This window comes from Pseudophryne corroboree, chromosome 2 (genome assembly GCF_028390025.1).
Source record: "Pseudophryne corroboree isolate aPseCor3 chromosome 2, aPseCor3.hap2, whole genome shotgun sequence".
In the NCBI taxonomy this organism is placed as follows: domain Eukaryota; kingdom Metazoa; phylum Chordata; class Amphibia; order Anura; family Myobatrachidae; genus Pseudophryne; species Pseudophryne corroboree.
The window spans coordinates 437,025,072-437,097,160 of NC_086445.1; the positions used below are offsets into that span (position 1 = coordinate 437,025,072).

Below are 72,089 nucleotides of genomic sequence, written 5' to 3' on the forward strand. Positions count from 1 at the left end.
ATACATATCTTTAGGTTGTGCCCACTTCTCGAGCCACTATGACGGCAGTCTTTATCATAAGTAAAGTTATTGGAGTCACTTTAAGGGCTGACCCATTTGTGGCTCTATTGCATTTATATCCCGGGAATGTGTCCCTACGGGATAGATACCCTGTGGGACATATATTGGTAGCTACGAAAGCAGCCATTGCTGAGTTGTGAAGGTCCGCTACTGTCCTAAGTCTGTGAGCCATTGAAAACAAATTTCAGAAACATTATGTTTATAAGACCGCCAACTGCACATATCCTTCGTCTGCATCTTCTCCACATATGAAGTGGTTTAACTAGTGTGAATATAGGGAAGGGCAGGGTCTCTCTTCCATTTGCTCTAGATCAGTAGATATTTCCATTTTGGACTCTCCTTAGCGGCATAAATCGATTTAACCTGTATAGATTATTTTCTGGGTAATGCTTGAAATAAGATTATATTTAATATATGTTCACCTCTGTCGATTGTGCAATGCTATACTATGTTAAAGACTATGTATTCCTGTTCCTTGTCTGGTTATGTCCCCTTTGTGTCCCTCTTTCCTTTTCTTTTGTACCCCTATTATTTTATGTGAAAAATTAACTAAAAACTAGTGTTTAAAAAAAAGTCTAATTTCCCGATCCCGACCGAAAAAGGTCAGAAATCAGGATTTTTTAAATATTTTTAATATTCCTGATCCCACCAACCATGCCGTCCAGGGATCGGGACATTGCCCCAATATGGGGGCCATAACACCATATATTAACGTAACTCATTTTAAAGTGAAACATAGTTACCAGGCAACAACACTGCATATAACCAATCAGGCATAACATTAAAACCATCTGCCTAATATTGTGTTGGTCCCCCTCGTGCTACCAATAAAGCTCTGACCTGATGAGACATGGACTCCACAAGATCTCTGAAGGTGTCCTGTGTTATCTGGGTCCAAGATGATAGCAGCAGATCCTTTAAGACCTGTAAATTGTGAGTTGTGGCCTGCATGGCTGGGCTTATTTTCCAGAACATCCCACAGTTGTTTGATCAGACTGAGATCTGGAGAATTTCTAGGTAAAGTCAACACTCCTTGTTATGTTCTTTAAACCATTGCTGAACAATTTTTGCAGTGTGAGGGTGCATTATACTGCTGAAAGAGGCCACTGCCATCAGCGAATACTGTTGCAATGAACAGGTATACTTGGTCACCTACTTAGGTAGGTGGTCCGTGCCAGTAACATCCACATGAATTCCAGGACACAAGGTTTCATTGCCCAGAGCATCACACTGCCTCCACTGTCTTGCCATCTTCCCATGATGCATCCTGGAGCTATCTCTTCCTCAGATATATGATGCACATGCCCTTGGCAAACTACATAATGTAAAAGAAAATGTGATTCAACAGCCCAGACAACCTTCCATTGCTCGAAGGTCCAGTCCTGATGGTCGGGTGGCCACTATAAGCACTTTTGGCTGTGGACAGGGAACAGCATGGCCACTATGACCTGCCTGCTTATAGCTACATTGACATAATCTTCAAGATCCAGTGAGCTGGCTCTCAATAGGTTTTTAGTATGACCCAGTCACCCGTTTACACCGCAGGCTACCCGAGTCCTTCCTGGTTTCAAACTTGGCAGCTAGCAGGGTCAGATTACCAGGTAAATTGACACTGAGCCATGACCTGGGAAGACCCTGCAATTACCTGGGTTATTGCGCAGTGGAAAAGGGGTATAAGGTACATGATGCACAAGTAGCAGGCTGTGGGATGGCACATTTGACAACTCGATAGTTAAATGGTTCCATTTAATTTCCAATAAGGGCTTATTATAGTAGTTCATTGTATCCCCAAATGAGAGTGTTATGCAGTAGCTTAAAGATTGTACAGCATTAATATCTGTGCCATGCTACCTTGCCATATATATTACACACCTATGAAAAAGATTGTATCCCAACTGCTTAATGCAGGGTGTTCCAAATCATGGCTGACCTAAAACTATATTTTTCTAGGGTCTGGTTTATTAGATCTACACTAAAAGGGCTACAGTTAATAGGTCTACCACTAATGGAAGACATGACACAAAAGATAGACACATTTTATTGTTTTTTTTGGGGGTGTTTTGTCACTTTTCTGCCACAAACAAGCCCCATTAGTGTACTGTATCCCCTCTCATGCTTTGGTAAGGTGCCTCACTATGCTTGGCACAGGTTACTATTCCCAATCGTAGTCCACATGGATGGTAAAGTATGAAAATTTTGAAAAAAAACAACAACTTGTGTCTACCATATGTGTGTTGACCATTGTCATGTCAATCTTTTAACCCTGTTGACCTTTTGGACTTTCTTCCTTTTACATGTCAACCTTTTGACCCTGTCGACTTAATGCATGTCTACCATTAGTGGTCGACCTATTGACTATAGATTTTTTTAGTGAAGATCTACAGTATAGTCCGGATACCATTTTTCTATATAGTATATAATCACCCACATTCATTTGACATCATAAATTCCTTATCATAACATGTTATATGCACCATTGTAATTACCTGCATATGTGTCCTCTGGTTCAAGCCTACATTTTAAGGAACCTTTCATCTGGAAGTTAATCTCACATGGTTCTTTGTGTACAGGAAAAGTAAGAGAATGAACCAGTCCTTGATCAGGATTTTCATAGGTGGATATGAGATCCTTCAGGTTTTTAAAGTACTTTTCTTTAACTCCTTGTGCAGCCTAAAGTGAGCAGATAATATAACATTAGCTGTGTTATGATTTTCTTTCTATATGATTATGTGTTTGCTTTCTTTATTACAGTTTGATGTCTGTATATTTACAGCCCTTTGATGGAATTCCAAAAAGCATAATGTGCTGAAGAAACACTTAGGGGTCAATCCAATTAGGTGTGAGTTGGCTTCTGCTAGTCGTTCTCATGGTGAACTGGCACAGCAGATTGCACTTGCTATCCAATTCCAAACTCACATTGCTTCTTTCAGAGAAAATTCATGTTGTTTTTGTGCGAACCACCTGAGGGTGTGAAAAGGTAGGGAAAAAAATTTATTTTAACGTGAGGAATGTTGGTACTTGCTCCTGGACCCCTTGAACATTCCCCCTAATGATAAATGAGGAATGTGTAAGTGTTTGGTTAGCTTAAACATGTAAACAGCCCCAAACATGTAATGTTTGGGGCTAAAATAATAAATGGTCTCAAAATGATCTCCATTTAACTTTTTTTTTAGATTACGCACCCAAAATGCGTAATTCAACAAAAAATAGTTGCTTTTGAACATATTTTTTTTAATTGTAAAGTTGACCTTAAATTACTCCAAAGGCACCTTTTTTTCTACTTTTTTATGATTTGTATAATTCTATTGTAATTAAACAAAATTTTGTAAGATTTTTGCATTTAAAATAAATGCACAGATCAGCTATTTAACACCTTTTAAAAGCATCCTTATACCCACTATCAGCCTTTTATATGATTTTGCTAATAAAGCTATCACTTATTTGGCGTCCAGGAAGGTCTACCTACTTTTTCATGCTCTTCTCCCAGATCACATTTTGTACAAAATTCACATACCCTCTCCGCAAGTACTGCAAATTAGCTTTTCTAATTGAATTTCACATTTCTCGGTCTGTGAGTTTCATAAAACAAACTTGCTTTCACAAACTTGCACTTAATTTTATTGAGCCCTTAAGGGCCCATACATTTATACGACATGACGGTCTGTCATGTCATATAAGATTTCCTCCAACCTCCCGGCAGCCTCCCCATTGGCAGAAATAGTATTAGATATATCGTATGCAGTTTTCTTTGCATACAATGTATCTTTTACTTTCCCATCCATTTACTGTAGGATCCGACATATAACAAGTGCAGCACTCATGGTATGTTGGATCTAGGGGGATCCGATCCGATGCACACAGAATTGCACATCGGATCGGATTGGGGGAAAAGCACACGAAAATGCCCGATTTCACCCAATATATCGGTCCGAATGCCCAAATTGGGCTGAAATCGGGCATTATCGGTCTAGTGTATGGGGCCCTTTAGTTTGTAAGTGTTCATAAATAATGACATGTAACATGTTAGAGAGTACACTGATATCCTACAAATGCCTATTAAATGATTTGGCTAATGAATAAGGGACCTTATTCCGCTTCAGTTGCAATTTTGCTATTTTAAGAAAACTGTAACTGGCTGCGATCACATGCTGGGGGCCGCCCAGCACAGGGCAAGACCGCCCTGCATGCAAATACCTGGCGGCGTTGTGATCGCAATTAAATTGTGATAACATCGCTGTTTCATGGATGCCCCCTGCCTCCGCACCCAGGCTGTGAAGGCAGATGTAGAGCCACTATGTATGGGGTCACAGCAGCCATGTGTGAGTTCACGTGGCCACCCCGAACCCTCCCATTTCCATTGAGATGCCCACCCAACTCCGCATTACCGCCCCCACAATGCCGTGTCACCTCCCTGTACCGCCCCGCAAACAGCTCTACCTGTCACTCAGGCAGAGGCGTCCGCACAAGTGAGATGCTATTGCATCTTACTGTGTGCACATGCGCAGTACAGCTGCTGTGCATGTTCAGTATCGAATTGCAGATGCGATCCTTACTGAATAAGGCCCATTGCTCAGAACCAACATGGACAAGAAGCAGGTGTTTAGTGTCCACTCTAAGTGCAGGTTGCTGATCAGAGAGGAGGGCATATTTAATTTGTAAGGGCTAAATTTTAGATGTGATGTATCTCTACAGCTACCGTGCACCTAGAGTGTTATTTACCCCTCAAATACAGATATATACATAAGGTTTGAAGTATGCAAATGAAGAGCGGCAGTGCTATTTTAGTATCCTACTCATAGCAAGTTATAGCAGTGTATTCAAAATTACCAGAGCAATTCTACATTGATCTGGTATGGGAACAGCTGATCCAAAAATCAGCTGTCCGTGGAATCTCTAACACTGCTCCTTTAGCAGCAGATAAATTGCACTACAGCCACCAAATTGTGTTTATGCATACAGATAGCAATCCTGCAGATGGATCCGGCTAGGGACAAAGTGATCTGTAAGGATCCCTTTTTACAAATCGGATTTCCTTCCTAGGAAGCAGAGGTCCAGGAACCAATGCCATCTGAAGACGGTGTAAGTTCCCACCAGGGCTGCCATAAGAAATTGCGGAGGACAGGATTGCCAAAATAAATTTAGGTCAATGGGCCAGATTGGGACTGAAAGCTAAGAAAGAGATATCCATGATACATAATTTCTACAAAAGTTGGCGAAAATGTAAATATTGTGAATACTGTAAGGATGCAGTATTCACTATCAGTGGCTCAGTAGCGCTGGGGGGGGGGGGGCTGCTGGTCAGAACGATGGCACCGCACATAGAAAGTAAAGACTCTGGCACTGTGCCAGAGTCTTTGCTCTCTAGTGGCTAGCGTTATCTTTCCACATATCACTGGGAAGATGGCACTGGCCGGGACGGAGGGACCCGCTTCCCGTTTAAGTAAGGTAGGAAGCGGGTGCCCTTCCCTCTGCACCCCCACATTAAAATTGCACCCCCTGTGGAGCGAAGCAGACCCGCAATTATATTTTTTGATTCATATTTTTATAGTAAAGCCCATTTTTTAATCCACTCTCCCTTTACTGAGGGCTCTCTACCACCCTGTTCACTATAAATTTAACAAGCACAAGACAGACCATGAAAGTAGAGAGAGCACCACTTTCTGTCAAACTCAAAGTGACAGGTGGGCTACACCCCCAATTATGCAAAACATGCCTCTAAACATGCCCCTAACCACTCATCCGACACTCCCACTTTTCATCCCAGTCTGCTGTTGTTTTATATGAAATAAGCTTACAAAAGGAGTTATAAGCATAGTTTAATCATTGAAAAGCCTCCTGTGTATTAACTGTTAGATGTTGCAGCAATGTATACAATTTCCAATGTTGAAATAAGCTTACAAAAGGAGTTATAAGTTTTGTTTAATCATTGAAAAGCCTCCTGTGTATTAACTCTTAGCTGTTACATCGTCGTATATAATTTCCAATTGTTTTGTGTTTTGTTAACGCTTAGTTGCGGCAGTAAATGTTATTTCCAGTTGATTTATAAAATAAGCATGCAAGCTACGAGTATTAAACCTGAATAAATCAGTGTTTAAATGTTGATTAAACGTATCTAGCATTATTTTTGCACACAAACCTCATAGCTTGAGTTCACCTTTCTGTGACATATAGGTGAACTCAAGCTATGAGGTTTGTGACAGATGGGTAAACCATTATTGACCTGTACACATAGACAAGACCGTTTGCTTTAATAAAGATTTGACATTGAGACTAGTAAACCATTATTGACCAGTACACACAGAATAGTCATTTTGTTTTAATTACAGAGAAGTAATACTTTATTGACCAGTACACATACACAAACCTGTTTGCTTTAATTAAGAGTTGACATTGAGACATAGGTAGTCCTTATGTTTGTTTATATTTACAGATATTTGATTGAGCCACACAAACAGACAAGAAAGCTGCAGGGTACTTAAGGTCTGTTACAGCTAATTGTCATGCAAACAGTACACATAGAGAAACCTGTTTGCTTTAATTAAGAGTTGACATTGAGACATAGGTAGTCCTTATGTTTGTTTATATTTACAGATATTTGACTGAGCCACGCAAACAGACAAGAAAGCTGCAGGGTAATTGTTATGCACACCAGTGCCAGCAGGAATGTACTGGTGTCTGAATGGTGAGGGATGCAAAACAAATGAACTCACAGACAGACTGGGGAATATGACATTACATACACAGAAGGTGTTGGGGTATCAAAATAAACACAAAGTGAACAGAGAAGCCCAAAGGCTAAGAAACTGGGTGTCTCCCTAGTATTAGGAATGCTCAGATGGAAAGAAGCGAGATGTAGTGATTTAATACGTAGAGAACCCGAAATGCTGTTGCTAAGGGCAACAGCAAAACCCTAAAGGGTTACCAACGGGTGTGGCAGTAAACTCCTTGGTCAGAGATGGAATAATGGACACAAGGAGAGTCTCCACAATCCTAGTCCTCACTTGCAGTGCACTGGTTCAGCTTACTGCCACTAAACTGACACCTGAACACCTTGCACAGTGAGAAAGGATTTTGGCAGGCAAGTCTGAGAATACAGCCGCAAACTTGCTAGGTTCACAGAGTAGCAAAAGAACCCCAGCAGGTTAAACGACTGACTCCAGTCTTACTGCTAGGTCTGGATTGGCAGAGTGTAATACCAAATCCCAAGGCCTATTTGCAGTAAGCAACAAACAAATACAAAGTTTACACAGTACTAGCTAGCTTTCAGGAACTGACTAACCAACAAAGATTCAGCAGCATCTGCCTAACCTGAGAAGAGGGTTTATATAGCAGGTGCTGTCCACGCCCCACTCAGACCTCACAGACTGTGAGCACAAAAACCAGCACCGGATCCCCTGCCGTGCACAGAGCCTGTAACCACTGCACAGCAAAAGACCCGAACCGGAGTATCAGCTACGCTCAGGTTACTCCGCTAGCACTTGTCTCCCGGTTGCCATGATGACGTGGCAGCACAGAGCAGGAGACCCTAACAGTACCCCCCCTCTGACGAGGGGTCAAAGAACCCCTACCACCGGGTTTATCGGGGAACTGCGAAAAGAAAGAGCGTAACAGTCTGGGGGCATGAAGATCACAACTGCGCACCCACGACCGCTCCTCCGGGCCATACCCCTTCCAGTGCACCAAAAATGACAGCCGACCCCGAACCATCTTGGAGTCAAGAATCCTTTCAACAACAAACTCCCTCTGGCCACGTATCAGAAGAGGGGAAGGTCTTCCACTGGAAGAAGGATTACTAATCGCCCGTTTTAAAAGGGAACAATGAAATGTTTTATTGATACCCAAAGAACGGGGTAGATCTAACTGAAATGCCACCGGATTGATAACCCTAGTGATCTTATAAGGACCGATGAACCGGGGGCCTAACTTATGAGATGGCTGTCTCAACTTCAAATTCTTGGTAGACAACCAGACGAAGTCTCCTAATTTGAAGCTGCAGGGTCTTTTCCGCTTATCAAAAACCCTTTTGGTCACTAATGACACAGACACAAGGGCTTTCTTCACTTTCCTCCAAATACCTCTAAGGACCGAAACCACAGAGGAACCACCAGGCGTGGAGTCCAGGGGGTCAAAAGAATTGGCCCTAGGATGATGCCCATACACACAAAGGAAGGGAGAGATCCCTGTAGCAGAGTGAGCCGCGTTGTTATAGGCAAACTCCGCCATGGACAGATGAGCAACCCAGTCAGTCTGACACTTGGATACATAACACCTGAGGAACTGCTCCAAGGACTGGTTCACCCTTTCAGTCTGCCCATTAGACTGCGGATGGTAGCCTGACGACAAGCTGACAGAAATCTGGAGATCGGAACAAAATGCCCTCCAGAATTTGGCCACAAACTGGGATCCGCGGTCAGAGACCACATCAAGTGGCAACCCGTGGAGGCGCACAACATGCAGCATAAATAATTCAGACAGGCGTCTGGCCGATGGCAGCCCAACCAATGGAACGAAGTGCGCCATCTTCGAAAACCTGTCAACGACAACCCAGATGGCTGTCATCCCCGAGGATTTGGGCAAGTCCACAACAAAATCCATTGAAATGTGGGTCCATGGCTTAGATGGAATAGAGAGTGGATGTAATGGGCCAACAGGAACCCCTCTAGGAGTCTTATTTCGGGCACAGATGTCACATGCCCGAACCCACTGATCCACATCCCTAGCCACCGAGGGCCACCACACCGCCCTAGATAGCAACTCCCGAGTTCTGGCAATACCCGGGTGACCTGCCGACTTCTTGGCATGGAATTCCAGGAACACTCGCTGTCTTAACCTAGGAGGCACAAACAAAAGACCTACCGGAAGGTCTGGAGGAGCCTGCTCCTGTGCTCTAAGGACTAATGACAAGAGGTCCTGGGTAATGCCCACTTTAATACATGATGGGGACACAATGGGCAATGGCTCCTCGGTGGTCTCCTGGATTGGAGCAAAACTCCACGAGAGCGCATCAGCCTTGATGTTTTTTGACCCAGGGCGATATGTTATCAAAAAATTAAAGCGAGCAAAAAACAAAGCCCATCGTGCCTGCCTGGCATTGAGGCGCTTCGCTGACTCTAAATATGCCAAATTCTTATGGTCGGTGAGAATTGAGACCACAAACTTAGCCCCCTCAAGCCAGTGTCTCCACTCCTCGAGTGCATCCTTAATAGCCAACAATTCCCGGTTACCCACGTCATAATTCATCTCGGCAGGCGAAAATTTACGGGAAAAGTAAGCACAGGGATGAAGGCGATTATCAGACACCCCCATCTGAGAGAGCACTGCCCCAATACCCATCTCAGAGGCATCCACCTCCACCACAAAAGGACGCTCTGGATCTGGGTGTCGCAGCACCTTGGCCGAGACAAATGCCCTTTTGAGACGGGCAAAAGCCGCTTTGGCCTCACAAGACCAGTGAGCAACATCCGTCCCTTTCTTAGTGAGTGCCACCAAGGGCGCCACTATAGACGAAAATCCAGCGATAAATCGTCTATAAAAATTCGCAAAGCCCAGAAAACGCTGAAGCGCCTTCAAACTAGTGGGCTGCACCCAATCCAGGACTGCCTGTACCTTGGAACCCTCCATTTGGAAACCTTCTGGGGAGATAATATATCCTAGAAATGCGATTTGCTGAACTTCAAATTCGCACTTCTCCAGCTTCGCCCCAAGCCGGTGGTCTCTGAGTTTCTGGAGGACTAAGCGTACATGCTTCCGATGTTCCTCCAGGGAATGGGAGAAGATTAGGATGTCATCTAAGTATACAACTAAGAATCTATCCAAATATTCCCTGAGCACATCGTTCATGAAGTCCTGGAAGACTGCCGGGGCATTACAGAGCCCAAAAGGCATCACCAAATATTCATAATGCCCTGAGTGGGTATTAAAGGCAGTCTTCCATTCATCCCCCTCTCTTATTCGGATGAGATTGTACGCACCGCGTAGGTCAATCTTAGAAAAAATGGTGGCAGTACGAAGCTGGTCAAACAAGACCGAAATGAGAGGCAGTGGGTATGAGTTTTTAATCGTGATACGGTTCAATTCCCTGAAGTCGATGCAGGGTCGCAACGAACCGTCCTTTTTACCCACGAAGAAGAACCCCGAACCAACTGGAGACTGTGAAGGTCTGATAAATCCCTTAGCCAAGTTCTCCTGAATGTACTCTGCCATAGCCTGAGTCTCAGGACGTGACAGGGAGTACAACCTGCTCTTGGGAAGCTTAGCATTCGGCAACAAATCAATGGCACAGTCATAGGGGTGATGGGGAGGTAGTACCTCTGCAACTCTTTTGGAGAACACGTCCGCAAAATCTGCATAACATCCTGGCAATCCTGGCAAACTTAGCTGCGAAAGCCTGACTGGAAGGCTCAAGCAACTCCTGAAACAATCAGTACCCCAACTAAGAATCTCCCCAGAGACCCAGTCAAATTGAGGATTGTGGGCCCTTAACCAGGGTAACCCCAACACCAATGGGGCAAAAGTACAGACAGTCACATAAAAGGACAATTTTTCAGAGTGTGTGGCTCCAATAAACAAGGAAATCTGGCTAGTGCAAGAGGTAATTTTACCCTGGGATAATGGTTCCCCGTTTAACCCACAAATCTCAATTTCCGATGCCAAGGGTACTAAGGGAACAGAGTGTTTCAGGGCGAATTGGCGGTCCATAAAAACCCCGTCGGCCCCACTGTCCACAAAGGCCTCAGTCTTGACAGTTTGACCGAGGATCTTCAAGGTCACCGGAATGATAAAAGTCTTCTTGGGAAATTCTGACTTCTGGCCTGACAGGATATTTCCCATCACCCTCAGGCCCTGAAGTTTTCCGGCTTTTCTGGGCATGATACTACCACATGACCTTTATTACCACAGTACAAACATAACCCCTGCTGTCTCCGCGTCTTCTCACGCGAGGAGAGGCGGGTAGCCCCAATCTGCATAGGCTCCTCGGAAAATTCCTCAGAGTCTGAGGTTCCCTTGGGAAAGAAGGAAACCTCGGTCTCCCTTTCAAGCCTGCGCTCTCTCAGCCGTCTATCCACCCGAATGGATAACTGCATGAGCTGATCCAAGCTATCAGGCAAGGGATATTGTACCAGTTGGTCTTTTAACTGGTTAGAAAGACCTCTTCGGTACTGGTGTCTCAGGGCTGGGTCATTCCACTGGGTATCATGGGCCAACCTCCGAAACTCCGTACAATAAACCTCAACTGGCCTTCGCCCTTGCTTAAGGATCGAAATCTGAGCCTCGGCTGAGGCCGTCTTGACAGGGTCATCATACAACATGCCCAGTGCCGTAAAAAAAAGCATCAACACTTTTAAGCGACGGACAGTCAGGCTGCAACCCATATGCCCAGACCTGTGGGTCTCCTTGTAGCAAGGAAATCACTATGCCCACCCGCTGAATCTCCGACCCAGAAGACTGAGGCCTAAGCTGGAAATATAGCTTGCAGCTCTCCTTGAAATAAAAGAACTGCGAGCGATATCCAGAAAAATGATCCGGGAGATTTACTTTTGGCTCTTTAACCCCTGAAGGTACTGCTGCTGCGGGAGCTCCGTCAGCGGCCTGTGAGGTGTGCATTTTAATGGACAAATCATTAAATTGTCGAGTTAGGACCTGCACCTGATCGACCACCTGTTGCAAAGTATTTTGAGGGGTATGCTCCATATTCCCACAAAATTTCAACAGGAGTATTGGGCTGCTGAATATGTTATGCACAACAGTGCCAGCAGGAATGTACTGGTGTCTGAACGGTGAGGGATGCAAAACAAATGAACTCACAGACAGACTGGGGAATATGACATTACATACACAGAAGGTGATGGGGTAACAAAATAAACACAAAGTGAACAGAGAAGCCCAAAGGCTAAGAAACTGGGTGTCTCCCTAGTATTAGGAATGCTCAGATGGAAAGAAGCGAGATGTAGTGATTTAATACGTAGAGAACCCGAAATGCTGTTGCTAAGGGCAACAGCAAAACCCTAAAGGGTTACCAAAGGGTGTGGCAGTAAACTCCTTGGTCAGAGATGGAATAATGGACACAAGGAGAGTCTCCACAATCCTAGTCCTCACTTGCAGTGCACTGGTTCAGCTTACTGCCACTAAACTGACACCTGAACACCTTGCACAGTGAGAAAGGATTTTGGCAGGCAAGTCTGAGAATACAGCCGCAAACTTGCTAGGTTCACAGAGTAGCAAAAGAACCCCAGCAGGTTAAACGACTGACTCCAGTCTTACTGCTAGGTCTGGATTGGCAGAGTGTAATACCAAATCCCAAGGCCTATTTGCAGTAAGCAATAAACAAATACAAAGTTTACACAGTACTAGCTAGCTTTCAGGAACTGACTAACCAACAAAGATTCAGCAGCATCTGCCTAACCTGAGAAGAGGGTTTATATAGCAGGTGCTGTCCACGCCCAACTCAGACCTCAGAGACTGTGAGCACAAAAACCAGCACCGGATCCCCTGCCGTGCACAGAGCCTGTAACCACTGCACAGCAAAAGACCCGAACCGGAGTATCAGCTACGCTCAGGTTACTCCGCTAGCACTTGTCTCCCGGTTGCCATGACGACGTGGCAGCACAGAGCAGGAGACCCTAACAGTAATTAAGGTCTGTTACAGCTAATTGTCATGCAAACAGATCCCCAAAAACATAATGAGCTCACTCAAGTTGTACGGAAATTTGCTAGTGACCGAAGGTTGAACTAATAGTGCAAACAGACATGACCAGGCATGTCTGGACATTAATCAAGGACTATCAAGAGTGCTATGAGAATTCAGTTTGTAATTGACGTGTTGTCGGATGTAAAATGGCATACACGCTATGAATAATGATATATTATCAATTAGCAGTGGTTAGGTGAGAGAGAGAAAACAGATTTAACGGCGCTGCACTAACACGAGTAATAATAAGAATAATACTTATTTGATGGTTTATAGATGCTAAACTGTATTGATATTGCCTAATGGGTTTATATAATGACCACATATAACAAGTAGTACAAATCGGTAAAATCATTCTACATCATATAGGAACTAAACTACTTTTATCATTTGACTAGCAAAATATTTAAACATTTATGACGTGCCCTGACAGGCTGTATAGTTTTTTAAAATGCTATAGGTACATTAACAATACTTGACAGACATGTGTATTACACCTAAATGTTGCGAAAATATAGACGCGTGATAGAGCTGATCGTGTATATATATATATATATATATATATATATATATATATATAACCTAATATCATTTGTTAAAACATCTCGTGTTTATATTCAAAATGTTGGCAATGCTTTATGTAAGATAAAGCCGTATAAATTTGGTGTATAGTATAATCAGATGTAAAATGATGTGTTTATTAAAAAAAAGCTGTTTTTTGAAACCCTATTTGTACATGCCCCCTATAGCTCCACCCGTAGGGTCTGAGTTTTGCTTGTGTCAACAACATTTCAGCTTTATTAGGAGAGATCTGTAACCATACCATCACAGCATTGAAGTCTCTCACACAGAATATATTGAGCAAGGTATATGTAAGTATTATAAATATTTAACCTTTTTATTTTTTTATTTTTTTTATTTTATTATGTTTATCCGTCTTAGACAATAATACCTATGATGTTATCAATTTTCTTATACGGCATACTTACTTTAATGACAGCCTATATAATTAGTGATAGTTTATCTATTGCTAACAAGGGCTGTGAAATATTATTATTATTATTATTATTATTATTATTATTGTTATTTTTTTCCTAAACATTATTTGCTAATAACTGCCGGGTGCATGTCGTTACTTATTTTGAAGAATGTTGCATGTGTTGTGTATATAAAGGGTTATATGTTAATTTTTGTATATAGATGTGTATTGTATTGTATTTTAAAAATCAACCAAGTCTATTACGTATGAATGAGTGACATCTAGTGGTTTATTTTGGCAATGACTGTATTAGCATATTAACATTTTCTGTTTTAATTGAAAAAGTATTTAAAAGATTATCACAATTACATGTTCTATGTTTTAACGTATTTAAAATATAGTATACAATATTTTTGTGATTCATAAGTGTTGTGTAAATACGCTATTTAGCGTATATGTTTTATTCATGTATATTTAAAATACATTTATTATAATTTTTGTCTTACAGCATTAAAATTATTTCAAGACGAAGCAGCAGTTAAAATATTAATGGCAGTATGTATTTATGTACGGTTTATTTGATCGTACGGTCGTTAAAATATCTTTACAAGCTGCATTATTATGTAAAAACAAAAGTTAACGATAAATATAAATATAATCTACATTATATCTTTTTTAACAGTCAGCAAGTCGCAATGTATTTGAAATTTCTGACGATGACATGATCATGAGTCTTTCGCAAATTATGGAGCATCTTTATCAACCGCTAACTCGTAAGTGGTCATACTATATTTAATGGTTCATAAATAATTTTATTTTATAGATATATAATGTTAAATCTTGTGATCGTAAGTTTATTGACTGCTGAATAATTTTAATTTGTTTTTAAAATGCTTATTCTCGCATAATTAACAAGAATTAATCTTATAATGGGTTGGGGTTTTGGAATCTGCACTGGAATGGATTGTAAGTAAATATCAAACAATTTTTTATATCATAAAAGGCATAAATAGTGACCAACATAAAGCTACCGACTTTGCCTGCTAGGCTTTTGAGGTAGAGCTGAGTTGGCGGTGCTCCCGGACATTTGTTCAGAGCAAACTATTGAGGGGTGTTTTTGCGCAGAAGAGCAAAAAGAAGACTGTTTTGTTGTCTCTCTGGGGCACACTTTGTATCAATATAATTGCTGATTAGGTTGTAATATGGGGTACACTGTGAGTATAAAGGTAAAACTTAACTTTTATTATTCAAGACAGATGAAAAATATTGTTGTATATCTCCACAACAATAACTTAAAAAAGTATTAAATAACAATGTAACAATATGTTACTCACTTTTTCTGGAGTGGGTGGCAGGAGGTTTATCTGCACACCTACTGTAGTTTAAGTGAGTGTTGATATTTGACGTTCATCAAAGCGAATGTTTGAAATCTCTTGTTTTCTCAATCAACTTATGAATTATTATACATAAGTGCATTCATAAGAGAGAAACAAGAGAGAAACAAGAAACCCGGCTTTTCCAACTCTGGACTCCTTCTAAAAGAGTAAGCATGGGCACATTCATAAGTTGATTGAGAAAACAAGAGATTTCAAACTTTCGCTTTGATGAACGTCAAATATCAACACTCACTTAAACTACAGTAGGTGTGCAGATAAACCTCCTGCCACCCACCCCAGAAAAAGTGAGTAACATATCGTTACATTGTTATTTAATACTTTTTTAAGTTATTGTTGTGGATATATACAACAATATTTTTCATCTGTCTTGAATAATAAAAGTTAAGTTTTACCTTTACACTCACAGTGTACCCCATATTACAACCTTATCAGCAATTATATTGATACAAAGTGTGCCCCAGAGAGACAACAAAACAGTCTTCTTTTTGCTCTTCTGCGCAAAAACACCCCTCAAGAATTAATCTTACGCAGGACCGGTCGGTCAGGGTCTGAGAAGGACAGATCCATACGTCGTAGAATGTGCAAATTGTTCTGCTGATGAAACGATTCAGAAGACTTATAAGGCATACACTGATTCACCGAAGTCTCAAAGCAGTTGTATGTATGTTTGTGAATTTAGCTTTTTAAAACGAATGATACGTTTTTTACCGAGTGCGCAAAGTAGCTGTACGTTTATTAGAAACATAGAAACATAGAATTTGACGTTAGATAAGGACCACTTGGTCCATCTAGACAGAGCCTTTTTTATCCTTTAGGTAATCTCAAACCTTTTTGAACCTTAATTCTTTGTAAGGATATACATAGATCGGGTGGTCTTCAGTATGCCGGCTGACGGGATCCCGGCGCACAGTATACCGGCGCCGGGATCCCGACAGCCGGCATACCGACACTTATTCTCCCTCGTGGGGGTCCATGACCCCCCTGGAGGGAGAATAAAATAGTGTGGCACGCGTAGCGCGCCGCCGTGCCCGTAGCGTGGCGAGCGCAGCGAGCCCGCAAGGGGCTCATTTGCGCTCGCCACACTGTCGGTAAGCCTGCGGTCGGGTTCCCGGCGCTGGTATGCTGGTCGCCGGGAGCCCGACCGCCGGCATATCGTAGTGAACCCCATAGATCTATACCAAGCTTGTTTAAAATGTTCTTCCGTTTTAGTCTTTATCAAGTCTTATGGTGTGAAATGATTTTAAATTGCTCATTTGTATTTCGCAGATAGCCCTAACCGCCTATGCATGGAAACAAGCTTTGAAAAGTATATGCGCAATGTGCAAATGCGCCCGCTGCCATCACAGGAGTTAGAACTGCAAGCGGAGTTTTCTATCGATAGTAAGTTAATTCAACGACGCTATTCATTTGTTACAAACATTTAAAATGTAATTTTTTTAACAGAGAAAAATGTCAATCATAGCCGTAAATCTAACTAATTGTTTTGTTTTCTATCGCAAGTAAGGTAATTAAACGACGCTATACGGTTGTTACACGTATTTAAAACGCTAATTTTTTCACAGAGCAAAAATGTAAATAATAGCCGTGCAACTAATTAATTGTTTTTGTTTTTTTTAGCATTCGATGAAATCTTATACAACATGGATCCTTCCAGGTATTGTTGTATAAATACAACGGTTGATGAAACGGTCGAAGAAGCAGCGCCCCGTACAAGCACACCCGATACAGCGACACATAGACCCGATGACAAAGAGAATCAATACATACAGCCGCCGAACAGACATTTACGCCTAGCTGGTTCTAAGCCGTTGATAATGAATCAGATGTACGGTAAAATGAATCCAAACAGTCGTGTGAGTGATGTGCCGTGCACAATGCATTGGGTAAATGAAAAACCTAAGCAAAGGGGTATGAAGAGGAAATTGGATTATACAGAAAAAAACAAGTCTAAAAGAAGGCGGTTGACGGCGTTACAAGATGCACCAACTAGTTGTAACAACAGCAACAAATTCAAGATGTTGCCCGATCATGATGATGATGATGATGATGATGATGAACAAACGAACTGTGTTAGTGATAAAACTGCTGACTCAGAGATTGCAAAAGGTAAGAGGATCAATAGGCTCTCAAAAAAGTACAAGATCAAACATACAAAAGAAAATAGGGTTATAATAACATCAGTCACTCAGAATAATCCCATTATAATTCGAGATACACAGTTTGAACCCATTATAATTCCAGATACACAGGTTGACCCCGTTATAAATCCAGATGTCTGTTATGATTTACTTCAAGACGCACAGTCATTTTATATATCCGACGCAGAAGCTGTGGATGGTCATGATTGTATTGATATTTCAGAAGTTTCAAACAAAGGGGTTAGAGCGTCTGTGGTTGAGTCGCGTTCTGCAGAGACGGACGATGTTGTTGTCGGTCCATCAGGTAATGATGTTAGACAACAACAATGGCCGTCGCGTCAGAGCACAATGGCTGAGGCTGACGACGGTTAAACTGGTGAGGGTGGTTGTCGACAAAACACTACAGGCAAACCCACAAGGGCAGAGCACGCGAGTAAAGCAGCAGAATTAAAATATAATGCACTGTTAGGGGCTGTTTGGAGAGAGGTCACTTACACGAACCACGCGTCCACAGGGATGTTAACACGACACGCAGAAATAATGCACAGCGGCAAACGAGATCAGCGTGCGCTTAATAAATGTATTAAACGCTATTTGGAACTCGCAATAGAACGGAACAATCTAGTTAGGGAGACTTGTGATTTCCTAGAGGTCAACTCCTTCGGTAAAAAAACACCGACATGACTATTTAAGACAGGTTGCGGTTTGAACAACATTGCAGCGTGTAGAGCACAGGGCCATAAAAATACAAGTAGAAATTTAAAAGTAAAATGGGCCATAAGAACGTTAATAAACTTAAGAAAACAAAAGCAACTTAGACTGGCATGACAAGGCACACGTAGATTTAATGAACAGAATGACAACATACCGTCATGACACATAGATAGACGGTCATCACAGACGGACAGCGCTGAACGCATAGCATCACCCGGACTGGCTGGTCCGGAAACGCCTAGTAATAACAAGGCGACACACCTGTTTTTTTTTAGAAACCATAGCCAGGTATGAAAGAAATCACCCCAATTTCAGGGCGTCTGAATTACACCATCATTTCCGTTTTATCAGCTTGAATAGAATCACATCATTTGTAGAAGCTACGAGGGCAATACAGACTATGCTCGACAGCTACATGATTAATGTCGACCCTAACCATCATATACAGTTAAGGTTGGAAGGTGGAGGGTTACACAACGCCATCTATTCACACCGTAAGCCGTGCAAGTCATTAGACGCCGTCAGTTTTTTGAATCAGATAACAAACACGCTGCAAAGTAATGCTGAGGTTTTATTTGATACAGAGTTGAAATTTGTGATCTGTGTTTTCAAGAATGGCGTAGGCGGTGCCCTGATGGGCAGGAGCCTATGGAGAATACCATACAGTCTTATTATTGTGTGTTATACGATTTCAATAACAGCGGTAACAATCTGTGTCTGGCGGCTAGCCTCTGCAAACTTCTGGACAAAGATAATTCCACAGACCAAGTGATACACGAAAGGGTGCTCGAGATTCATAAAGCATTGAATTTGCCCCTTGATAAAATGATCAGCTTTAGCGATGTTGCTTGTTTTGAAAACCATTTAAAGTCATCAATTAAGATTCTCTATTACAGTAATGGTTGCTGGAATTGTTATAGCACAGATTGTCGATACAAAGACAACATACTGTTCATCCTATGGCACGATGATCATTACTATGGTATTTTGGACATTAAAGCTTTTGTTGGTGCCCGTTACTTCTGTAAATTTTGCAACAATGTGTACCACCACAGAAATAAGCATGATTGTCTTTTCTTTTGTAAGTCATGTCTCAGGCAAGATTGTGTTGATACAGGTCAGGCAGCGCTAAGGTGTACGCAGTGTAGGGTGTTTTGCAGGTCAACAGAATGTTTAGAGATGCACAAGTCTTTAGCGTTGGCTATGAAAATGCCGTGCCTTCATAAAATGTATTGCGATCGCTGTGGTTTTTATACCAATCCTGACCACACTGTGTTGACAATTTTGCGGGTCATTTGTGTTACATTCAAAACAATAAACCTACGATTCCTACTTTAAAATATATTTTTTATGATTTTGAATGCATGCAAGAAACAAGCGTGCACATACCTAATTACTGTTACGCATTAACGCTGGTGGATGAGAAATCCTGGGAGTTTCAGGGCACTGATTGTATCACAGATTTTGTAAAAACATTCATGAGACCAAAATTTGCGGGATACACATTCATAGCCCATAATGCAGGGCGTTATGATGCGTACTTTGTAATGCGACAATTGTTTAAGGAAAAATTGAAAACCTCTGTGTTGGCACAAGGTGGTAAACTGTTGTGCATAACGGTGAGTGATTTAAATATTCGATTTATCGATTATTTAAATTTCTTGCCCATGCGCCTCAGTCGTTTACCAAAAGCAATGGGTTTTAAGGGTTCAAAAGGATATTTCCCACATTTTTTTAACAAAGCCGCTAACCAAAATTATATAGGTGCCATGCCGGATATTCAACATTTCGGCATGCAATATATGATGGGGTCAGAAAAGATTGAATTCAAAGATTGGTATGAGAGATGTAAGCATAAGTCGTTTAACTTCCAGGATGAACTTAAACACTATTGCAAGGAGGATGTGGTAATATTATATAGGGCTTGTAAGGTGTTCCGAGATGCCGTTATATCAATTACCGAACTGGAAGTTGTCGTATATAAGAAAAATAAGCTGGTTATTGTTAAGAGATACATTGATCCCTTTCAACTGTCATGCTGGCCGCTGTTTGCATGGCCATGTACTGATGTAAATTTATAAAGGATAACACGTTGGCACTTGTACCATCTGATAACTATCACAAAACTCAGAAGCATTACTCAACACCAGCCATACAGTGGTTAATGTACATAGCGCATACAGAAGGCGTAGACATAAGACAAGCGTTACAAGGAGGTGAGAAGAAAGTTGGTAGCTACTACCTGGACAGCTATTCAGTGATCGATGGGGTACAAACGGTGTTTGAGTTCCAAGGTTGTTTTTTTTCACGGTTGTAGCACTTGTTACAACCTCGATGATGAAAACAAAGTGACTCAAACGACCTATGGTCAATTACGCCACAAGACGCAGGTGAGAATTAATTTTCTTAAGCTCTGCGGATTTCACGTGCGTGTTATTTGGGAGTACCAGTGGAAAAAAATGTTACAGGACGATGCCCGTCTACAGGAGTTTCTTAAGGGCAAAGGTTTGCCCGAACCCTTGGACCCACGAGATTCGCTTTACGGCGGATGTACAAACGCCATAAAGCTGTATCACAAAGCACAGCCGGATGAACAGATACACTACTATGATTTTACCAGTCTGTATCCATTTGTCAACAAAAACAAAGCATATCCTGTAAAACATCCCAGGATCATTTATAAAGATTTTGACGATATCACAACATATTTTGGTATCGCTAAAGTAAAAGTGTACCCGCTGCGTGAGCTTTTCTTTCTGGTTCTACCGGTTAAAATGCTTGGTAAACTAATGTTTCCTTTATGTCGCACATGCGCTGAGTCTGGACAGGCAGAGTCGTGCGAACATAGTGATGAGGAACGAGCACTCGTTGGTACGTGGTGTACCGTAGAAATAAATTTAGCAGTTGACAAGGGCTACAAAGTGTGTAAAATCTATGAAGTATGGTATTTTGATAAACGATCTGATGATTTGTTTTCAGGTTACATTAAAATGCATCTTAGGGATAAACAAGAGGCTTCTGGTTATCCCAATTGGTGTACAGACTCTGAGAAACGACGGGCGCATATAGATGCCTATCAAAAAAATGAAGGTGTGTCTTTATGACCCGATCACATAGAAATCAACCCCGCAAAAAGACAAATTTCAAAATTGTTTTTAAACTCCTTATGGGGAAAGTTTGGTCAACGTAATAACATGCCCAACACTAGTCTAGTGTCTGATCCCGACAAGCTTTTTGAATACGCGTTTTTACCTCACTATGTGGTGTCTGCTTTAGACTTTATCGATGACGACACTGTCATGGTAAATTGGAAGTACGCCAAAGACCATTACACCCGATCAAGTAACTGTAATGTTTTTATAGCTGCGATTACAACAGCGCATGCTAGAATTGAACTGTACAAGCTATTGGATGTATTACAAGAATGTTGTCTTTACCACGATACAGACTCTGTTATTTTTGTCAGCAGACCCGGTGATTGGAATCTGCCGTTGGGGGATTATCTATGCGAACTGACTAGCGAAATACCTGCCGGTACGCATATAACAGAGTTTATCTCATCAGGCCCCAAATCATACGGCTATCGTCTAAATAATGGAAAGACCTGTTTAAAAGTTAAAGGTATCACGCTCAACATTGATAATGCACAACATGTCAACTTTGACAGCCTGAAAGAGTTGGTCTTGGATTACCCTTTAAATCCCGAAGGTGACGACCAGAAAAAAATTGTGATACGTCAACCAGGCATAGTGCGGGTTAAAAAGTATTGGCAAATTGAAAAGCGCATGCTGCAGAAAACGCAAAAGTGCGTTTACACTAAACAGAGGCTTACAAATAACTTCACAATGCTACCGTTTGGTTATTAAGATGGATATCAGACTGCAGCATCCCTTTTCATGTATTTTAGCAGGCCCTTCCAACTCGGGTAAAAGTTATTTTGTTAAAATGCTGCTACAAAATGCAGCTACGCACATATCACACGTGCCTGATAATATTGTTTGGTTTTACGGCTGTTGGCAACCTATGTACGATCAGCTTCTGCGTGATTACCATGCATTTTATAGAAGGTGCATGCATTTTATAGAAGGTCTACCTGAGACTTTTAATGATGACCAACTTTTTCCCCCTGATAGGATTAATTTAGCGGTTGTTGATGATCTGATGGAGTCGGCTAGTAATAATTCTGAGATTGAGAAAGCAATCACAAAGTATGTACACCACAGAAACCTCAGTATCATGTACCTGGTGCAAAATGTCTTTTGCCAAGGTAAAAAGAGCAGGACGATACATCTAAACACAAAATATAAGGTCCTTTTCAAAAATCCACAGGATAAATTGCAGGTGATGACTCTGCCTAGACAAATGTACCCTAGTAATAGTAAGTTCTTTCTGGATGCATTCCAAAATGCGACAACTGTACCGTATGGCTATTTACTGGTTGATTTAAGAACCAATACGCTTGACGAATACCGTTTACGAAGCGGCTTATTTCCACCAGATGAGCCGGTGGCTTATCTCAGTAAAAAGCATGCTTCTAAAAAGCGGTAATTCTACAACTTTTAGTCATTTATCTTAGAGCCACCGACAGAGAGCATGTCGAATCATTTACGTTGTAATTGGACACTTTTAAAAGCATTAATAAAGGCGACACCCGCTCAAAGAAATGCTATTTTATCCAACGCTTCAAACGATTTGGTGAAAACCATTTGTGAAATAGCCCTCAACATACTTAAAGGTAAAATACCATTGACACAACGTCAGTTGAATTACCTTAAAAAGAAGCGGGCCCTTATAAAATCCCTTTGCAATAAGAAATGCAACATTGGCAAAAAGAAGCGGTTGGCGAAGCAGTCCGGTGGTTTTATTGGCTCGTTGCTTGGTTTTGCCATACCGTTAATAACGGGTCTCCTGACTAATCGTTGATGGAATACGCTGAGAAAATGTATCTAGTGCCTCAGCAGCAGTTAGAATGTTTACGCAACAAACCAGTTAATGATGATATACATAAAACAGTCACCCAAGGTCTGGATGTGGAAATCATAAACATACCACAGAATAATGATTTATCGAAATATGATAAAGCTATACATTACACAGCCGCTTTGCAGAAATATCTGGTGTTGAGTAAGCAATCTGATAGAGAAATGTCATCTTTAACTCTTTTAACACCCAAAATGCCAACTGATCCTCAAACAAGCAACTCTGATCAGTCAGACGGTTCTGACTCTGTTTATCACGATGTTGTGGACGGCGTTAATGCCCGGTATAGGAAGAACTCTGAAATTCTTTTGAGTAAAATGGCCGGCTCTAAACACATCACAAACTGGAATGCTAAAGGCGAATTTCTGTATAAAGGTAACGCTGTACAGGGATCCAACATGTTAGATATAATAAGACACATAACGCAAAGCCACAGCGTGTCGAGCCGTAAAATGCCGAATGGGTGGAGTGAAATTATGCACACTATGGCTGAATTAAATATTCCATCCACTGTAGTCGGCAACGCATCAAACAGAATGTACCTAGACCGTTTAAAAGCAGAAACATACTCCGTTGATGGTGACTTTTTATGAACTGCAACGCTAAAAGTGTATAAAAAAAGACGCTTAAATGTTTTAAGCAGCCCAGGTTTAACAACGACTCACGGTTACTTAATGCCTAGGAAACGCGATGTAGGATTGTTACAGGATTCACTGTGGTTGAGTCTATGATCTATTTCTATGGTATATTGTTTTTAAGGATTGGCATTGTAATAAAGTTTAAAAAAGTTTGTTTATTATAGTTATGAAACATTGTATGTAAAATGCTTCAAACATCGTATTGATTACAATTGTTATAATATTGCAATGTTAATGTATCTGTAAATATGCTTTTTATGTTACAATAAAATATCCTTATGATTTATAATGGTCTGTTTTGTTCTTTGTTTCTAATCTGTGTTTTTGGAAGAAGATCACACTCGCACAACATAAAGTTTAAAATCATTGTTTATTATAGTTATAACACATTGTACATAAAATGTTTCAAACACAGGGATGATTACAAGTTACACATTTCTGTATACATTTATCCGTATAGCGACTCAAACAATGACTTTTTCGGCAGGTGCCTTACAAACATTGCAACTAAACGGTCATTACATTTTGTATCATTACTAAATCAGGTCAGAATATCCTCATATTTGTAGTTTTTACACATCATAAGTATAAAGTAAATACAGTATTGCCCGCATACAGCACTTGAAAAATCTTGTAACCGACGGTTTTGGTGACAAATACTTTTTGAATTATAATGTAAAAACTTTATGATATTCTTTGGGAAAATGTCACTGTCCGGTGAGAGACCGTAGGAATCAAATAACAAATGCCGTGTTCATTAAAATAAACGGCTAACCAGTGTTCGCTGGGACCTGTCTCTTTTCACAAACAGGGATGCCGCTGTGATCTGTATTTTAAAGGCATCCACTTCAGCCAACATTAAGCAGAATGAGTCTTTGTTTCTGGTGAGTTTAATCTTCAGGTCAACGGCGTTTAAAATTAGTTTATGTTGGTGGAAAAGGTCGCAGTGAAGTGGTCCTAGCAATTCAACCGTGCGACTCTGCGCTGTTGCTTCTGCGCGTTTTTTGAACCCCGTATTAGGCCATCCAGCGTCCTGTTGTTATGTTCTCCAGCCACATCTTTGTAACATAATCCTGTGGTGAGCTTTGTTGACAAAGCGTCCGAGCTATAATTCAATATAGTCTCAATGTACGCCCGGTAAGCGTAAAGGTTGTTGGATTGTGATATGAGCCTGTCGCCCAAAGTTACATCCACTTGGCTGAATAAAGTCGCTATGGGGTAATTAATAAGGGCAACCCGAGCCCCTTGGACCAGCTGTGTGTTATCGGTTCGTACGATCTTTCACGTCACGTACAGCAGTGTGTTGTTCAGATCATAGTAGTGTTCGCCGCTGGCCGCTATATAAAATTCAAGCGGCGCTGTGTAGGATAATGCCGCTTGACATGTAGATGTATAGTCTTTTCTCTATGCTAGTTTGTGTCGTGGGCACGTCAAAAAGATCCAGCTCTGTTTTTGCGCATTCAACGGACTCGGAGGGGTATATTTACTAAGGTCCCGATTTTGACCGAGATGCAGTTTTTTCATCAAAGTGTCATCTCGGTAATTTACTAAACTCAAATCACGGCAGTGATGAGGGCATTCGTAATTTTTGGGTAGTCCATGAAAATAATTACGAATGAATACACCATCGGTCAAAACGCGGCTGTTAAAGTATGAATCTCGGTCATTTACTAAGAAGTGCAAAGCAAAAAAAAATAAAACACTGCCGTGAAAAATTACAACTCGTAAAAAAGTGCTAAAAAAAAACAGACCTGCTTTTTTAATCCGTGATTGTATAGGCATGCAGGGATCCATGAGATCCGTGCATGTATATCAGTGGGAAGGGGTGGGAAAGTGGTTATTTTCTTTAAAAAAATTGCGTGGGGTCCCCCCTCCTATGCATAACCAGCCTCGGGCTCTTTGAGCCGATCCTGGTTGCAGAAATATGGGGAAAAAATTGACAGGGGTTCCCCCATATTTAAGCAACCAGCATCGGGCTCTGCGCCTGGTCCTGGTTCCAAAAATACGGGGGACAAAAAGAGTAGGGGTCCCCCGTATTTCGAAAACCAGCACCGGGCTCCACTAGCTGGACAGATAATGCCACAGCCGGGGGTCACTTTTATATAGTGCCCTGCGGCCGTGGCATCAAAAATCCAACTAGTCACCCCTGGCCGGGGTACCCTGGGGGAGTGGGGACCCCTTCAATCAAGGGGTCCCCCCCCCAGCCACCCAAGGGCCAGGGGTGAAGCCCGAGGCTGTCCCCCCCATCCAATTGGCTGCGGATGGGGGGCTGATAGCCTTTTGTGAAAATGAAAAGATATTGTTTTTAGTAGCAGTACTACAAGGCCCAGCAAGCCTCCCCCGAATGCTGGTACTTGGAGAACCACAAGTACCAGCATGCGGCGGAAAAACGGGCCCGCTGGTACCTGTAGTACTACTACTAAAAAAATACCCAAAAAAGGACAAGACACACACACCTTGAAAGTAAAGATTTATTACATACATCCACACAAACATATACACATACTTACCTTATGTTCACACGCAGGTCGGTCGTCTTGTCCAGTAGAATCCATGGGGTACCTGTTGAAAAAAATTATACTCACAAAATCCAGTGTAGATCGGTCCTCTTCAAATCCATTTGTAATCCACGTACTTGAGAAAATAAAAAACGGAGTCCCGACCACGAACTGAAAGGGGCCCCATGTTTTCACATGGGACCCCTTTCCCCGAATGCCAGAAACCCACTCTGACTTCTGTCTAAGTGGGTTTCTTCAGCCAATCAGGGAGCGCCACGTTGTAGCACCCTCCTGATCGGCTGTGTGCTCCTGTACTGACTGACAGGCAGCACGCGGCAGTGTTACAATGTAGCGCCTATGCGCTCCATTGTAACCAATGGTGGGAACTTTCTGCCCTGCGGTTGACCGAAAGTGACCTCACCGCTGAGCAGAAAGTTCCCACCATTGGTTACAATGGAGCGCATAGGCGCTACATTGTAACACTGCCGTGTGCTGCCTGTCAGTCAGTACAGGAGCACACAGCCGATCAGTAGGGTGCTACAACGTGGCGCTCCCTGATTGGCTGAAGAAACCCACTTAGACAGAAGTCAGAGTGGGTTTCTGGCATTCGGGGAAAGGGGTCCCATGTGAAAACATGGGGCCCCTTTCAGTTCGTGGTCGGGACTCCGTTTTTTATTTTCTCAAGTACGTGGATTACAAATGGATTTGAAGAGGACCGATCTACACTGGATTTTGTGAGTATAATTTTTTCAACAGGTACCCCATGGATTCTACTGGAGAAGAGGACCGACCTGCGTGTGAACATAAGGTAAGTATGTGTATATGTTTGTGTGGATGTATGTAATAAATCTTTACTTTCAAGGTGTGTGTGTCTTGTCTTTTTTTGGGTATTTTTTTAGTAGTAGTACTACAGGTACCAGCAAGCCCATTTTTCCGCCGCATGCTGGTACTTGTGGTTCTCCAAGTACCAGCATGCGGGGGAGGCTTGCTGGGCCTTGTAGTACTGCTACTAAAAACAATATCTTTTCATTTTCACAAAAGGCTATCAGCCCCCCATCCGCAGCCAATTGGATGGGGGGGACAGCCTCGGGCTTCACCCCTGGCCCTTGGGTGGCTGGGGGGGGACCCCTTGATTGAAGGGGTCCCCACTCCCCCAGGGTACCCCGGCCAGGGGTGACTAGTTGGATATTTGATGCCACGGCCGCAGGGCACTATATAAAAGTGACCCCCGGCTGTGGCATTATCTGTCCAGCTAGTGGAGCCCGGTGCTGGTTTTAAAAATACGGGGGACCCCTACTCTTTTTGTCCCCCGTATTTTTGGAACCAGGACCAGGCGCAGAGCCCGATGCTGGTTGCTTAAATATGGGGGAACCCCTGTCAATTTTTTCCCCATATTTCTGCAACCAGGATCGGCTCAAAGAGCCCGAGGCTGGTTATGCTTTGGAGGGGGGACCCCACGCAATTTTTTTTAAAGTTTTACAGTGTTTATTAAAAAAAAAAAAAAAATGAACCCCAGCACGGATCACACAGATCCGGCCAAGATTCATTTTGAAAAAGTCGGCAGTGTTTTGCTAATCACTGCCGTAAAAAACAAAAAAAAAAACGAATGACATCGACATCGGAAAACCCGAAAAGGCAAAATACGGCAGCTTAGTAAACTAGTCGTAATCAATTCAAAAAGTTGCAATTTTACACTGTCGATGTCATTCGTGATTGAACTTTGACCTTTTTCCGAAAATTACGAATGTTAGTAAATATACCCCGGAGTGTATGAAAGACATGTTGTTAAAAAAAATATCACAGACGGAGCGCTTCGGCTTTCTCTTCTTCTTTGAGTTGCGTCGTCTCTGGTTTTTATTTAAAAAGGGTATGTCCCAAGGCGGAAGCGCTATCATATGCTTCCGTTTCTTTTAGACACGCCTTTTCTTGTATATATTAGTCCTGAACCATCTTTTTTCGCTTGGTTCGCATCGTGTAATTTATTCATCAAGGCTGTTGTGGCTTGTCCGATAACGTCTTTCGCGATATTACGGGCTGGCCGCGGTCTTCATGTGCGGTTTAGCTAACGCTAAGCCTCTCTGAAAAGAGGGACAGCTTTTCTGAAAAGACTTCGAAAAATACTGCCTAAACCGCATCCGTACATGTACGCGCTGCCGTGAAAACCTGGTAATCCATTACCGGCTTGCGATTTATAATATTGCGCGTAGAGACCAGGATCGCCATAAGTTTTAACAGCTACCATTCTGTTTAGTTAATAAATATCGTTTTTGCGACGTCTAAAGTGTAGTTTCACGATCACTTTACCAAACTTAAATGAGATGAGATGTTCTGGTCGTTCTTTATCTCTATGGCCACTGTGTCAAAATGCGCTTTGCACAAAGGTATGTAATTGGGCTTCTCGTATCGTATTGTGATCACCTCATTGTTATGGCCCTTAATTTTAACAGTGCGGAGTAGCGGTACATAACTATCTCCGACCCTCTGGTGTTCGATAATGTCTGTGTACACGTACAGCGTAAATTGACCACCTTTGATGTCGGCGCATGGTTTAGAAATCTTAGTTTTAGGCTGTAAACCCGGTATCCATGTCAGTTTAGAACCGGCGTGGATTTGATACAACCGCTTACTGTCGCATGTTACAACGCGTGCAAATGGATCGTACATTAGTCTTAATCCAACGTCCAGTTTCTGTTGTACAATTTCCGCGTTGATTACATTCAGTAGCGCATCGATTGTTTCATAAAAACCCTGTTTAATGCACACACTCACGACTCTCGCCACCGGCTGATACACTGTTCCACCCCATGATATTTGCAGTCTACAATCTTGTAAATCCAATGTATTCCATGTGTGCGGATATTGTATCTCTGTAAGAGCAACTTCCCACTCACTGCTTAAGTGTATCGACTTTGCAAGTTTTGTTGTATAGTTAGAATCTTATTTTGTGGGAAAGTAACCGATGATACATTGCTGGGTAAGGTTATGTAGAACGACTTGTCATCCATTGCTCGTCTTGTTTAGATAGTGATGAGCTATATATGTGTTTTATCTCTGATGCCTCGACCCAACTGTTAAATTTTGCAGGGTATAGAGAAAGAAAGATAGATATACACACTCCAGCGCTAAGGAGAGTACCACATTCACAATTGATATTCAAAAAACTCCATGCAAAAAACACTTATCACCAGTGTGGATAATAAGTCAATTAATAATACTTAACGTTAGGGAAGTAATCAACACAAGAGCAGAATATTCTCAATCCGTAGATTTCCACAGTTTACCATGTGAAAGAACAAAAGATATATAATAGTGCAGATTATTTATAAACAAGATTCAAATTTTATTACAGGGATCCACTTACAAACATAAGGTTTGGATTGGGCCTGATATTATTCCCGTAATGGCAAATTCAGCATCTAGCATGTGCATCAATTCCAGGTGTGCAATAGATCTTTCATGTAGACTCCATGGTGAGGTACAAGACACCATAAAAAAGAAATATAGATAGTGCAAGTATGTAAAAACAACCAAAGTTTTAATACAAATATGCACTTACAAACACTTGAAAAAACACAGCATAATGGGTTCCCCACTGGTAAAGCAGCATAGGTAAGTTCCTGATGTTCAAGGAATTCCAACATTCACTTCCGGAATGTGAATGCTGTAACAAACCCACGATCTCCAGCCACGCAGGGTATCCCTCCTAAAGCCACGCTAGACGCATTTCAGACCAAAGTCCTTCCTCAGTAGCGTGGCTTATGCTCTCCTTGGCATCCTTATATTGAGAGGGAACAGGTGCTCCCAATCCCCGCTGATCTGCGCCGTCCGCGCGCCGAGTATGCGCGTCACAACCGTAACCGGAAGTGACGTCGCAGTTTGCGTTCCATTCAGCCGGAAGTGGTTCACATGCGTTCCACAGTCCATTTCTATACACCGAGCATGCGCGTCATGACCGGAACCGGAAGTGACGTCACTGTTTGCGTTCCACTCAGCCGGAAGTAGTCAGCATGCGTTCCACAGTCCATTTCTATGACAGGAGTCAGTAACAAAAGTTCAGATACATGTTCCTCATAGTAAAACCGGAGCTAAACAATCACATAACACAAGCATCAATAAAAACAAAATATATAATCTTAAAATGCATCGAAGTTTGTACAGAAGATAAATTAGAACAAGAATTCAAGGGAATGAATCACTGGGGCAGTTAATTAGAATAAATATATATATATATATATATATATATATATAAATATACATATATAAAAAATATTACATATAAAAGATATATAAAAAAGATAAAAAATGTGTGAACTATTTATCATGTTAAAAAGCATTTAAGCTCGAAGTCCACATTAAGCCCCTTAGGTACAAGGGTTCCTAGATAATGTATCCACCGCATCTCGGCTTGTGATAGTCGTTTATCTATATTGCGGTTTCTGGATCTAGGTAGTATCAATTGAATACCCCAAAAATTCTTTATAAAACATTCCCTTGACTCGTGTTGACTATGGAAATGAGCAGAGACGACGTGAGTCAGAAGAGATTATGCATACTCGGCGCGCGGACAGCGCAGATCAGCGGGGATTGGGAGCACCTGTTCCCTCTCAATATAAGGATGCCAAGGAGAGCATAAGCCACGCTACTGAGGAAGGACTTTGGTCTGAAACGCGTCTAGCGTGGCTTTAGGAGGGATACCCTGCGTGGCTGGAGATCGTGGGTTTGTTACAGCATTCACATTCCGGAAGTGAATGTTGGAATTCCTTGAACATCAGGAACTTACCTATGCTGCTTTACCAGTGGGGAACCCATTATGCTGTGTTTTTTCAAGTGTTTGTAAGTGCATATTTGTATTAAAACTTTGGTTGTTTTTACATACTTGCACTATCTATATTTCTTTTTTATGGTGTCTTGTACCTCACCATGGAGTCTACATGAAAGATCTATTGCACACCTGGAATTGATGCACCTGCTAGATGCTGAATTTGCCATTACGGGAATAATATCAGGCCCAATCCAAACCTTATGTTTGTAAGTGGATCCCTGTAATAAAATTTGAATCTTGTTTATAAATAATCTGCACTATTATATATCTTTTGTTCTTTCACATGGTAAACTGTGGAAATCTACGGATTGAAAATATTCTGCTCTTGTGTTGATTACTTCCCTAACGTTAAGTAGTATTAATTAACTTATTATCCACACTGGTGATAAGTGTTTTTTGCATGGAGTTTTTTGAATATCAATTGTGAATGTGGTACTCTCCTTAGCGCTGGAGTGTGTATATCTATCTTTCTTTCTCTATTCACTGTTTCTGAGTAACCTGGATGCACTACTCTGATATACATAACTAGCTGCAATATAGGGGGGGGGGGGGTTTGCGCACTAAAACTGGTAATATTTTGTTCACTATAAATTTTGCAGGGCACCCGCGCCACTTGACTAACGCATATTTTCGACCTCTGACCGTCTTATTTTTTTAAATCTTTTCCACTTTGTAAATTCTTTTATAGTTTTTGGGGATGCTTTGAAGTTCTTCGGGTAAAAACTACCTGTTATAACTTCACCGGACAGATCTGTCAACTTATAAAGCGGCTTAAGACCTTTAGTGTTCACACTCTGTATGACAAATATTTCCTCAGAATAATTCTCATCGTAACCTTTCTGAAATATATCCTTATATTTGGATATGCGCACGTGTTCCCCGACGGATAAACGAGGCGCTCGTTTACCGGCTTTAAAGTAATCGCCGTACACCGTCTTGAAAATACTCAAAGCGTTAGAGGGCTTCACTTCACACGGCGCACACTTAATCGTTCTGTGGTACGTATTATTATAGCTGTATATAAAGTCCTGTAAAACATCTATATATCTGTAAGTATTCTGCGCTGTGAAATAGCGCCACATCCATGTTTTTAAAGTTCTATTAAAGCGCTCTATGACAGCCGCCTTTACGTCGTTATTAGTCGTAAAATGGTGTATATCGTATTTTTCTAGCACTTTTTTTAAGGTTTTGTTTAGAAACTCTTTACTGCAGTCTGTTTGTAGCTTCTTTGGTACGCAACCCTGCTGAAATATTTTTTCAAAAGCATTAGCGACGGATGTAGCTTTTTTAGTCATTAGACTTTCAGCCCACGATCTCTTACTGAAAATATCGATGATGGTTAGTATGTACTTAAATCCATTGTTGTACTTCGCAAGATCTATGAGCGAAACCAAGTCGCATTGCCATTGTCGATTTATATCCGATACACAGATCATGTTCCTTTTATAGTTTTTCCTGACCGGCTTATGTAATGTATACGCGTCTTGTTTTTGCAGCCATTCTTTAATATCGCCACTTTTAAACACAGATTTATTCGACGCATAAAACGTATCAAAACCGCTATAACGCCCTGGGTTTAATATTGTGTAATACGCATTCTTCATACGTTTTTTCGGTTTGCAGAGCGTCGTGTTACGCCGCTTCTTTTGTCCGCAGGCATAACACCAATCAAATGGAAATAACATTTACTGGCGCAACTAAGCGTTAACAACACACAAATCAATTGGAAATTATATACGACGATGTAACAGCTAAGAGTTAATACACAGGAGGCTTTTCAATGATTAAACAAAGCTTATAACTCCTTTTGTAAGCTTATTTCAACATTGGAAATTATATGCATTGCTGCAACATCTAACAGTTAATACACAGGAGGTTTTTCAATGATTAAACTACGCTTATAACTCCTTTTGTAAGCTTATTTCATATAAAACAACATCAGAAGGGGATGAAAAGTGGGAGTGTCGGAGGAGTGATTAGGGGCATGTTTAGAGGCGTGTTTTGCATAATTGGGGGCATAGCCCACCTGTGACTTTGAGTTTGACAGAAAGTGGTGCTCTCTCTACTCATGAATGAAGCTTATTGCATTTGTTGTCCATCCAGCATTTGTTAAAATCGTGAAGAGTATTATAAATGTTTTTGTTAGAGTGATCAGCTGTTGTTGACAAATCCTGAATCAATGCTTTTTTAGTGTCATTTATTATGTCTTTGCATTTTTCAGATGTTACTCAATTTGAAATGTGATATCCTACGCAAATAAAAGATTGTCTTGTTACTTTTTTTTTCAAAAATATTGTTAAAACAATATTATTCTTAAAGACTAATTAACCATAAGCCTCCTTGGGAGATTTCAAGGTAGGCCAGTGGCCTCCATGATGTTCTAGAGCAATCTGATTTTTAAAAATGTTTGTTTCTTTTTCCATTAGAATCATTGCTAAAAAAAACTTGCCAAGATCAGCACATCATTGCTGAGCTCACCTTCTTACATTTAATGCACTGCAAGTTAGTTATCCTTTCCGCTACATACATGGAAGGCTATTACCTTAATGTTGTGCCTCGCTGAAAGGACATAGACTTTTATTAAATTTGAATTCTATTTGGTAATAAGGTATTTGATGGAAAGTAAGTATTCAGAGATGTACGGAAATGCCTTCACAACTGCGATTTAGTACACAACACCTGTGCAAAAATATGTAACTTGCAGCCATCAGGAGTTGTATGAAGGCGAACACTGGAGACGTCTCTGAACCGCCGCTTTCATACAAAGACGCAATTGTCTTTCACAGATCAGGTGAGCATCATCTTTCTGAGTAACCCAATGTCTGCTGCAGCATTGCTGCAGGAAGCAAGATGCAAAGAGACTTCTATTACATACGGGATCTTGGTTGTAAGCAGTAACATGCCTGCATTTTTGCCACCACTCCCATTACCTCCCCCAAATGGTCCTTTATTGTCACTTTGCAAATAAATCATCAGGGCCGGTGCTGGGGTGTTCGGCGCCCCCCTGCAAACTATAAATTTGCGCCCTCCCATATTCCTTTGGCGCACCGGGAAAAGGGGTGTGGTCTCACAAGTAAGGGGCATGGCCACACAATATTACCCCCATTTAAAATTACACCACAATGTAGCACAATCTTATTCATCTTATTCGTAGCACAATCTTATTAATCTTATACGTAATGCCTCACCCGTAGTAGCAGCTTCCTTATATCTAATGCACTCCAGCAGTAGTAGTAGCATCCTTATACATAATGGGTCCCCAGTAGTAGTAGCATCCTTATACATAATGCACCCACAGTAGTAGTAGCGTCCTTATACATAGTGCACCAACAGTAGTAGACGCGTCCCTATACGTAATACCCCCAGTAGTAGTAGCATTCTTATACGTAGTGCACCCCCAGTAGAAGCGTCCTTATATGTAATTCCCCCCTAGTAGTAGTAGCGTCCTTATACGTAATGCCCCCCAGTAGTAGTAGCATCCTTACACGTAGTGCACCTCCAGTATTAGAAGCGTCCTTATACGTAATTCCCTCCTAGTAGTAGTAGTAGCATTCTTATACGTAATGCACCCCCACTAGTAGTACCGTCCTTATACATAATGCCCCCAAGTAGTAGTATCGTCCTTATACGTAATGCCCCAAGTAGTAGTAGCTTCCTTATATGTAGTGCAGCCCCCCTAGTAGTTGTAGCATTGTTATATGTAATGCCCCCCCAGTAATAGTAGTATCCTTATACATTATGCCCCCAAGTAGTAGTATCATCCTTATACGTAATGCCCCCAAGTAGTAGTAGCGTCCTTATACGTAGTGCACCCCAGTAGTAGAAGCGTCCTTATACGTAATTCCCCCCTAGTGGTAGTATCATCCTTATACGTAATGCCCCCCCAGTAGTAGTAGCGTCCTTACACGTAATGGCCCCCCAGTAGTAGCGTCATTACACGTAATGCCCCCCCTGTAGTAGTAGCATCCTTATACGTAATGCCCCCCCAGTAGAAGTAATGTCCTTACATGTAATATCCACCCCCCCAGTAGTAACGTTGTTATACGTAATGCCCCCCCAGTAGTAGCGTCCATAAAGCACGCGCACACAGACATACATCACACACACACACACACACACCACACATATATACACACACATACACACCCACCATATACACACACACACACTTCTCTCTCACCCTCCACTTACCTAAGCCAGTCTCCCCCTGTACAGCAGCCTGGTCCGTGTAGCTCCACCTCCTTCTTTTCCATTTAGCCCTGCCCCTTCCATCCCATGTAGCTCTGCCCCCTTCTGTCCCGTACACCGCGCTGTCACACAGGTGAGGGGAGGGAGGAGGCTTTTCATGCTGCAGGCGTCGCTGCAACCCCGCTGACAGTGCCTGTCATACAGTGACAGACACAGCAGCTGGCAGCAGCAGGGGGACAGGATGGCGCAGCACAGAATGGATGCAGAGCAGGGGAAGCGCCTATCCGTCCCAGCGCCTCCCTGCACTGCATCCCTTCGCTGAGTGGATAGCGCCAGGCCTGTCTGCAACTACTGTTGCAAGATGTTGCCATATAGGTAATTGTCCGCAGTTAACATAATATTAGGGCAATAGATATTGTCTGAATTAAAATATAATTCATTATAAATAGTTGATGTAACCATAGTGAATAGTTTAGTGGATATATATAGTAAGGAATAGATATGAAATAAGTTTGAATGTATGAGGTAATGTTTAGCTGATTTAAGAAATTAGGTTTGTATATGTGTTTATATAGATATACTATATATATTTATGTTTTACTGCAATATTAAGAATCATTGTGGTCTGACCAGGTATTAGGCCATAAATGATAATAGGTATGTGACAGAGCTCTGTTGGTCATTGGAATTCACAGGTGTGCTTACAGTAGATCAGAATCAAGATTTGCAATACCTTTGGCAATCATAAAACTGGTTTGTCTATTGTCCAGTAGAGGTTAAAGCTAGGGACCATAAATTAACTACTACGAAAAGAGATCACATCCATTGATAAAACATGGTGTAACCCACCCCAGGAAAACTTGTCAATACAACAGAACTTTGGATGAAAAGACATTCCAGATTTTACAATACAAAACTTGCTTAAGGCAGGGTGGACACCACACTTGACACCATGCCTCCGTGAACAGGACACGGCAGCCTAGTTCAATGTTTGTTTTATTACACTTTGGAATCTGACAAACCTATAATTATCTTTTGCACTGAGAACTATGAGAATATGATAGTTTGAATTGGTAAAATATAGGATAAAAGGAGCAGACTTTTTAGCTAGGAATTAGAAGGAGAAGAATGAAGGAGAGTCAGGAGGAGAAGAAGTCATGGAGAGAACATGCAGGAGGAAAGGATCTGTAACTTGCAAGTATACACTTTATGTTAGTAATTGAAACGGTTTGTGAAACTTATGTCATGTTGTTTTATGTTATATAACTAAGGAAGCATAGCTAAATATTAGTATATATATATCACTACTGTGTATATCTTATTCTGTACGATTTGATCTGCCTGTAAATAAATAATCATATAAAAGGAGCAGTAATATTCAAGCTTGAACTCTCTTTAAGGAATCTTAACTTCACAATTTCATAAGTCATGTATAAGGACTGCATCTATTTATCAGTTTGTAAGCCTGACATAATATATTTGCAGATATATATGATAAACGCATATTAATTAAAATATATCCATATATTAAATACCATATATGATATATTAAATATTAATATTCATAAATATGATTCCATAAATCAATCAAGACCATGCACAGACCATTAGATAATTGATCAACTGCGATAAAAATCAAGTTTGTGTGAATCTAGTCCTGTGTTTTCTAGTAATTTCATGTTGGGGCTGGTTAGGAGGAAGGAGGCGTAATTATTAAATGTGTGTGCTATTGAATTAATGTCTGGGCTAATGTATTCCATGAGTAGTATATGTTTTTTTACAATCAAGCAGCAGCTGAGCATAAGGCCAGAAGGAGAGTGCAGCCAGTGGCGGATTCAGGATGGGGGGGCACCAAGGCACATGGCCCCCCTGTCATTAAGAATATATATTTTTGCTATTTTATCATGCGCTGCACATTGCACTCTAGGCACCAGCCTGTCTGCTCATCCCTGGGCATAGACGAATGATCAGCCCAGCTCCGCCCTCCAGCTTCTGATTTGCGGGCCGGGCTTGATCCTGATTGGCTTTCATTGCTGGACTAGTCTCCTCCTTACCGAAACCCTTTTCTCATGCCGATCTGGGAAGCACCGCACTGTACCGCGCTGTACTGCACCAAGGAAAAGTTCCCCAGTGCAGGGATCTGGAGCCGCCCGTCCCCGTATCCAGCTGCAGACACATGGTGACAGGCAGAGCAGCAGTACAAAGGACCCTCTCTGTCTCCGTCCTTGCTGCAGCTCTAGGGCTAGTTCTGCAGCATATACCACAAATTCTCCCCCTTAGCAGAGTACGGGCCCTCGTCCCTGGGTACCATCTCCAGTACACAGGCATTATACAAGGTCAGTGAAATGTGCTAGCTAATATACTGTAAGGACTTGTGCGTGTGTCCTGCAATACAGATACCTCCTCACCACCCCTGCCCCCAAACAGAACCCCCCTCAATCCACCCTCTTCCATCTTTCATACACCACCCCACCAACCTACCTCTCCCCTGCTTTCACATACCTTGCCTCCAGGCACTAGCCATCCCTCCACTACCTGGCTCCAGACACCCCCTTCCCTCCCTCCCTGCCTCTAGAACAACCCCCCCTCCTGTCGCCAGTACCACAAATGGTACCCCTCCTTGTTTCCAAACACCACCTTTCCCTGCTGCCAGACACCTCCCATCTTGCTGCTAACCATACTACTGCCATGCCACACTTCTCTCCCTTATCGACATACTCCCTCCCCTTACTGCCATACTCCACTCCATGGTGCCATGCTCCCCGCTGCCCTTACTGCCAGTCATCCCATCCTGCCAAACTTCTCCCCCTTACAGCCAGTCCCCGCTATGCTGCCATACTTCTCCCTCTTACTGTACCATACCCCCCACCCCTTACTGCCAGTACTCCCCATGCAGCCATACTTCTTTCCCTTACTGCCATACTCCCACCCTTTACTGCCATACTCCCCACAAATTTTGCCATACCAGTCCCCACTATGCTGCCATACTTCTCTCCCTTTCTGCCATACTCTCCTCCATGATGCCATACCTCCCTGTCACCCTCTCCCTGTCACCACTGCCTTTCACTCTCTACCTGGTGTCACCCTCTGCCTCTCCCTGTCACCCACTGCCTATCTTGTCTTCCACTATCTATCCCCGTCACCCACTGACTCACCATCTACTTCTCCCTTGCATCACTATCTCCCCATCATCCTCTCTTTCCTGTCACCCTCTGCCTCTCCAAAGCATCACCCTCTCCCTGTCACTTACTACCTCTCCCATAACCACTTGCCTGTCACCCTCTCCCTGGTATCTTCCAATGCCTCTACCTGTCACCCTCTTCCCATTGAGGCTACGTCCTTTGTTATGAGGCCACACCCACTTTTTGTGGAGCTCATGCCAAAGGCACGGAATATCCCCCCTCTTTCCTTGTCATGGTGCACTTCCCCCCCTGTCATTTTGTTCTGGATCCGCCCCTGAGTGCAGCACTATCTGTAATTAACCGAATTCTGGTAGGACATTTCTAATTTTGGAGTTTGTCCAAGGGAGCCTGCTGCTAATGATACAGTTTGACTGAGTTTTCTTTTTTTCTCACCATTTGGTAATCTTTTATACCATGAATTTGATTTAAATCTGGAAGATAGTGGCTGAGTTATTTACTTAAGTCTCAGTGCATTTCTGATCTGCAGAAAAATGGTTGCCTCAGGTACCCTGAAATTCACCTGACATCAATGAGCTCAAAATAATATTTAGCAACTCCCCCTCAGCAGAATGATCAAGCCTGGAGATCTACTTAGAGAGGTGTGTTTCAGACTGTGTTTAGTAAAAACGTTAAGGCTTGCTTGTACATACTCTGCTATGGTCTGTTGTTTGTGCAATGTGACCACAGCTACTGTAGGATCAAGATCATTTACCACTATTGTAGAGATAATGCAAAGTAAGAAACATTTAAATGAACACAATGGACTTCATTCAGAGTTGGACCTAATTTGTGTCTAAACACAAATTCAAAATGCGCCCAGATAAAGAAACAACAACAACAAGGATTTGGAAGCAAATGCAGCTCCTAACCAAGGGCAGATTTAGGTTTTTTTTTATTTTTATTATGTATACATATTTACTAAGTAGCACAGCTTACAGGGGCAGTATGTGCATGTCCTAGTCATTTACACTTCATTCAAGATGGCAAATGGGCCTGTACATTACAGTGGATATATATTGTAGTTACTGGTACTTTTTGGGCTGACAGTACCAACACAAGCATCCCCCAAACAACTGCCACTCCTATGCAAGTGTCTTACGTGCCTAATGGGAAATTCACCGCTGTCCCTCCCCCTTCCAATAATAGGAGCAAATGCATCAGGAATACAACAGGAGGTTGGCTTTACTTTGTGTACAACAGATGGGCAAAAACACAGTATACAAATCAGACACATTAAATTAAATGGCCAGAAACTGTAGGTACTAAATGCCAAAGTCGCATGGAGCCTGTTAAAAGTAAATCAAACAAGATACAAATATAAAATGTGTACGTTTGCATACTAATATACATAGCAGGTTTCCTCTTCCTGATTAGTAAAATGCTTTATTTTTAAAAACAAACATTCAGCACCCTGAAATGCTGCCATTAGATTACAGCTGCACATATGCCTAAAATATGTTTTGCAAATCAGACGCCATTGACCAACATTATCAACAGTTTTCACCTAGGACTAAGGTATAAGTGCTTGCAAGTCATCCACCTCCAAACAGGCGCAAGTGTGCCTATTAGATGGCAATCCTAGGACACATATTGCATTGACATGCCCTTACTGCTCACTCAACCCTTTTCTTCCAGGGCCCCCTTAGAGCAGGCAGCAATATTCTGTGTCACCAGGGCAAAAGACTAGCAACCTAAGTAAATGCGCATGCATACTTCAAATAAGACCAAACTGCAGATGAAATCCTATATGTTGTATTTTTAAATCTGTGAGAAATACACAAAGAACGAAGTAATAATAATGTTCTTTAAAATATTTGAAAAATACACTAGACATATACCGTTAGCTTTGTTACTGAAATTGATATATGGAGAAAATATACTTAAAGAATAACGAAATGTAGTTGTCTTACCTCAATCCTGTATAGCCCATTACTGTTTTGGAAAACTCTGTATGTATAGATCAATCTTCCAAACCTATCAGTGTAAAACTGATTAATCAGATTTGTACATTAGAATTAGCTTGTCGTAAGTGTTCGTATATTTTTTAATTTTACACATATCTTTGCAAAACAAACCTGCCTCAGTGGCAATACTCAGAAACCCACCTGGCAGAGGAGAGGGGTCAATATCACACATTCCATTAGAATCATGTCATTATGCTGCTCCCTTCAACCCACAAATTCTGCAAGAGGGAACGGCCTAATGACATGATCAGTACAAAATCCCGCTGGACGGGATCCCGGCGGTCGAAATACCGACACCGGAATCCCGACCAGCACAATCCCGACAGGGGTGGCGAGCGGAACGCAGCCCCTTGCGGGCTCGCTGTGCTCACCACGCTGCGGGCATGGTGCCTCGCTACGCTCGGCACACTATTTTATTCTCCCTCTATGGGTGTCGTGGACACCCACGGGGGGAGAATATTTCGGGATTGTGCAGGTCGGGATTCCGGTATCGGTATTTCGACCGCCGGGATTCCGTCCGGCGGGATCTTGACCACATACCCTCATCCCCATCTGCAACTGGTATCTGCTGTAGAATACTGTAAGTGTATGTGTGATATGTACTGTATGCGTTACATACATCTGTTCTTTATATATATGTATATATATATATACACACACACACACACACACACACACACACACACACACACACACATGGAACTGCCTTCTCCCACTCCCCCTTCCGCCTGTAAAATTCTGCATTTGCCTCTGGGCTTATCAATATTTCTAGCTGCCTGAGCAGAAGCATCTACGCATACATAGCATAATTGTGGATATATAATGTCATTTTTTTACATTTTAAACCTGTTAGATATGACAATGAAAATACCAGGACACTGGAGGAGAATACTCACAGAACATTGATAAAGCTATTTTAATATTTGTAAACTATATACAGTATATTTTGTACATACACATATAGGTTTAAACATCCTATATATAATAAAAGTCTAACACTCCTCCTTACCTCCATTGGGGGAATTAAAGTGTTTTGCGTGCCAGGGCCAACATATGGCCCCCAATAGAGCAACTCAATTATTGCTCCGTTCGGGTGTGCACAGCCACTGACGCTGACAATACTGTTATGTTGTTTCGTCATGATGACGGACTGGTAACTAGTGTGTATAAATTTGAACACTAACAGTCCAACATTTAGTGATATCCATGCTTGAGCACAGATGGTTAATTCAAAATAACTGAGGTACTTATTAAGTCACCTGTGCTCAAGTATGGCTATCCTTAAAACATGGACTGTTAGTGTGTCTGGAGGACGTAATTGGGAAATCCTAGTATAGTATGTACCCCCAAGCTGTCATTCCTGGCTGTCATATATTGAATTGGCCCATTGGATGTGCTGCACTCACAATGGGACTATTCCTCGTAAAATGTTGTGTAGTTATATGCAGCATGTAACAATGCATTGTGCCTCGCACAGTGGATAGTTTAGTGTGTATTGCGGATGTGATATATCATTACATTGCATCGCTGTGACACTGGGTCAGATGGTGTGTACCCAGCGGTGCAAGTATGCGGGTACGCTCGGGTACGGAGTACCCTTAAGAATTTGGCAGCGGGTACTCAGTACCACCTGCCACACACTTTGCCATTGCCACAATTATGATGTGCCACAAAGCAACAAGACCATGGTGCTTGGCAGCATGACAGCTCCTCCCACTTTGTCAGGGTTACTAGTAGTGCGACAGTGGCTGTATTTTCCTGTTATACTGGAGGCATTACTATATATTTCTATCATACTGGAGGCATTACTATATATTTCTATCATACTGGAGGCATTACTATATATTTCTATCATACTGGAGGCATTACTATATATTTCTATCATACTGGAGGCATTACTATATATTTCTATCATACTGGAGGCATTACTATATATTTCTATCATACTGGAGGCATTACTATATATTTCTATCATACTGGAGGCATTACTATATATTTCTATCATACTGGAGGCATTACTATATATTTCTATCATACTGGAGGCATTACTATATATTTCTATCATACTGGAGGCATTACTATATATTTCTATCATACTGGAGGCATTACTATATATTTCTATCATACTGGAGGCATTACTATATATTTCTATCATACTGGAGGTATCACTATATATTTCTATTATACTGGAGGCATCACTATATATATTTTTAGCCTTGCCTCCAGAATACAAAAAAAAGGGGCTATGTCATGTGGCAATGCCGCTAGTGTCATGTAGCCACTCCCACTAGTAGCATGTGACCACGCCCCATCACAACACATGAGCACGCCCATTTTTCGGCACTCAGTACCCATAAGAAAATATTTCTACTTGCACCACTGTGTGTACCCAGCTAAACAGTCTACCACCTTAAATTCAGCCCAGTTACTATATAATCTATAAGATCATACCTTCTAACTATACATACATTTTCCTCACCATTCCTTTTTCTTTCTGTCTGAGCAGCAAAACCAGGGTAATTGTAATTGTAGTGGTGATATTCTTGCACACACAAGCTAATAGGCATTATTGCAGTGTTTGTGGACAGCAAAATATAGAGGGCATTCTTTTGCTTAGGTCCTTGCTCTGATTGTAACATACTTACCTCTTCCATGAAGCTACATGTTAGATCACTCTAATATACTGTAACACACTCTGTTTCACAGCACACATTGCACATAGGGGGTTATTCAGATCTTGACGCAGCCATGTGTTTGAATGCAGTGGCCGCATCCAGAAGGTCTGCGCACATGCAATGCCTAAAGTGCGTGTGCGTGACCCTTCACCATGTTGTTGCATCCCAGATCCCGGCAATATGTGACCGCAAGGTTATTGACACGCGAAGGGCACCCGGAGATGGCGTCAAATGCAACTGCTATGAAACAAAAGAATGCACCGGACCGGAATAGGCAGGGGACTACGTCTATTTGATGCAATCACAATGAAATTGCGGACAGCATCGTGGGTCGGCGCAACACATCGTGGGTGGCCTTGCCCTGTGCTGGGCGGCCTCCAGCATGTGGGTATATGGACGCAGATTTTGCTGTGAAAGCAAAGTCTGCGTCCATCTCTGAATAACCACATAGTACAGAAAATGGGTTCTGTCTTTCTCCCCCACTTTTTATAACATCCCACATACTTGTAATGCTCACTATTCACAGCTTTACTTCCTAGAAAAGATGGTGGGCTAGATGTCTCATCGCTTGGAAAGTTATAAAATGGAGAGTGAAAAAGTACCAGCCAATCAGCTCCTAACTGCCATATCACAGGCTGTGTTTTAAAAATGTCAGTTAGGAGCTGATTGGCTGGTACTTTTTCACTCTCCATTTTATCACTTTCCAAGCGATGATGCATCTAGCCCACTGTCTTGAAGTGTGTTTGGGTTACGTTATGCTACATTATACAAAGCTTTTTAGTTAACAAGATCATTGGTTGGAATGGACAACATAATTGAAAACTATAGGAATGCATAATACACCGTGGGACATACAGACCTTTCACAATCAGAACATTTGTTATATTTAGAATTCATTAGTAAAAGTAGTACATCCATATGTATTTTAATACATTGCGACTTGCTGTCATGTATGCTTCCCCATACAACTGATCAATACAAAATGATGTTATACTTACAAGACGCAAAGACACAAGGCTCCACACACTGATTCGCTATCCCTCAGTAAATAGCTTCCATTCTTTCCTTTGAGGAGCAGAAGATTTTCAACAGTTTTCTTACTTATGTTTCCATGATAACACCGAAGCTCCATTGAATATGAGGCAGGATTATTTGTAATGAGCACAGCAAAAATAATATGTAAATGTTACTTGCTGTTTCAGTTACAATAGAAAGTTAAAAACAATGTGGATTATAAATTGCAGTTACAGAAATGATCTGTTGTGTCTGATGACATGAAAAGTATTAGTATATAATTATTACAGGAAACATGATCTAGCTGTCAAGTTTCCAGAGTGACCACAATGTAGCAAGTGGAGAAAATTAATCACCAGTGTCTGCAAACAACTGACCGTTGTTCAGTTGCACAATCATTAAAGGATAAACAGAAATAGTACCAATGATGTTTACATGTAAAGAAACCCATGTCCACCTTTATTTAGGTCCTCCATACATCATTTATCCCATTCGGACACATTTTCTGTACCACTCCCTGACCTATTACCCCCTATCACCATGGCTCTAATCTAGTTCCTCCACCATCTGTATAAAATAAATACGTAAATGTTTAAGCCCTACTTAAGGCCCATGGTTAAACATTTTTAATAATAATAATAATAATAAAATAACATTTAATATTAAAAAATAATTATGTCTTAGGGGGGAGTTTCCCTGGTCCTGCTCTCTACAGCCCATCTCATAATCCTCCCATTATTAGGAATGTTTAGTGTGGTCAGAAGTTGACTTAATTGACGAGTGTGTATGTGGACATCTTGTGACCCCAGTAACATTCCACTGTGTATATCAAATGACATTTTTCATTTAATGTGGCCTCTCCCAAGTGGATGACCTATTCCTTTAGTTCAGCAGCACAACTGGACCATACATACCATTGCTTCTGACAGTATGTATAACCTGGTCTATAGCATCGGGCACATATTTGATTTCGGCATGTTAGTGGGACTAACATTCACATTGACACTCTGCAAATTTAATGAAAACATTAAAATCGACACATGACGTGATCAATTTGTGGGACAGTCTTTTAGGTATGAAAAATATATAGTTAAAGTTAAAACGACTTTTATTATAATTCTCCTTTAAAAAGGGGGATGTTAAGACTTGTGAAAATATGATACAGTCTGCCCCTAACATATATTAATTTCAATTTATCAACCAACTATATTGTCAGTTATAATCATTTATTATCAGAGACGTGTAAACGTCGGTTTACTTACAGGACTTAAAGCACTACTTTAAAAAGACATTTATTACACTTTAAATGGAGCTGCTGCGGCCGCTGTACTCAATCCTTAACCTACGTACTTTTTTACACCATTAGCGTACAGGCCCGTACTGTGTACGTACTTTGCGTACAAACGCCACGCTGGCCGTACAAAGTACACTCAGTGCGTACACACCCAAAGATACACCGTGAGCACTTAGCAGCTGCACGTGTGACTGTAATACACTTATAACCTTAGCAAAGAAAGGAGACACGACACCAGATTTTACTTAAAATGCTGGGTTCCGTCACACCAACATGTAATTACTGAAAGGGGGTTACATTAACAATACAATACAATACAGTAATGGCTACAATCAATGGTACATACGTGTTTGGTTTCGCCTGCGCTTCCCAGTCTGGTCCTCAGTCATCAAGGTAGATGACCTTCAGAGTCTGTGTGTGACCGGGCATGCAGCTGGCTCTTTTATACAATAGTCAAAAACCTAATAAAATGGATACTGTAATCTCTTTGTCCATTGGACACAGGGATGGTCATTTACAGTACAAGAGAGGTCATAGGTTGGTTTGAATAGGTGGGCGATGTCTGTTCCAGGTGCACTTGCAGGTGGTCTCCTCTGGGTTCCCGCCGCATACCAAATGTACAGTAAATATAGTTACTATTTATATTCTGCTCCTGCGCATAACTATTCGCAGGAGCGTGCGATCTTCAGCAAACCAACACCGGAATATTTCCCTTAAAATACCCTACAGCTGGATACCAAACATCACCTTGTGACCTAGTCCTGTCCCCTCCTATCCTGTAAAGGTGAATCCCTTTGTTCTGATACCATTTAAACTATTGTAACTTGCTGGTGGGGTGCATGGAGACTATGTGTACATTGTGCACTATTTGGATTAAATATGTAATGTATTTTTATGGCTTTCCCATGCGATCACAAACTCTACCATAATTACCCATACCACGCGCTAATAAGCAGGACCGCGGGAGCGACCATATGAAAATTACGAATATGTGCACGCACGGCAGAATAAGTACGCGCACGGAGGCCATCTGTGTGTAGTTTGTACGTGATGTGTGTACTGCAATATTTTTTTACTTCGACAGTCCACCCTTTGGCAGTCACCAATAACTGCCACTAACTAATCACTAAACAAAAAAATATCTATACAATATATACAGAAGCTTGGATGATCGGAGGAGAGATGTAGGCGGGAAATGTATGACCTAGTGGGATAGTAAAAAGCATGTATGTATGAATCCATGTCTGAGGGGCATCGTTCCGTATATGTTCTAAATAAGCTTCGAGGTATTGCAAAGTATACATTAAATCCTTCTTATCCCATATTAAGGGTCTGTAAATGGGCCAACAAACACTACCGAGCTCTTTTCGGCTTCTTGTTTCAACAAATGGGGTGCACATTTAGTTGATGATACATGGAGGGGGAACATATGTGAGTGCTAGTATATGTGGGTATCACCTGTCGACTATGTGTGCCATTAACTGGAGGTTGCAGAGATGAAAATAAGACACATATATAAAAATACATTCACATAAACATTTTGGGTAGGGCTGACGTCTTTTCCGGTTGGATGTATCTGGGCAGAGGGGGAGACAAAGAAAAACGGGTGAAAGAAACAGGCCATGAAATTCATTTGCAATCCTTATCATAACGCTGTCTCTATGGATGGGTCATAAATTAAATCTGCTGCTGTAACAGTGCCCTCGCTCCTTAGACTCATCAAATTTGTGCCGTGCTTGCGCCGCGTTAGAATTTGATCACACCTAAATATCAAACCAATAATTATTATGACTCCCAGGATACAAAGGAGAAACTTCCCCACACTCACAATGACATTTTGAGCCCACTCTCCTAAACCTGAGAACCATTTTCGTGGGTTCAACCATGAGACCCAGCCGGTCAGTTCATTACCCACAGTCGCTAAGGTAAGGTTGTGCTTCCTCCTAAACTCCCACTTCAACTGCAAAATCTCGTCCATCTTCTGATCGATGATCTCCGTGGGGTCATCAGTGCTGTTCGTAATGTACGTACAGCACTTCACACCATATTGAGTTGCCAGAGTAACACTACCCACCTGTCACCGCTGTGACGTAATTAAGGACCATCCTGTGCTGGATCAGTTCCTTCTTGTAGGCTTGTAACTCCCTTCCCGTATACCTGAAGGTGTCATCATACATCTCAGTGATATTATCTATCAAGTTCGCTAGCGCATGGATATACCTATAATTTATAGTTCCTCTGGCAGTATGGGTGATGTCTAATGTGAGAAGGAACTGAATCCCGGTGGATTCCTGGATCAAATCAGAGGCTGCGTGCTCTGCCCTATCTATGAGGTGTCTCTTGATGATGTGTTCATAGTGTGTATGAGTATAAGGAGCCTGAGCACTGCGGTGAATGTCTTTCATTTTATAATGGGTTATGGTCATGACCTCTGGTAGTACTCTCCTAATATAACACAATCCCTCTGAGCTCGGGGCAAGCCACTTGTACGCTTTCCTCCCACATATGAAATAGGCATCATCGGGGAGAACATAGGGGACAAAATGTAACATCACCATATTGCAAACTTTCCAAGTAAAGAAACCAATCCCTAGTTCTCCCATTTGCTCAGTACACATATCGGGCTGGATGATATGGGCACAATACCCTGACGATACTTTTCCAACCCACATGGTCTTTCTTCCACGGGTATACCTATACCGAAAATACCTCCCACTGTTGGCTATTTGGCGTACAAGTTCAGAGTCTATGAGTATCCTATCAGCTCTGTGTGAAAAGGTCATTGTCTGGTTATTCCACGTCATTTCCCAATTTCCTGGTTTTCGGTAATTGGAAATATTAAAACACAATAAGGACCTGTCTACATGATACTGGTGGAGTTTCAAACTAGGGGGCCTAGAGATATTGAATTTCTTGTCCACCGGTCTTCCACCCCATAATTTGAGTACCTCATCTATTGCTAAAGGGTATGGTACTAATCCTGACTTACTCTGACCTTGAGGTACCTGTGAGCACACCCAGCATTCTGTCTGGTTTAAGACCTTACCCACTAGTGAGTGGTAATCACTCGATGGATGGTGGTCCATGTCGATATTAAGGTTGGACTGACATCTCTGGATGCACCCATCCTCGACTATATTCTCGCAATTTCTAAAAATACAATATTCATCAGACAATAACCCTTCACAGTGCCTCCGAGCTCCATGACTACCAGAGCGCTTACTGATACCAGCCTATACTCAAGTGATGTGCTGCTCCTGAGATCCTACAAATTCGTACTTGCCATCAGAACCCATTCCAGATCCCCACTCGACCTCTCTGGGACCCTCACCAAAGCAAATTGTCCTGATCAAAAACAGAATTACTAGCATAACCCGAAACGCAGTCTCTTGTGATAGATCCATTTCGTTAGGGGAAAGAAGGAAAATAAGAAGGAGAAAAGAAAGGAAAATGCAGGGGGAGGTGAAAGAATAAAATGGTGCGACAACCGTCCTAGATCTTGTTGCTCTCTGTGCTCAGGTGCCTTTCAACAGTCCTGCCTCTCAACTTTCCCGGAACAAACACTCTAGTGATACGAGGTTCTCTACACTCTGCTCTTTGTCACGAGTTCTCTCTGGGTCACCGACCTTCTTGCAGTGGGACGAGTGGACCCAAGTCTCTCTTTCGGCGACCTTCAATGCTGTCGTGCTGGTTAACAAGACTTGGTATGGTTCTTCCCACCTGTCTATGAGGCAACCTGAGCGTAAGAAATTTTGAATCATGCACTTGCCTGTGGCCGGTACGGAGTATGCAGCTTGCTATTAATTCCCATCAGTTTGCACATGACCTAAAAGACTTCACCTGTAAAATGGGTACCCCTGTCACTTTCAATTATTCTAGGGATACCATATCTACACACAAATTCCTGCACAATTTTCTTTGCAGTGAATGTAGCAGTATTTGTGGCAGCAGGGAACGCTTCTACCCAGTTGGAAAATACATCAATACAAACTAAGACATATTTCAAATTTCTACAGGGTGGTAACTGTATGAAATCCATTTGTATTACCTGAAAAGGTCAATATGTAGGAGGGATATGGGATGGCTCTGTTGGTATTGTCTTTCCAATATTCTTCCTCAAGCAAGTAAAACATGTCATTGCTCTCTTACCTGCATGAGAAGAGAATCCTGGCACACAACAGTAGATTCTTACCAACTTGCACATACCCTCTTTGCCCAGATGAGTCAGACCATGTGCCGCCTCAGCTAGACTTGGAAGATATGCTCTGGGGGCCACTGGCTTACCGTGTCCACCTGTCCAAAGTCCTGAGGACTCCTGACCATACCCCTTCGACTTCCAGACTGCCTTTTCCTGTAGGGAACACACATTTTGCATTTCAATTAGCTGTTGTGTGTTGATCGTTTTAAATTTCATCAGTGGTGTGATGTTCGTTTGTATGGGGGTGCTTGCTGTTGATTTAGCAGCTTCGTCTGCCGGGCTGTTACCAAGTGAAATTGGGTCTTTGTTGTAAGTGTGTGCTTTGCACTTGATAACAGCCACTCTGTCTGGTTCCTGTATTGCTGTCAAAAACCTTTTGATGTGGGACACATGCGCTACAGGTGTGCCAGCTGCCATCATATAATTTCTGAGGCGCCATAGGGCCCCAAAATCATGCACCACTCCAAAGGCTTACCTAGAATCTGTGTATATTTTAGCTGACTTATCCTTTGCCAATTCATATGCTCTGGTTAGGGCAACCAACTCAGCAACTTGTGCTGAGTGCGGTGGGACAAGGGGTACAGCTTCTATGATGCCTTCTATGATGCCTTCGTCATCTACAACTGCATATCCAGTGCACAAGTCTCCCGATTCTGTCTGTCTGTGGCAACTACCGTCAGTGTAGAAGATAAAGTCTACTCCTTCCAGTGGGTTGTCACTGATGTCAGATCTCGCTGTGAAAGTCTGATTCAGGTATTCCATACAATCATGCGTATCAGTGTCTGCATTAAATCCTCCTTCATCGTCCTTCTCATCCTCCACCCTTTGTGCCTGTCCAGGCACACTTGGCAAGTAGGTTGCAGGATTTAGTGAGCTGCATCTCTTAATGGTTATGTTTACCGGGGCCATCAGTGATATTTCCCACTTTGTAAACCGAGCAGACGAGACATGTTTGGTTTGGGCGGAGTTCAGTATGCTGATACTGCATGAGGTGTATGGATGGTCAGGTCATGTCCTAACACTATGTCCTTGCTTTTACTTACCAGCAAAGCTATCGCTGCAACACTTCTCAAGCAAGTGGGGAGAGACCGCGCTACAGTGTCCAACTGTGCACTGTAGTAAGCTACCGGTCTGCTGGCATCACCATGTCTCTGTGTTAAGACACCTGCCGCGCACCCAGCACTTTCAGTACCGTACAATTCAAAGGGCTTCTCATAATCTGGCATACCTAATGCAGGTGCCTGTGATAGACACTGTTTAGGTCTCTCAAACGCCAGTTCGGACTCATCTGTGTGAGAGAGCCATTCCAGTTTGCTTGAAGAGACCATTTCTTGCAATGGTAAAGCCAGTATAGAGAACCCTGGAATCCAGTTTCGACAGTACCCACACATTCAAAGGAAAGTGCGGATCTGTTGCTGAGTTTATGGCAGAGTCATGTCGCGAATCGCCTGTATTCTATCAGCAGTGAGGTGTCTAAGTCCTTGAGTCAAGCAGTGTCCCAAATATTTGACCCTGGTACGGCACAGTTGCAACTTATCCTTTGAAACCTTGTGTCCTGTATGGGAAAGATGAAACAGAAGCTGTTTCGTGTCTTTCAAGGACGATTTGAGTGAGTCAGAACACAGCAATAAGTCATTGACATACTGTATTAGTACTGATCCACTCTCAGGTTGAAAGGATTGTAAACAGTCATGCAAGGCCTGGGAGAAAATACTCGGGCTGTCAATGAAACCTTGGGAAGACGAGTCCAGGTGTACTGTACTCCCCTGTATGTAAAGGCAAAAAGGTATCGGCTGTCAGGGTGAAGAGGGACAGAAAAGAAAGCAAAACAAAGGTCAATAACAGTGAAGAATTTTGCAGTAGAGGGAATTTGCATGAGAATGACAGCTGGATTGGGCACTACGGGCAATTGGCTCTCAACTATCTTGTTTATCCCCCATAGATCCTGCACTAGTCTGTAGCCCCTCACCCCACTCTTTTTCACAGGGAAAATGGGACTATTGGCGGTGCTGGACGTCCTGACTAGGATGCCCTGCTGTAACAGCCGCTCTATGACAGGGTACACTCCTAACTCTACCTCTGGCTTCAGAGGATACTGAGGAATTTTTGGAGCTATCCTACCATCTTTTACTTGTACTACTACTGGAGCTACATTCGCCATCAATCCAGTGTCCTGTTCATCTTTGGTCCAAAGGGAACCCGGAATTTGCGAGATCATTTCCTCTACCTTTGATGGACACTTGTCTATAACAGTAGAATGCGACATTAGCCTTTGAGGGGTGTCTAGTATATCTTGTACTTCTTGAGCATGGTTCTCAGGTATATCTAAAAAGACACCCTCAGGAGTAAAGTATATGACACACCAAATTTTACACAATAAGTCTCTGCCGAGTAGATTAGTCGGAGCCAATGCAGCCAGCAGAAAAGAAAAGAATGTTTGGTTTGCAAGGGCCCTATTGTAATCTTTGCAGGTCTACTCAAAGGGTATTGTTGCACCGTTCCTGTTACTCCCATTGCCGAAATCATTTTTCCCGTGGTCTTTACACCTGATGTGGAATTCAACACTGACCTGGCCGCCCGTGTATCTACAAGAAAAGGTAATGGTACACCAGCTACATCAACCGGGAACTCAGGTTCACTACCAAGGCTAGCAATCAACTTCACTGGCTGCAGACTACAGGTGTGGCCCAACCCCTATTGTGTAGTGGGACTATCCCGCAGCACATTGGCAGCTATGATATGTGAGGGGGGTAGCTGAGAATTTTCGGAGGTCTGCCAGTCTCTCCTTGGTGGGTACCTCGTTTCCCCTGCATGTGGCTCGTAATTTCTCCTATGTGATCCCTGATCCCAATTATGTGAATTGTAGTGTGGTTCGTATCCTGGTCTAGGGGGTCGGTATACATTATGTGTACCTTTATTCATACATTCCCTTGCGTAATGTCCTTTCTTTCGACAAATATAGTATATTACTACACATGACTTACCATCAGGGGTCTGGGGTCTTGGCTGATGTGGTTTTGTTGTAAGAGCATGTATACTTACTGTCATCAGCTTATCCCCCTGAGACTCCCTGTGCTTACTGATGTTCCGATCGTGCTCGATAGTGGACTCTCTCAATGCAGCCACCGAGATACCTCTCCAGTTAGGTAGAGAGGTCTGTACTCTTGTTCTTAATGCCTCCTTTAACCCATCCATTCATACGGCAACAGCTACCTCCCTATGGTGTGCATTATCTTTAATGTCCTCGATCCCAGTGTATCTAGCTATTTCCCGCAGTGCACAATGGAAATATTCGGATACCATTTCACCTTCCTTTTGTCTTATGGAGAAGATTTTATTCCATTTGACAACAGTAGGGAAATACACTCCTAATTGCAGATTGATTTGCCGTACATTCTCCTGATTGTATTCATCAGTGAGAGGTACCTCTGCGTCTAACTTACAATCTGTTATGAATTTCATGGTATCAATATTTGAGGGTAAACACACGCGTAGCACTGTTCGCCAATCTTTATTTGTGGGCTCATGGGCGTTACCTAACTCTTTAACAAATTTCTGGCATCTGACTAGATCTTTTCTGGGATCGGGACATTCAGACATAATTGACCTTAATTCTGCTTGGGACCAAGGACAGTGCATGGCAATGTTCCTGATGGGAGTTACTCCCTGAGCGTCAGTCTTCCCATTGGGGACTGCAATCACCCTGACAGGATTTAATTCAATTACATAATTCTGGTTTGACTCTATAATGTGAGGAGCTATTGTTTCTGCATAGTGTATGGTATTGTACTTACCTGTGGACACAACCTCACTTATCCCACCGCTAGGGTGCCTTGCTAGAACTCTTGGTGGTTGGGCCGTGCCCACTTGGGTGTCCTGTATGGTGGCTGCTAGAGAGAGTGCCGATATCATGCTGGGCTCATCTTCCTGCTCACAATCCTGGGGAACATTTAAAATGGGATACAGCTGGCAAGGGTTAGCGTTAGTACATTTATCAATCACATTCCTATCCTGTAACAATGCACCATTGCTTGTAGCCACTTTCTCCCCATCAATATATGGGGTTGGTGGTGCGGTCGCCATTGTTTTCCCGCTAGGTGTGGAACCTGCTGTGCGAGCTAATTCCCTTTGCACATCCCCCTCTTGCTGCCATAGATTTAAGCAATCTGTATGTCTGATCCTTTGTTTTCTGGATTTTATCAGACATATCCTTATCCTTAAGTTCTGTAATACCTCTGGTTCAAAACTGCCCACCCTAGGGAACGATACCCTATCGTTGTCAGTCATACGTACCCATTCGTCACAATAAACTTCAGCCTGTGGACCATGTTTCTCACACATTATAAATCTTGCGTACCCCTTGGGCCGCAACTCTTCTGCCTGAACCCTGGCTACTATATGTCCCTTAGTTGAGCAACTGGCTCCCATAATTGTGGGCCTTTTCCCACAAACACCAAAATACTCAATATAAGCCGACTATGAAAGTTCTCTGAGCGCTTTCACCCACTCTCACCCACGTTGGCCGGTACTACCATACACTGTCAATAGCGAAGGCGATGTACCCAACTTAGGGCCCCTAATTGACCTATATTTACTGGAAGTTTTTAGGAGTAACTTACCTTTTCCAGTAAATATCTGCCGTTGGAGATTTTCCTGAGAGAGACCAGCGAAAACTCCCTTTATGCACTTGTGCACAAATCACGCATGCGTATGCTCTATACAGCGCTAATGATACCGCGATTTTACGCAAAAGCTCGCAAAGGAGTATCAAGTTGGGCAAGTCCTCTCGACTTACGTATTCCAAATCTATACTAACGTGAGTCAGCTGCCTCACGCCGCCAAGCCTTCACTCACTTGGTGTACTAACAATGGGATCCCGAATTCCCAGGGTTCAATGCGTTCACTCCTACTTTCACTCACTCAAATTTGCTTTGTTTTTCTGTACAGAAAATTTTTCACTCGTTCTGATCGGCAGCTTTTCCCCCAGAGGCAATACAGTCTAAACAAAAGTCTTATACTAATCTGCTTTTGAAACCGGATAGTTATGTGCTATTGTAGCATGGCTACTGTCCCACCTTTTAACTAAACAAAACTATCGTGTAATTTGTACTTAGCGTTCGCACTCTTACGCACTTTGCGTAAATACGCGATCGTGCGTGTCTTTTACGCCGCGTGCACGGTCCTGTACTTAGTCCGAGACACGTGTACAAAACCATGCGTCCGCAATAAAACAAATCCCACAACCTCTATAAATGTGAGCAATGCTAACTATAATCACTCACAAGCACAACCGCTTGTTCTGTGTAACCTTTGACGACCGGGCCAGAACTGCGTGTTGTGCTTTATATTTACTTCCTTAAATACTTTTATTTCAAATGTAACTATATAGCATCAAATGTATCTGATTTCACACAGATCTAAATTAATCTAGCAATCTGAATCTTGCGGCAACAATGTGAGAGAGCATGCAAGGTATTGGTGATCTTTGTGTACGCTTTTGGCGCCAAAAAAATTCACAGATTTTTAAATAGCTTTTTTCCTGTTTTACGGGTTCTATCAGCACCTCTGCAGACTAGACAGAGCAGACCCAATCTAACAGCACACAAATAGGGTTTTCAGAACATCCACCAACCAGGAAAAAGTTATGTAGGATAACTTTCCACCCTTTGCTGCTAGATTAAGTCTGCTAAAACATGTTAGGCTGTGAGCATGTGAAAACCGGATTGAGCCCCCAATTGTAAACGTCGATTTACATATAGGACTAAAAGCACTACTTTAAAAAGACATTTAATACACTTTAAATGGAGCCGCTGCGGCCGCTGTACTCAATCCTTAACCTACGTACTTTTTTGCACCATTAGTGTACAGGCCCTGTACTGTGTACTTACTTTGCGTACACACACAAAGATACATCGTGAGCACTTAGCAGCTGCACGTGTGACTGTAAACCACTTATAACCTTAGCAAGGAAAGGAGACACAACACCAGATTGTACTTAAAATGCTGGGTTCCGACACACCAACATGTAATTACTGAAAGAGGGTTACAATAACAATACAATACAATACAATAGAATAATGGCTACAATCAATGGTACATATACGTGTTTGGTTTCGCCTGCGCTTCCCAGTCTGGTCCTCAGTCATCAAGGTAGATGACCTTCAGAGTCTGTGTGTGACCGGGCATGCAGCTGGCTCTTTTATACAATAGTCCAAAACCTAATACAATGGATACTGTAATCTCTTTGACCATTGGACACAGGGATGGTCATTTACAGTACAGGAGAGGTCATAGGTTGGTTTGAATAGGTGGGCGATGTCTGTTCCAGGTGCACTTGCAGGTGGTCTCCTCTGGGTTCCCGCCGCATACCAAATGTACAGTAAATACAGTTACTATTTATATTCTGCTCCTGCGCATAACTATTCGCAGGAGCGTGCGATCTTCAGCAAACCAACACCGGAATATTTCCCTTAAAATACCCTACAGCTGGATACCAAACATCACCTTGTGACCTAGTCCTGTCCCCTCCTATCCTGTAAAGGTGAATCCCTTTGTTCTGATACTATTTAAACTATTGTAACTTGCTGGTGTGGTGCATGGAGACTATGTGTACATTGTGCACTATTTGGATTAAATATGTAATGTGTTTTTATGGCTTTCCCATGCGATCACAAACTCTACCGTAATTACCCATACCACGCGCTAATACGCAGGACCGTGGGAGCGACCATACGCAAATTGCGAATATGTGCACGCACGGCAGAATACGTACGCGCACGGAGGCAATCTGTGTGTAGTTTATACGTGATGTGTGTACTGCAATATTTTCGACAGACGTACATTAGTAGAAAATTTGGAAATGCAAAAGGAATATATATGAGAACGTAAGGGTATGTGTATCTCAGTGATTTAGAATTTACAGAAGAAGACTCTCGTGGGGATACATTTTTCAATCATAATTCTCTAATGAGAGAAGAAAAAGGCAGAGTGGAGAGCAGGGGCGGATAGGAACAAAAAACGTACTAATTTTGTACTAGTGGCCCCACATGGGCAGCACCAGAGGTGTAAGGTCAGTGGCGTAAGTTTGTCCCAGACGCCTGGAGGCAAGATAAATATCGGTGCCCCCCACCTATAGGTAGACAAATAAATAAATAAATATATATATATAGAGGTAGAGGGGCACCAATATTTATCTTGATGAATATATAGATATACATATATCCCACCATTCTTCGCAGGCATTACGGCGTATGCTTGAAGAAAATTCCAAAGGACAGCTCTTGCGGTAAGAGCTGTTCTTTGCTATGATAGGAATTCCTGGAGTCCTATCTGTGCATGCGTGGGCAGACACGTGCCACTGGGAGGGATCTATTTGAAACGCAGAAGAAGCCCATAGACACCATCTTAGGAGAGGGGGGAGGGGGGGAAGGCGGTGGCAATGGAGGTCAGAGTGGAGGACAGGATGAGGCAGAATGGGGGTCACTGGTGACTAGTATATATAAATTAATATATATATAGCTATATCTATTTATACATACATATATATATATATATATATATATATATAAAACATATACTGTGTACATATATATATACATATATATATACAAAAAATGGAAGCAGCCCGGCACTCCACTGTATGTCCAAAATGCCCTGGTGCCCTCAGTATGAAATCCAACAACAGACGAAAAAATTCTGCGGCACTCAAGGTCTTGTGAGAATAACAATTGTATTAAAACATCAAAAAGGTGTCCATCGACGTTTCGGGGACTTCAACCCCTTTGTCAAGATGTGTGCAAGTGTATACTAGTGAAATAACTCACCTTAAGTAGAAGGAGACCCGCCAACCAAGGGAAGTGCAGCCGCTCCGGAGCCCACCGTGGACGCTGTGCTGCGCGGAGTGATGACGCGTCGGCGCGTCTGTGTGGTGTCAAGGACGGCTTGTTGCTAGGCAACGTCTGGAGAAAACACCCGGGGTAGTGCGGCTGGAAATTAAAACAAATCTGAACCCTGTTGATGACAGTCTCTATTTGACAGTTGGACAAGCCTGCTGTTTCCATCAGACCTGACCATTTGGGACATTTTTGTTTGTCTTTTTGTTTCATGCACTACCTGCTTTAAAATGCATTCTCTGTCCTTTTCTATACACTGGCTCTCGACACCCTGTAGGCACTGTCCTTTTTAATATATGAGGTTGAGGACTTTCTGCCCAAGACAAACTTATCAGAGTCTGGGCCTAACACATTTATAATGCTTCTATGCTTCATTTGTACTGCATATCCCAGACTCTGAGTGTCACCTTTATATAGCACTAATGCATGCCTGTAACCTGCTCCGGTTCTGTGGTCCTATTACACTTTGTTTTCATTTCCAGCCGCACTACCCCGGGTGTTTTCTCCAGGCGTTGCCTAGCAACAAGCCGTCCTTGACACCACACAGACGCGCCGACGCGTCATCACTCCGCGCAGCACAGCGTCCACGGCGGGCTCCGGAGCGGCTGCACTTCCCTTGGTTGGCGGGTCTCCTTCTACTTAAGGTGAGTTATTTCACTAGTATACACTTGCACACATCTTGACAAAGGGGTTGAAGTCCCCGAAACGTCGATGGACACCTTTTTGATGTTTTAATACAATTGTTATTCTCACAAGACCTTGAGTGCCGCAGAATTTTTTCATCTGTTATACATATATATATATATATATATATATATCACAGTATATCACAAAATATATTTACTAGAATATGGCAGTGCACTCAGAGAGGGAGAAAGGGAGCGTACGTTTTTATATAGGCACGTACAGTACACAGATACCTCGTTCCTAATCTTCTCCTGGTGCCCATTCTACTCCTCCTCCTGAAAGAAGGCTCTACTCTCCCCGCAGAGTGCCAGCCACAATAGGGAATCCGAGGTGAGCGCTGTAGCTGTACCGGCTGTTCTTATCATAACAGCGCCTCGGACGTCTGTCCCCCCGTCCTTCCCGCAGCAGCAGAAGCTCCTCTCCCAACTTTCACAACCACTGCAGTCGCGCACAAGTGCCATGCCTTTCTGGAGGTGAGTGCTGGAGGGACCGTGGGCTTACTGTACACGTAACTGGAGACAATGGAGGTGAGGTGCCCCCTTTAAAGCAGGAGCCCGGCGGCAGCCGACTCCATTGCCTCCCAGAGTTCTGCCTCTGTGTAAGGTCTAGCCATGGGCCATGGCAGCAGCACCCTACCCCCAAGACTTTTCCAGATAGTGGGCATGTCCAGCATCAAGGGGGAAGTTAAGAAGAAATAAAATTAAATATTATGAGCACATTATATGATACACCTTCAGAATTTAGGAAACTATATAATTCTTTAGAAAGATATATTTTCTTGCTTATTACACCAACCATATCCCAATCACTTTTCACTCAATCTTATATGTCAGCCAAGCAGGCAGACAGAGCATACACTAGATCACAGGTTCTCAAACTCAGTCCTCTGGACCCCACACAGTGCATGTTTTGCAGGTAACCCAACAGGTGCACAGGTGTATTAATTACTCACTGACACATTTTAAAAGGTCCACAGGTGGAGCTAAATATTTCACTTGTGATTCCGTGAGGAGACCTGCAAAACATGCACTGTGTGGGGTAATGAGGACTGAGTTTGAGAACCTGTGCACTAGATCATCTGCAATCACAGGCTAAGTGGAAAAGTAATTTTCATATATGCAAATTATTTTGCATCTTTTTCATTATGTCTATAAAAAGGACCATATGTCCTCAAACAAAACAGGCCCCACGGCTGCATCGGTCCACCAGGGATCTTCCCTGTAAACCGTATGGCCAATCCGCCTCTGGTGGAGAGTATAACTTAAATATTATGTTAGGAAAAAACACCTAACACTTCAATTGACTCTCCTTGTTACCTGGCACTGAAGCATATCTTAGGGTGCGTAGACAGCACAATGCTTCCTTGTGACTTGTTGCATCTCTAAAATGTTTACAAAAAAAGGGGAATGTGCTGCATTGTATGCAAGGAGATCTATATCTCTTTCAAGAATCAAAGGCACATTAAGTACAATGAATTTTGAGAATATTAAAGCTGCAGAGTAGTAACATGGATCTCAGTGTGTCTCGAGAATATATGTACCAGGATAAAGGTAAACCTAATAGATATCCAGATATCCCTTTGCACAGTTGATAATAAGCACAGGCAGGGTCGGCAACAGGGGGGGTCAAAGGGGACACCTGTACAGGGCCCCAAGTAAATGCTGCTTAGTGCCTGGCAGGCATGTGAACTGTCTTGTCCAAATAGGGCAGCGAGCTGTAGGCAGTGTGGGCGTAACCTCAGAGTGACAGGGACCTCTTACACACAGTGACTGTGCAGCACTAGTGTCCGGGTCCGGCTCTGTTGTAGGCAGTACCCAGACATGGCAGCAGCTATGCTGGCCAGGATTTCTGTGCCCTGCGCTGACTTCTTCTGGTGGGGTGTGAGGGCCACATGCTGTGCGGTGTTTGAGTCTGGATACTGGGAAGTCTCTCCCCGGCGAAAGAGTGGATTAGTGAGGGAGCTGGGAATGCAGCATGGAGTCATTGGGGAGAGACAGACAGTGGAGTGTGTGGGAGGAAGGAGAGAGGGAGACACAGACTGTGGAGTATGTGGGGGAGGAAGGAGATATATATTATATATATATACTGTATTAACAGTATATATATAGCACAGCAAATTCCATTGTGCTATATATATATATATATATATATATATATAAAACACAGTTCCCAAGCGCGCTATAGTAAACATAGTTATAACAATTTAAAAAAATAATCCAAGTGGATGTATACTACGCAATGGAGAATAATGGTTCCTGGGGGCCTGATACAGACAACCCCTCACCAGATATTCACCCAAACAAGAGGCCCAAGGCCAATTAGTGAAATATATTGATTTAATATCACAATTTGTACATATGAATGTTAAAGATGATTTTTTACACAGTCTTTACATATAAAAGAATATAAGTACCAATAAGTTATATCCAGTATGTTCAATATGTAGTAAGTAGTCCCTCACCTTTTTCAAGGTGTGAGCTCAACAATTATAACAAGTTATAACAATTTAAAAAAATAATCCAAGTGGATGTATACTACGCATTGGAGAATAATGGTTCCTGGGGGCCTGATACAGACAACCCCTCACCAGATATTCACCCAAACAAGAGGCCCAAGGCCAATTAGTGAAAAATATTGATTTAATATCACAATTTCTACACATAAATGTTAAAAATGATTTTTTTTACATAGTCCTTACATATAAAAGAATATATGTTCCAGTAAGTTATATCCAGTATGTTCAATATGGTTGAGGTGTGACCTCAACAGGGAGTATTCTAACAGACTGGTTAAATAGCTTATGACTGACAAACCCAACGCGTTTCGTCTACATGACTCCATCAGTGGTCACTTGTTTGGGGATAAAAAAAGGAAGATAGTTTCCTTGAATAAACAACACCGAATATGATATAGAAAATTATAGGAAATTTTAAGAAATTTTAAGAAATTTTTCTTGAGGCAGGTACCTACCGATATAAAAATTGGACTTGTTAAAATAAAGGGTTTATGTGCAAGGAATCAACCTAAAAGGAAAGAACACAGTAATTTAAATGTGTTCATTGACAAATGTTAAATGTCTGTAAACTTTTTCTAAACAAGGGAACAAACCTTGCAAATGAAAAAATTCATCTCATGTGTGTCTATTAATGATAATTTGTCTAAAGCTCTCCAAAGAAGACGTGGTAGCTATCTTCTGATGTCAATCGAGCCACCTTGCAGAAAAGAAAACCAAATATGGGCAAGGACCAATTTGGAATAAATGAAAATAGTTGGCTGATTTAAAAGCACATACCTGATTAAATTATACGACTACTACTATCATAAATGATCTGGCTCAGACTTTGGTACAAATGTACATACATCTAAAAAGATCAAAGTTAACCCATTAAATGACGTGGGGTATGTCAGTCAATATAGACCACACCAAAAACACATAAATATACATAAAAAATATAGCTGATTTAACAGACATAGGGGTATGAATACTGAAACTTCCTCAATGAGGTCCACAAAAAGATGTTTAGGACCAAAGACAATAAGGGAACTAGATTAGGATACACATAGTTTCACAGTGAGGAGTTCTTTATAAGAACTTATATAATTTGTAACTGAATCCCATAAAAATAAATGAAAAAATGTATAGCTTGTACACTTACCCAGATATTTTCAAAAGCACCCACAAGTGAGGAAGTAGCATAATAATGGGGTTTTCCGCACAACTGCTATTAAGCTCCCTTCATGATTACATCACTTCCTCTAATCAGGAACTGATTCAGAATTAAAAAGGAACTTAACATATAGTTTTAGATTCAGATAGACCACCCACTGAATTCTTAAATAAAAATCACTAACCACATATGATAAATATGTAATATATAATTAGAAACCGTGTTGTTAGGTTGATAAATGAGCCCAATGGCTTACACCTGCCCGGAAGAACGTACTTTCGGTATGCGTTCCGCCTGGAACGCATGCCGTCGGTGCCTAGTAAATTTCACATCCACCTGACTGGAATGTTATACAGCAGCATGTAATTGGATGAACTGGTTCTGACGTAGAAATCGTCAGGGACAATATCTCCTCTCTATTTCTGACGTGTGTTATGCCAGTGACCGCGTGGCTGGGCCGTAACTGTGATAACCCTGGTGCTGTCTACGTCCAGGTGGGTCCACCAATCACGTCCACAGCCATGCCCACTCCCCTCAGATGATCTTAGCGTCAGGGATATCTAGCTGGCTACGCCCACAAATCACGCCCGCTGCACTCTGACAGATTTCTTGTCATGGCTCGATTTACCACGTCCATAGATCGTGCCCACTATCCTCTGATGTGTTACATGTCAGGAGTACCTGATGTCAGCTGGCCACACCTACCAATCTTAGCCGGATCCCTGGTCCCACCTACTGGCGGCGGATGGGCAAATGTATTATAGTCTATACTTAATAGTCCCTCGAATGACTTGATGGTACAATCTGAATGGTGTCATGTAACCAATATTGGTGGAAATGACCTGAACCTTACACTTATTATACCTGGAACGCAAACTAAAGATGCGCTCCTTATTAACACTAAAAAAAAATGTATTACATTATTTTTTAAGGCTTCAGTCTTACAAATGTTCAACTAAGACTGATGTTTACATACTCCAACCTCTAGTAAAAAACAACAGGTAAGCAACCTGTATAAACCAATACTACAATGCATATTAATTACATAAACAAATTTATACAGTTTCTACAGAACACATGATCACATCATATATAATGTCTCCCAATAGACCCATATATCAAAAATAGGTCTAGATAGAACACAATAGCCTCAAACTTGACATCTGTCCTGTCCTCAAACTACACCCCTATCTTGGTACAATATTCTAACCTTTAGTGACTGTTGAACTTTGTGAATGTGGTAACTTATAATTATATAGCATAACCTTAATATTATATATTTTAAGTGCTCTATAGTGTCCAGTCTCACTATTTAAAAATGGTGATGATAATATCTAATATGACTCAAGGAATGGTGATGATAATATGATAATAAGATTATAATATGATAATAAGATGATAATATCTAATATGACTCAGAGGAATGACACAATGTCTATATTTTGAGTCCATTAGGGGAAATAGTGTTTAAGGTGTAAATCCAAAAGGATTCTCTTTTTGAGAGTGCTCGTTCTCTATCTCCTCCTCTGGGTCCCAGTTTCACCAATTTTAATATGGTGAACTTGAAATCCTTGGTATTGGAACTGTGCATTTCAGAAAAGTGACGTGGTAGGCTGTGATTCGTGACTTTATTTTTTATACTTCGTAAGTGCTCCTAAATTCTAAGTTTGATATTAAATTTTGTTTTGCTGACGTACATCAAATTACAACTACATGATATCCTGTAGATAACAAATTCACTATTGCAGTTAACTTTTTCTCTAAGAGTATATTCAAATCCCTTTTCATATTTCCAGGAGAAAGTAGATTTCTCCATAAATTTGCAACATATGCAACGATTACAGGGAAACAAAACACCCCATACTCTTCCTCAACAAGAACGAAGAAGAATCGGTCTCTAACTGGCTTGCAGGTTTTGTGGATCTTAATGCACTGGGTGCTAAGATGTTCTTCAAGTTATTAGCTCTTCTAAACACTACTTGAGGTTTAGGGGGGAGTGTTGGTCCGAGGATGGGATACTTCAACAAGATAGGCCAGTGTTTGTCCAATATCTTAGTGATTAACCGGTTTTCTTTGTTATACTGAGTTATAAAAGGTTTATATTTAATATCACTCGTTTTTTAGGGACCGGACTCTTGAACAAAAGACTGGCTACATTACTCGCTTTTTGAAGGGCTTCTTCCACCTTGCTCTGATTATAGCCCCGTGCCAAAAAGCTATCTTTTAGTACATCTGCTTGTATCAAAAATTCACTAAAGATGCTGCAGTTTTTCCTAAGCCGAAGGAACTGGGAATAAGGAACTCTCATCAATCCAGGTGGGATGGTGACAACTGGATTTCAGAATAAAATTATTATCTTTAAAGAAGGTTGATGTTCAGATGCCCTCACCACTTCTGCTTTCTAATTTAAGATCCAGATAATCCATCGTACTTGCATCAGTTTTGAAAGTGAACCTTAGATTGAAAAGATTTGTCTGGAGATGATTAATAAATTGTTCCACAATTGTGTTGTCTCCTTTCCATATCAGAATTAAATCATCTATATAGCGCCGATATAGGGGGTAATTCCAAGTTGATCGCAGCAGGAATTTTTTTTAGCAGTTGGGCAAAGCCATGTGCACTGCAGGGGGGGCAGATATAACATTTGCAGAGAGAGTTAGATTTGGGTGGGTTATTTTGTTTCTGTGCAGGGTAAATACTGGCTGCTTTATTTTTACACTGCAAATTAGATTGCAGATTGAACACACCCCACCCAAATCTAACTCTCTCTGCACATGTTATATCTGCCTCCCCTGCAGTGCACATGGTTTTGCCCAACTGCTAAAAAATTTCCTGCTGCGATCAACTTGGAATTACCCCCATAGTCTGATGTTTTCTCTCTCAAAATTGGAACCATAGATAAATGCTTCCTCCCATACCCCCAACAGCAGGTTAGCATACAATGGGGCAAACTTAGTCCCGCATCGCAGTTCCCTGCTGCTGGAGGTAGTGGAATAATATAAAATCTATACCATCCAAAATAAATTTGGTTTCTGCCTCTGATTTCTCAGAGTCCGGTGTTAGAAAAGACTGAACTGTTTCAATCTTCTTGCCGTGTGGGATGGAAGAGTACAGGGCTTGAACATCAATAGTGAGCCATTTTTCCTCAGCATTCCATATATAACCATCCAATATTTGCAACAGACTCATCGAGTCTTTTAAGTATGAAGGCAATGTTTTCACATAGGGTTGCAATTTTAGGTCGATATAATGAGAAAGGTTTGCGGTTAATGAGTCCACCCCCGAAATGATCGGTCTTCCCGGGCGGGACTGTAATCTCTTATGAACCTTAGGAAAGTGATAGAAAATTGCAGTGATGGGATGTTCCACCCGTATATAATCCATTTCCTTTTTACAGATTACATTATTCCTATGTGCATCATACAGAAGGACTCTAAGGTCTTCTTTAAATGTCATTGTTGGATCTTCATTCAACCCGGATGTAGGTTGAGGTATCATCTAATATATTATGTGCTTCTTTAATTTAGTCAGTTCTGTCCTGTAGGACTACTGCTCCTCCTTTGTCTGCACTTTTAATTATCGGACCCTCCTCCTTTTTAAGCTGATTGACAGCCTTTTTTTCTTCCAAATTTAAATTAGAGTTAAACTTAATATTTTTTATTTTCATTTTCTTAAAATCATCTTTAACTGACTCAAAAAAAAAATCTACATTACTGCCCCTCGACTCTACCAGATAGAATTTGGAGGGGGGGGGGGGGTGCACTAGTGGTTTATTCACTTCTTGAGAGGCTGACAATGGCATAGGATGTTTAAAAAAATGATGCTGTAGAGTAAGGGACCTAATGTATTTGATCAGGTCAATGAACAGATCAAACTTATCTGCATGTTGATCAGGTGCGAACTTAAGGCCCTTGCTTAATAACGTTGTCTGTGACGCACACAATTCTCTACCTGAGAGGTTGATGATCCCTGTTTTTGTCCTGTTTTCAGATGGAATAGTGGTCGTCTTCTTTTTGGGGATTTTTCTCCCCCCTCTTTTGCATCTTCCATTCCAAAGCCCCTTTTTGTGCCTTGGGTGGTGGCCATATTTGTGCCATCCTCTAAAAAATGATGATCACTGGAAATATTAGGTGAAGTCGACCTGAAGGTTTTATACTTATTGGCATGGAAAAAGGTTTCATACCTATTTGAAGAAAGGAACGATAGGATGATCTTCTCCTATCATGGTACCTTTGATGGTTATTATCTCTCCTCCTATAGTTGGTTCTCCAATTGTCTTGATATCTGTAATGATCCTGTTGGTATCAAGTATTACCTCTTTTTTGCACATACTGTGTAGCCAGATTATCATTCTGTCTTGCATTTTTTGTCCAGTTAAATACCATCCCTTTTTGATAGTCATCTTTATCTCTAGCAAATTTGTTCTTTTTTCTAGAGATAATCTCCTTTTCTGTCTCATCTAATTTGTATTGGAGTCTACTTACATCATGTTTAAATTCATCGCTTGTTTTGAATTTAACAACTGATGACTCCAATTTAGTCAATTCTTCCTCCAACCTATTTGATTCCCTTTTTCTTTCTGCAATTAATAATCCCATTAGTTTCTTTGAACAATTTCCTAGTATCTCATTCCAATTTTTCATAAAGGAATCATTTTGGTTGCCGTAACTCGGAGTCTTAAAAATTCGTAATCCCCTTGGGGCTCTCCCTACCTCAACATATTTTTCAAGTGTTATTATTTCATACCAGTTTTTCATTTCTTTCATAGATAATCTCTCTATCAAATTCAATTGTTAATAGTAATCTTCCTCTGTGTTAATTAATATTGTACTATCAGCATCATCAGAAAATACATTTTTACACTTATGTGACCTTGAAGACCTATCTTTAAAAATAGGCATATTGGCAGCAATTACAGGTACACAACAGAACAAAATATAGAAAAGACCAACAGTACCCTTATCTTGAGCCTGTACAGAAGCAGCACTACAGGAGAGATCTCTGTTTATAGATCTCAATTACATACACTATAAAACACAGTTCCCAAGCACGCTATAGTAAACGTAGTTATAACGATTTTTCAAAGAAAATCCAAGTGAATGTATACTAAGCACTGGAGAATAATGGTTCCTGGGGGACCTGAAACAGACGGGTGATATTCATGTGACCGCCGGTCAGCTGACCGACAGTCACATGACCTCCTCCACGAGCCCGACGGCTCACTATCCCGATGGTCGGCATGCCGACCAACAGGGACTATTTCCACTCGTGGGTGTCCACGACACCCATAGAGTGGGAATAGAACCCGTGGCGACTGCAGGTCGCCACCGAGCCCGCAGTGTGGCGAGCGCAGCAAGCCCGCAAGGGGCTTGCTGCACTCGCCCCTCCCCGCCGGGATCCCGGCGTCGGTATGCTGCCGGGATCCCGGCGTCGGTAAGCTGACCGGCGGTCAGGAGACCGCCGGTCACCAGTACTACATCCAAACAGACAACCTTTCATCAGATAGTCACCCAAACAAGAGGACCAAGGCCAATTAGTGAAAAATATTGATTTAATATCACAATTTCTACACATAAATGTTAAAAATGATTTTTTTTACATAGTCCTTACATATAAAAGAATATATGTTCCAGTAAGTTATATCCAGTATGTTCAATATGGTTGAGGTGTGACCTCAACAGGGAGTATTCTAACAGACTGGTTAAATAGCTTATGACTGACAAACCCAACGCGTTTCGTCTACACGACTTCATCAGGGGTAACTTGTTTGGGGATAAAAAAGGAAACTAGTTTCCTTGAATAAACAACACCGAATATGATATAGAAAATTATAGGAAATTTTAAGAAATTTTAAGAATTTTTTCTTGAGGCAGGTACCTACCAATATAAAAATCGGACTTGTTAAAATAAAGGGTTTATGTGCAAGGAATCAACCTAAAATGAAAGAACACAGTAATTTAAATGTGTTCATTGACAAATGTTAAATGTCTGTAAACTTTTTCTAAACAAGGGAACAAACCTTGCAAATGAAAAAATTCATCTCCTGTGTGTCTATTAACGATATATAATCTGAGGGGGCCCCACAGCTATCACTGTATGGAGCCCCAAGATTTCTGTTGCCTGCCCTGAGCACAGGGTTAGGTTTATGATGTGTTGATACAGTTTGGGATTTTATATGGTTCCGTCTGGAACAGTAATTCACGTGTCAAAGGTATAGAATTGTGCAGTGTATAAACCCACACAGTTCATTCTGGAGGTAGGAATCTGTAAAACAGTAAATTACGTGTCAGGTTACGTTTATGTGACCGGCAGTCAAGAGATCCCGACCGCTGGTATCATCGCATCTAAAAATTCCGACGGCATGCCGACCAACAGGGACAACTCCCACTCGTGGGTGCCCACGACACCCATAGAGTGGGAATATAACCTGTGGCAAGTGTAGAGAGTCACCGAGCCCGCAAGGGGCTTCATTCTGCTCGCCCTCCCACTGGCCATCCGACAGCCGTGATCCCATCGCTATTGTGACCGGCGGTCTCCTGACCAAAACTCTCATTTACGCTGTTATCATTTCCATCTTAGGCCACTTTAACTTCTTCCTCTCTGGTCTTTCTTGCGTCTTTTCACTTCAATCCACTCTCAACACCGCTGCTTATTTCACTTTCCTAGCACAGGGCATCTTGCCCCTCCCCTCTGTAGCCTGATTCACTTGCTTTCTATTTCACTCAGAATTCAGTTCAGACTTCTCACTCTCACTTACAAAGCCTTATCCCATTCCTCCCCTCCCTACATCCCTTTCCTTATCTCTTTCTGTACTCCCTCATGATCCTTCCTCTCCTTCTCTAAACTTTGCATCTCCTTCACCATGGTCACTTACTCTCAAGCCTGCCTCCAAGATTCTGCTTGAGATCTTCTGGAATTCACTTCAGTCAGTCAGACTCAACCAGTCACTCCAGCCTTAAATGCACCCTTAAAATGTTGCTTTTCATAACAACCCCATGATTACTTAATACTGTATTGTATTTATGCTCTGGTACCTTTTTACTATTTTCTATGTATACCTTGGACCTTTTAAATAATAATAATAATAATAATAATAATAATAATAATGATACAAAACATAATAATAATAATAATAATAATAATAATAATAATAATACAAATTAACATCAATATCAACATGGCATCATCAACCTGGAGTGGCTGCAAAGATGAACTTCCATCAACTACTATAACACATCTACAGTCCTCCTTTCAGATAAAGGACATACACAACAGGTATACATTTTCAAGTGTGACAAATGTGTTAAACAGTGAGGTAATGCAATAAACATCAACAATACTGAGAATGTGGGTGAAGTGGCATATGTTGTGACAAACTGCGGGATGTAATGGAGTCTGAGATTGCTGGAAGTACAAGTTGCCGGCCGATAGTGGACGTATTTTTAAAGGGACAATCACTTCCAAGGCATGGTTTGCCTTGTAAGTTATTGTCCCATTAAAAAAATGTCCGAGATTGGCCGGCAACCTGCATTTCCGGCGATCTTGGACTCCATCATATCCTGCCAAAAGTTTTGAAATTTGGAATTAAGTGGTCTATTTACTAAAAGGCCCAATACATTAGCAATCAATTGGGGCAATGTGGCCTTTTGCAGATGATTGTGTTGAAAAATCTGCAATGTATAGGTTTCACAGATCGCAAATTCTGACCAACAATTCATTGGGATTGTTAAATCAGATTGTAAAACTTGTTGGATTTCACAATTGGGGTTGTAGATTGCTAGTGTATGGTAACAACAGATTTGCAGACTGTTTCTTGTAAACTAATGAGCTTTTCAAGATTGGCAGAAAATGATCTGCAAACTCTGATAAATATCTGTAATGTATGGGCCATATTAATGGATTGGGAAGCTTTAAATCTGAGAAAAAATCTCAGAATCTGCATACAGCCTTGAAGAGAGATAAAGTAGACGGAGATAAAGTACCAACCAACTAGCTCCTGTCATTTTTCAAAGTCAGCCTGTAATATGACATATGCAGATTAGTGATGAGCGGGTTCGGTTTCTCGGAAACTGAATCCCCCCGAACTTCACCCTTTTTACACGGGTCCGAGCCATACTCGGATTCTCCCGTATGGCTCGGTTAACCCAAGCGCGCCCGAACGTCATCATCCCGCTGTCGGATTCTCGCGAGATTCGGATTCTATATAAGCAGCCGCGCGTCGCCGCCATTTTCACTCCTGCATTGGAAATGTTAGGGAGAGGACGTGGCTGGCGTCCTCTCCGTTATTGTTGAACTTGATTGTGCATTATTGCTTAATTCATTGTGGGGAGGACTGGGGAGCAGCTGTATAATATAGGAGGAGTACAGTGCAGAGTTTTTCTGATCAGTGACCACCAGTTATCCGTTCTCTGCCTGAAAAAAACGCTCCATATCTGTGCTCAGTGTGCTGCATATATCTGTGCTCACACTGCTTAATTGTGGGGACTGGGGAGCAGCTGTATTATATAGCAGGAGTACAGTGCAGAGTTTTGCTGACAGTGACCACCAGTATACGTTGTCTGTCTGAAAAACACTCCATATCTGTGCTCAGTGTGCTGCTTTATTGTGGGGACTGGGGACCACCAGTATAATATTATATAGGAGGAGTACAGTGCAGAGTTTTGCTGACCAGTGACCACCAGTATATAATATATAGCATTACGGTACAGTAGGCCACTGCTGTACCTACCTCTGTGTCGTCATTAAGTATACTATCCATCTAGATTCTATGCCTGTGGTGCATTTCAGTTGTGCAGTTTGCTGACACAGTGACCACCAGTATATATAGCAGTACGGTACGGAAGGCCACTGCTGCACCTACCTCTGTGTCATCATTAAGCATACTATCCATCTACATTCTATACCTGTGGTGCATTTTAGTTTTGCAGTTTGCTGACACAGTGACCACCAGTATACTATATATAGCAGTACAGTACGGAAGGCCACTGCTGTACCTACCTCTGTGTCGTCATTAAGTATACTATCCATCTACATTCTATACCTGTGGTGCATTTTAGTTTTGCAGTTTGCTGACACAGTGACCACCAGTATACTATATATAGCAGTACGGTACGGAAGGCCACTGCTGTACCTACCTCTGTGTCGTCATTAAGTATACTATCCATCTACATTCTATACCTGTGGTGCATTTTAGTTTTGCAGTTTGCTGACACAGTGACCACCAGTATACTATATATAGCAGTACGGTACGGAAGGCCACTGCTGTACCTACCTCTGTGTCGTCATTAAGTATACTATCCATCTACATTCTATACCTGTGGTGCATTTTAGTTTTGCAGTTTGCTGACACAGAGACCACCAGTATACTATATATAGCAGTACGGTACGGAAGGCCACTGCTGTACCTACCTCTGTGTCATCATTAAGTATACTATCCATCTAGATTCTATACCTGTGGTGCATTTTAGTTTTGCAGTTTGCTGGCACAGTGACCACCAGTACACATAGCAGTACGGTACGGAAGGCCACTGCTCTACCTACCTCTGTGTCGTCAAGTATACTATCCATCTAGATTCTATACCTGTGGTGCATTTTAGTTTTGCAGTTTGCTGAGAGTGACCACCAGTATATATATCAGTACGGTACGGAAGGCCACTGCTCTACCTACCTCTGTGTCGTCATTAAGTATACTATCCATCCATACCTGTGGTGCATTTCAGTTGTGCGCAGTATATATAGTAGTAGGCCATTGCTATTGATACTGACATATAATTCCACACATTAAAAAATGGAGAACAAAAATGTGGAGGTTAAAATAGGGAAAGATCAAGATCCACTTCCACCTCGTGCTGAAGCTGCTGCCACTAGTCATGGCCGAGACGATGAAATGCCATCAACGTCATCTGCCAAGGCCGATGCCCAATGTCATAGTAGAGAGCATGTAAAATCCAAAAAACAAAAGTTCAGTAAAATGACCCAAAAATCAAAATTGAAAGCATCTGATGAGAAGCGTATACTTGCCAATATGCCATTTACGACACGGAGTGGCAAGGAACGGCTGAGGCCCTGGCCTATGTTCATGGCTAGTGGTTCAGATTCACATGAGGATGGAAGCACTCATCCTCTCGCTAGAAAAATGAAAAGACTTAAGCTGGCAAAAGCACAGCAAAGAACTGTGCGTTCTTCTAAATCACAAATCCCCAAGGAGAGTCCAATTGTGTCGGTTGCGATGCCTGACCTTCCCAACACTGGACGGGAAGAGCTTGCGCCTTCCACCATTTGCACGCCCCCTGCAAGTGCTGGAAGGAGCACCCGCAGTCCAGTTCCTGATAGTCAAATTGAAGATGTCACTGTTGAAGTACACCAGGATGAGGATATGGGTGTTGCTGGCGCTGGGGAGGAAATTGACAAGGA

General features: G+C 41.9%; 2 protein-coding genes across 2 annotated transcripts; one reads left to right on the forward strand and one right to left on the reverse strand.

Annotated features, from left to right (window-relative positions):
• Positions 1-2,027: 2,027 nt before the first annotated feature.
• LOC134994187 (SH2 domain-containing protein 1A-like) lies at positions 2,028-44,076 on the reverse strand. The gene is made up of 4 exons (XM_063950929.1): positions 43,922-44,076; positions 40,195-40,258; positions 2,547-2,730; positions 2,028-2,062 (listed from the first exon to the last, which is right to left on the reverse strand). Exons 1-4 carry the CDS (start codon positions 44,053-44,055, stop codon positions 2,028-2,030), a joined length of 417 nt encoding a protein of 138 aa, XP_063806999.1. The 5' UTR covers positions 44,056-44,076.
• Positions 16,397-23,720, forward strand: LOC135026618 (uncharacterized). Its single transcript, XM_063953638.1, has 2 exons — positions 16,397-16,504; positions 16,742-23,720. The coding sequence occupies exons 1-2, from the start codon at positions 16,411-16,413 to the stop codon at positions 17,632-17,634; spliced, it is 987 nt and encodes a 328-aa protein (XP_063809708.1). The 5' UTR covers positions 16,397-16,410; the 3' UTR covers positions 17,635-23,720.
• Positions 44,077-72,089: the final 28,013 nt, after the last annotated feature.

Coding starts and splice junctions, on each gene's coding strand:
- LOC135026618 (XM_063953638.1), top strand. CDS start 16,411: ATGGAAACAAGCTTTGAAAAGTATATGCGCAATGTGCAAATGCGCCCG. Junction 16,505..16,741: donor AGCGGAGTTTTCTATCGATA/GTAAGTTAATTC, acceptor TGTTTTTTTTAG/CATTCGATGAAATCTTATAC.
- LOC134994187 (XM_063950929.1), bottom strand. CDS start 44,055: ATGGAGCTTCGGTGTTATCATGGAAACATAAGTAAGAAAACTGTTGAA. Junction 40,259..43,921: donor GCCTTGTGTCTTTGCGTCTT/GTAAGTATAACA, acceptor TTACACTGATAG/GTTTGGAAGATTGATCTATA. Junction 2,063..2,546: donor ACCAGAGGACACATATGCAG/GTAATTACAATG, acceptor GTCTTCCATTAG/TGGTAGACCTATTAACTGTA.